At 28.4% G+C, this 60,948-nt stretch overlaps 2 protein-coding genes and 1 pseudogene across 4 annotated transcripts; all 3 read left to right on the top strand.

The window, feature by feature from the left end:
• The first annotated feature begins 1,215 nt into the window (after window positions 1-1,215).
• LOC105256437 (elongation of very long chain fatty acids protein AAEL008004) lies at window positions 1,216-12,062 on the top strand. Of its 3 annotated transcripts, none has more exons than XM_025413281.1 (4): window positions 1,216-1,276; window positions 6,698-6,969; window positions 8,090-8,395; window positions 11,771-11,977. In XM_025413281.1, exons 1-4 carry the CDS (start codon window positions 1,237-1,239, stop codon window positions 11,960-11,962), a joined length of 810 nt encoding a protein of 269 aa, XP_025269066.1. In that variant the 5' UTR covers window positions 1,216-1,236; the 3' UTR covers window positions 11,963-11,977. The 3 variants fall into 3 exon arrangements, with proteins under 3 accessions (XP_025269066.1, XP_025269067.1, XP_025269065.1); XM_025413282.1 differs by lacking the exon at window positions 1,216-1,276 and adding an exon at window positions 1,789-1,805; XM_025413280.1 differs by lacking the exon at window positions 1,216-1,276 and adding an exon at window positions 6,010-6,094 and having other exon boundaries at window positions 11,771-12,062.
• A 14,213-nt stretch (window positions 12,063-26,275) lies between these two features.
• LOC112639429 lies at window positions 26,276-27,945 on the top strand (annotated as a pseudogene).
• A 7,499-nt stretch (window positions 27,946-35,444) lies between these two features.
• LOC112639432 (elongation of very long chain fatty acids protein AAEL008004-like) lies at window positions 35,445-45,354 on the top strand. The gene is made up of 4 exons (XM_025413289.1): window positions 35,445-35,502; window positions 39,587-39,858; window positions 40,298-40,603; window positions 45,108-45,354. The coding sequence occupies exons 1-4, from the start codon at window positions 35,463-35,465 to the stop codon at window positions 45,294-45,296; spliced, it is 807 nt and encodes a 268-aa protein (XP_025269074.1). The 5' UTR covers window positions 35,445-35,462; the 3' UTR covers window positions 45,297-45,354.
• The last annotated feature ends 15,594 nt before the right edge of the window (window positions 45,355-60,948 follow it).

Here is a 60,948-nt window from a genome sequence, read left to right as displayed (position 1 = left end):
TTCTCATAATTCCAATCATATATCAAGAAACATGATCAAGATCTTGGAAGAAATTTGATTTATTTTTTCAATTTAACTATTCTATAATTCTTTTGATGAAATTCCATTTTATCATTTGTTATTATATTTATATCCTAGATAATGTATTTTATTTCTTTAATATGTAATATTTTGTACACTTTATATTATCAAAATTGTGTTTTAGATGCTCAATACTGTATGGTGGATACTTTTATTGAAAATATTCGATTTCGTTGTTTCGATATTCGAAACTTGTATATTTGTATTAAGAAAAAAACAGAATCAGGTTTCTAATTTACACGTACATCATCATGTATCTAATTTAATTTTCTACTGGCTTTATTTAAAGTACCAGAGGAGAGGGCGACATTTTTTTTCTGCTAAATTGTGCTGTGCACGTAATCATGTATATGTATTATTTGAGCTCTGCCCAAATAGGCCCAAAATATCAATCAATTCTACATTTTTTAAAACTTTTCATAACTAGAATACAAATGGTAAGTTATTCGTTATATTTTATGTATACATGTATACTCATATAATTTTTAATGCAAAATAAAGTTTTCCGCATTATTACGACGCATAAGAATATTGCACAATAGCAGCATGACATAGCGCCGTAGCGGCGGATGCGCTTACGCATACTATCAGGCGCAGCTCACTGATGTGCGCCTGTCTAAAGGTCTGTGCTTATTGGCGCAACTTTATTCAATAATTACCGCCTTATTAAGCATTATAGAAAAAAATGATTTAGAACTTTACGATTTTTAATCAGATATAACGCTGTAATTTTTCTTTTCAATCTGTAACAGTTATTGAGTATTGAGGATGGTTTGAAGACAAAAATCATTCGATTAAATTGCCTTCTCTTTTAAAAATTGATGAGAAAATGAAGATTTACGCCACAACTTTTTGCCTTCTATTCTTTTCTATTTGTGCACTGTTGTGTTAGCACTATGAATCTTCAAATGCAAAGTATTTCATGCATTAATATTAATAGACATTAATATTAATATCTAGATAAAATATGCATACTACACTGTGTATAACAAGCCTTATATAAAGAAATTAGACGGCATAGAAAATTTAATGTTAGTTTATATCGGACGGTCAATGTCCATATATATAATTATAAAAAAAAAAAAATATATATATATATATATATGTATGTGTGTGTGTGTATATATATACTGACTACATATATTTCTTTATATAATGGAACAAGTTTACAATAATTCATTTATAAATTCTTTTGGTAAGTAATTTTATCTTTTCAAAGTTCCTTAAATACTAGAAAAGAGTAATATGCATTAATTATAAATAGAAGATTTCTATATTTTAATAGGAATTTATATTGTTATTATTTATTTGTACAATTTCGAAGTAAGAGTTAAGGTTGTGCTATAATTCTGGTATTTGATAAATTAAAGTGTTTTGGAAATATTTTATAATATATAAAAAACAAAAATTTTAAAATTAAAGGAAATGTAATATGAACAATTAAATATAGAAAGTTTGAATTGTCACGCTGTTTTTTACATAAAAAATAAAGTTATGCCAATTATTTTGTTAAAATGCATATATCTGAATCTAACTTATTATATTGTATTAATATGCCATACAAAGAACAATGTTAATCTCCATTTTTTTATCTAGAAAAGAAATGGAAAAAAACTATTGAAATTTTCGACGCTTATAGAGATGAAAACATAGATTAGACTATGAAAAACTCTTGAAAATTTTTGAGACCCTATCAAACATTATACAGGAAAATGTCTAGAAATGTTAGTATAGGACCTTCCATAATTTAAACGAATCTACCTTCACACTTCGGGGACTGCGAAAAATTTCCAAACACCCTGTATGAGAGTGACTAAAATACAACAATTATTACTCCCAGGTATGTGTCATTCTTGGCACTGAAAGCATCATATACAGAGTTTTTCGAGTCGCTGAATTAAAATCTGGACTCCTTTACTTGAAATCCTTAAAACCTAAGGCCTTAAGCTAAATCCTTAAGTTCTTAAATCTAAAGTCATTAATCCTAACGCTTAGACTCATAACCTTAAATCGCAAATCCTTTAGCTAGGAACTAAACTCGAATCTCAATCTTAAACATAAAAAGTTTAAACATGATCTACAAAGCGAGAACCCTTCAATGATTAACTTTTAAATCTTAATTAATCTTTATTACTTTATTATCTCTTGTTCTTTCGTAGTATTAATAATAATTAATAACTCGTTTTCAATCTCTAAAAAATATTTACGTGAGAATAATAACAATATTATGGTCACGAGAGCTGATAAGAATCAGATTACTGTTATGGATAAGAAGGATTATTTTGAAAAAATGGATTTATTATTGAATGACCAATTTACATATAAAAATTTGAAGAAAGAAAAACTTTTAAAACTGTTAACTAACAAGATAAACGAGTTAATCAAATCCTGGCGTAAGAATAATCTGATTAACGAAACGACTTATAAATATTTAAATTGTACTAAAGGGAATTTATCATGTTGTTATGGTCTGCCGAAGATTCATAAGGACGGTTTTTCGTTAAGAATGATAGTATCCGCACTTGGCCCGGTATACAATATCTCGAGTTATATCTACGATTTTATATAATTCAATCAAGAAACCAAATTCATTTGTTAAGGATGGTTGGTCCTTTGTCACAAATATAAGTATACGGTTATTAATGATGATAATATTATGATATCGTTGGATAATATTATGATATCGTAACGTTAGTTTATTTACAAATATTCCCAAAGATTTAAAGTCTTAAATGTCATTAGAAAATGATGGGCTAATATTGCGAAGAACACAAAATTTAATTTAGCTTAGTTTTTATATACAATAGAAATGTGATTCTAGATTCAACTTACTTTTCCTTTGACGTTTTATGAACAAATCTTCGGCACCCCAAGGCTCTCCGTTATCTAGTCTTAGCAGATATGGTAATGGATGATTTGGAGACACAATGTTTGAATTTTACTGTTCCCATCTATTATAAATTTGTAGACGATGTTTTTGCCATAGTACCACGTACACAGATAGACGAGATTTTAACGACTTTTAATAATTACCATCAACGTTTAAAATTCACTTATGAAATTGAGATTAATTCGTCTATTAGTTTTTTAAATGTAACTGTCATTTGGTCTGACAACAGACTTATTACTAATTGGTATAGGAAACCTACATGGTCCGTGAGGTATATAAATTACAATTCAAACCATCCGTTGAAATACAAAATTAATAATTTACAATTTGGTTGGCCATGCAATTTTATTATCTAATGATAGTTTCCAACAAAAAAATATTGAGTTAGTACATGATATCTTACTCAATAACTGTTTCCCTGTACAGGGTTCTTCCGCAACATACAGATCGGTAAGTCGAGTTGCCTATCTGACGATCGGTCTTCTTTAATTACACTATATCAATGTTAAAAGCTGATTTCACTTTCCTCATTCCCTACGGATTTGCATTTAAGATATCAATCAAGAAATTTTTTCACTTTTCACGAAAAAAAATTACATGATCAATCCTCTGATTTTATTATTTTTCAATTATGCGAGGTCGGTAAAAGAAGACCGATCGTCAAAGGCAACCCGACTTACTGATCTGTATGTTGCGGAAGCATCCTGTACATATCATAAAATGACACATACAAAAAGGAATCAATTTTTTAAATAATCGTGATCACAACAACTGTTGACGCAAATCTTACACGTTTTGACAGGACATCTTTTATTTCATTACAATAAGTGGAAAACGTGAGTCATGACTTGTGCCGTCTATTACGAGGTAGTGGCTTTAATGTCGTCTATAAGATAACTAAAAAATTAAATACTTTAATAAAATGCGGTAAGGATATTTTGCATAATAACGATAAAACAATTGTTGTATTAAATTGCAAAAATTGTAATGTGTCATACATTGGGCAAACAAAAAGACATCTACGTACTCGAGTGAAAGAACATTTTAGTAATATAAAATTACATGAAACGAATCATTCCGTCATAAGTAAATATAGATTGGAATCTGGACATGAATTTGACTGGTTGAAACCTAATACTTTACACAATGAAAAATATGTACGAAAGAGAGAAATTGCTGAAATGTTTTATATTAAGAAATTTAATAATTTAATCAACCTACAGAAAGACATGGATAGTTTAAACAACATCTACGACAAAATAATAAAGGTCGTGTAGTTCGTTATTATTTTTGATTTAACATATTCAGTTCGTTGCTGAAGTTTCATACTGACACATCGTTTTATCTCTCGATTTTAAATTTAGTAAGATGTAATGATCTTGCAAACGTGACTTGTGCAGTTTACAATACTATGATTTATATCTATCTTTTCATCTGTATGTACAAATTGTTCACATTTAATTCGTGTGTGTACTGTTTATTCAAACTGTTGAGAAATCTAATTGTTAATTTCATTTTCCAATATATACTTAAAAAGGACCACAACCGTATGGTCGAAACGTCGTAACTAATAAACAAAATTTCTGGCTAATTTTGGTCGAGTACATCATTTCCAATGATCCTTTGATTAATTAACTAGCAATATTAAGATAATTTATGAAATTAATAATAATGTTGCCAAATATTATTAGTAAAACCAAAATACCAAACTAAATATTATTAGTAAACCAAAGTAAAAAAAGATTAATTAAGATTAAAGCATTAAAGGTTTAAGAAATTGGGATTTTTAAGTTTCGGGTTAAAACATTCAAGATTTAAGGTCTGTTTTGAGGTCTAACAGTTCAAGAGTTGAGAGTTCAGTGTTCTAGGACTGAAACTTGAAGAACTTCGAGTTTAAAAATTCAAGGTTCGATGGTTTCCCAAGTAACATCCTTTTGTTTTATATACGTTTCTAAACGTATCCAATATTTTCTAATCGTAAAGCATTAATAAGAAACATTTCTATAGAAACGCTTCATAGTTAAGAAAATGTAATTTTCACGTTTTTATAGACAAAATAAAAACTAATTTTTATTAATTTCAAATTAATTTTAAATTATATATGTATATATACATATATATATATATATATATATATATATGTGTGTATATATACATATATATATATATATATATATATATATATATATATAATTATTACGAAAACTATATTAATATCTATTTACAAATATATCAACAAGATCACTAAGAATCAGTATTTCATTGATGTCTAGTAAAAACTCTTATTTTTTGCCACTTTATCTCATTCGTTATAGACAGTGGAAGTAAAATTTTACTGTAAAATCAGTAACCTCTAGTTCGTTTGTTTACCGCTACGGTACGCTATTTTATTCGTATTTAAGTTTTAGTCATGAGAATTATATAAAGCTTGCAAAGAGCAACAGATAAAATTGAACATATTGCTTCGAGTTAATTTTTGATACAATCTCAATAGAGAAACTTCAGATATTAAATTGATTTTACAAGTCGGACGAGTAAATGTCCGGCGAATAAACGAAAATGATCTGTTCATTATACATGAAAATGTAAAATAAATCATCATCTTTTTAACATTCAGGTTCTAACATGCATATAAATATAAATAAAATTTTTAATTTTATACGAAGTAGATAATTAATATTACTGATTAAAACAGCCAATATTATTGATTTTTCAGTGAAATATTATTGATTTACAGTGCTATAATAACTTATAACTGCTATCAGTGACTCTGTTTACTGCTTTCAGTGATAATATACTAATTCATTTTGAAAGAGTGTGTATGAATGCATTACTTTATTAATTCCATAAAAAAACGAACGTTGAACGAATAAAAGAAAAACAACGTATTATAAACATATTTTAAACATTTTTTAAACGTTTTTTTTATAAGCAAAGAAACGTATCTCTTAACATTCTCCAAGTGGATATTTTAACCAATCAGAAACGTTTTTCAGAGTCGATTATGAAACGTGTCAAAGAAACATTTGTTGAAATGTTTTTGAAACAAATATATGCTACCTGTGTTACAATTCAAGGAATTAGGATTCTTGAGATTAGAGTTTAAAAGTTCTTGGCTAAAAGGTTTGCGATTTAAAGCTATGTATTTAAGCGTTAGAATTAATGACTTTGTGTATAAGAACTTAGAGGGTATAGTTTGAGCGCTTGAGATTTAAAGATTCCGAGTATAGAAGTCCAGATTTCAATTTGTAGCGACCCAAAAAATCCTATATATGATGTTTTCAAACGTTTTTAATGTTGAGAGTGACACATAACTGGGAGTATTAACTGCTGTATTTTATTCACTCTCGTATAACGTTTGATAGGGTTTTAGAGTTTTCCATGTTTTAATCTATATTTTTATCACCTGTGGACGTCACGAAAATATATTCAATAGGCTTTTTCCGTTTCTTCGTTAGGTTGAAAGACGGAGATTTTTAACATGTTTCTTTCGTATATTTAAATGTTGATGCAAGATAGTACAATATTATTAAAATAATAATTACTGCATCTAATATCCATATATAAATAATTAATGAAACTCCTCTCTCAACCTTTTTTATTAAAAAAAAAATCAATGCACAATATATGTTGAAAGAGCTTTCTCTAAAGCCTCTAAATCTTTTTAAAGAAGATTAATGCACAAGGTATATTCTGTTATAAAAATTATATTACATTTTTGTACAGAATCACAAATTCGCGAATGGCCATTGATATCCTCACCATTTCCATTAATGTTCATCATTTCTGGATATTTGTATTTTGTTCTTTATGGTGGTCCACGCTACATGAAGAATCGACCACCGTATAAATTGAAAACGTTTATATTGCTTTATGACTTAATACAAATTTTGGTGAACTTATGGTTTGTAAAAGAACATATAGCTTTTGGTTGGTTTTCAAAGTATAATATAATATGTTTACAATTACCAACTCCGGATTCTTCAAATACATATAGAGTATGATTTTACAATATATAATAATTAGTTATTATTGATTATCATTAGTTATTGATATAAATTACATTGTCTGTTAAAAGAAACTAAATTGCTAACAATTTTTAAGGATGTTTTGTACCTATTTTCAAAATATTGAGAATTTAATGAAAATTGTACAGAATGTCCTTTATTAGGACATTCTGTACAATTTTCATTAAATTCTCAATATTCAACATATGTATAGAATCTTCAGTACAATTTTTAAATTCATTCACTAAAGCGTTCACAAGTTATAAGATTTTTAATTTGCACTGAATTAACATGTATTCTTATGGGAAATGTATAACCACGTTGATTCAGATGACAAAAACACAATAATATTCGGAAAATAATATTTAGAAAATAATATTCAGAAATAATATTCACAATTTGTTTAAAATTTGCAAAAGTGTAGTTTAGATACAGAGTAAATATTTGGTCAAATAATATTATATGGTCAAATAATATTATACAAGTACTAACTGGTTAAAAAGATATTAAATATAATTCAATGAAATTAGCCATGTATCTGACACAAGGCGAAATTCTCTGCCAAAAGTTAATGATTTCGATTAACAAAATTCGGAATATTTTAATAAAAACGCAATAAATATTAAAAAATACATCTCTGCACTGTAGCTAAGATCAAATTGTAATATTCCACGCAATTTCTCATATTCAAAATACATCAAACGTGGATATATTCATCAATATTCATTTTCAGCTACTTTTTGCTGTACATACAAAGCATCCTTAAATATAAATTTTATGAGTTATAATAACTCTAACTTCTCTCGAAAAGAATCAAGACAGCATTTAGGAAAATATTATAATAATTATCAAACAGATCTCCATTAGCACAAAGAAACAATTGTCTAATATAATAATATAATAATATTCTCTATAATTTATTCAATCATATATCAAAAAACATGATTAAAAGGAAGAAATATGATTTATTTTATCAGTTTAACTATTCTATAATCCTTTTAATGAAATTCCATTTTATCATTCGTTATTATATTTATTTCCTAGATAATGTATTTTATTTCTTTAATATGTAATATTTTGTACTTTTCACATTAACAAAATTGTGTTTTAGATCTGGAATACTTTGTGGTGGCTATTTTTATTGAAAATATTCGATTTAGTTGAAACTTGTATATTTGTATTAAGAAAGAAACAGAATCAGGTTTCTAATTTACACGTGCATCATCATGTATCTAATTTAATTTTCTGCTGGATTTATTTCCAATACTTTCTGGAGGAGAGGGTGACTTTTCTTTCTCTGCTAAATTGTGCTGTGCACGTAATCATGTATACATATTATTTGAGCTCTGCCCAAATAGGCCCAAAATATCAATCAATTTTACATTTTTTGAAACCTTTTATAACTAAAATACAAATGGTAAGTTATTAGTTATAATATTTTATGTATACATGTACATACTCTTATATATAGCTATGTATATATATGCACGCACTAACGCACGTACATACGTTGTGTATGTATGTAAATCAGTGTGAATAAAATATGTTTACTGAGAAAAAAGCAATCTCCACAAATTCTTTTTATAAAACAGTAATTGCTGTGTTCTTAAAATACAAAAAGAAGACGACATGAAAATTTCGCGAATTAGTTCGATACCTTCAAAATTTATTGAAAGTAGAGGATTGTTGTTCAACGAAATAAGGATATCTCACAGTACCTAGAAGCAAATGCAAGATCAAATTATTAAGAAAATACATTAGCGTTTTTCAACTGCGAAGATGGAAAATGTTGTATAAGTCAATTATCAAGCGACGCGATAGTGTTGCGACGCTATGATAAAACTATAGCTATAGTTGCCAGCGACTACCTGATGCTGATTTATCGACTTATTTATTATTCACCATAAAAATTTAATACGCTAATGCCCGATTTCATCAACTGCGTTTAACTTTAATCTTAGTTTAACTCATTTTTTGTCTCTTTCTAAAATAATAATCTTTTTGTGATATACCTTTTAAAAAAAGGGAAAATAAAGTTTAACAAAAAGGGCTAAAATTTTGAAGTTAAGTGTTCATTAATCATACTTCGAACAATCATTTCAAGATCAATGTAAGCATTTTAGAAAAAAATGTTTGAGACAAAAATTTCTTATTTCTCGCCAGGAAATTCGAATCTGGGCTGTACTTCCGAATGGGGAATCTCTTCGATTGGATGAAACTTTATACATAGCTTCAGGAGATGATATTAAGATCAATTGTCAAGGTTTTATTCACAGGTTTTGAATGATTCAAAAGTTATGAACAAAAATATAACTAAAAATTGACACAAGAAAATTAAGCTTCAACGATCTTGACCGTGACATATGTTGTCAAGGTTACTATTTTGAGTAACATTTTAATTGTCGTTCGTTGTTTATTAAAAAATTAAAAATATATAAAAAATATTTTATAAAGAACTGTAATTCTTTATCTTTGTGAAAAATCAAAACTAAATTAAAATTTATTAATTTTTATTTTTTTTCCTTTTTTTGAACTTAATCAAAACCTATTTTCAATTTAAAATTAAAATTTGATTTAAGACAAACCTTCCTTTGCGTGAATAGTTGCAAATCTATGTAAACTTCGTTTCATCTCAATCGCAAGGGTTCCCCATTCGGAAGAACACTTCCGCAATTAAAAATTAAATGAAATTAAAAATATCATCAAATAGAGCATACCTAGAGTTAGTTATCAAGTTTTTAGCGATTTTTAATAAAATTCACTTCCGTTTTTTTTTTAATGTCCTGTGCAGGTTTAGGGTTATTAGGGACACTTCGTTTCCCTTTACTCTTTTTTTAAAATGTAATGTATTAAGAGAATTATGATATGTTCTAATCTATATCTATCTAATATTCTATCGATCAATTAAATTATTGAGAACTGATTCTTTATACGTGAAACAAATTTCTAGTTTGCAAATAAATAAATAAGCTAAATTAATAACAATAATTTATAACTATAAATTGCATAATAAATAAACTAAATCAATAATAACTTTGATTCTTTGTATAATACGTATAATTAAAATCTTTCATAAATAAGGAAATAAACTAAATGATTAATAATAAAATTTATAACAATGAATTACGTTATGATTTATTATATCAACAGCATCAATTAAATCAATATTAACTTTAGCTTCTTGCACTTGCTTTATATACTTTATATACTTGCACTAATATAGTATATAAAAGTTGATACGACATAAAATAACATAAAATTAAAATATAAGATAAATTTAATTTAACAAAAAGCAGTAATCCTATTAAAAAACTTACGAAGATAAAAAGATACAAGAACATAAAAAATATGCCAACTTGTATAAAACAAAAAAGTTTAAAAAAGTATCTAGCCCTAAAAAATATAAAAACTAAAAATAACTTTTTTCTAAATATAGTCCTCCAAAAAATAAAAAATTAAAATAAAATATAAAATCAATAATTACACTGGTCAACAAAAAAAATAATTTTAACTTTTTCCTCTTATAATTTTGCAGTTTTGGACTTATTTAAGTGTGCTAATTTCGAGTATGACAGTAGTTTATTTAACATCTCTTGTTTTTTAATATTTTTAGACTACCCCCTTTAGACATCACGTTTTTTTGAATTTTACTCGATTCAAAATTATTATTTTTTTAACTTTCGATATGTCTTCGACTTGGAGACGTTGTTTACATAATCCAGATAGTTTTTGTTATATTTGTGGCGAATACATCTTTCAAATATATCGAAAACCTATTTCAGAATTTGTTAATTGTAATATTTTATAAATAAAAAAAGTAGAGCTGATACAACTAAACTAGTATTTTTTTCGTAATCGGTGTTTTAGATATAACCTATAATACATGTTAAATGTCAGGAAAAAATTTGAGTGTTGACCAGTGTTATAACTAGCCAAGAAGTACTTACAAGCAATTTAATTTGTGAAAGTTTGTAATTTAAAATAATATTTGCAATAAAGTCAATCTTACCCTTATACAAAGATATTATACATAGATTTTTTTCCATAAAATTAAAACGCATTTCATTTTTATTAAGAGAAACTTGATTTTTAAAGTAAGTCTAATTTTTGTATGATATATAAAATAGCATCATTATGTCGCAGATTTTATTGCAAATAAATTATCTGACTGTTACTGTGCCATAATGCCGATCACATCGATTATCAATTTCGATATATATATTATGTGGAGATATAGCATTACATAAAGATGTGATTATAAAAAGATATAATATATGTAAAAATTTAATAGTATTACCTAACTGTTCAGTCTCTTGAATAAAATCAATATCTTGTTCATAAGATAGATTAATAAGAAAAATATTTACTAACGCCTTTTGCTGATTTCATGAAACCATGGATCAATGAAGATTACATTTAATAAAAAAAAATAATCAAGAAGTCATTCGACATGACAGTGCAGAATGGCCATATTACAGGATGCGTTATCTAAATTTTGTATGCATGTTACGCTCTATTATAATTAGTTGTATTAATTATTTTTACACATGGAACGGCGATAAGAAACAAGAAACGCACGTACTGTTCAAATTGATATTTAAAAAAAAATTGGAGACTATACTTTTCTCGATAAATATATTTTTTATGTACATTTACATTATGTACATTATTATTACTTTTTACCTAACAAACATACATTTATTGTGATATTTTTTTATTTTGATTATTTTGATATTTAAATTTAAGTGATATATAATGTATATTTGTATAATTTTTTGTTTTGTGAAATTAGATACAGTTTTTTGTGATGACAGCATATCTACTACAAATTTTAAATCCAGCTTGTGAATTACGTTTAAAACTGTCTTTATCTCTTAACGTTATAACATCTGTATTTATTGGAAATTTACTCTTATATCTTTACTTATTTTATGATTTTCATAAAAACAATTATACTAATACACCTAAAGGGAAAAACAATTAATATCAAGAAATAATACATTATGTACCAATAACATCCGACAAAATTTGATTTTCGTTTCTAACACGAATAATCATTTTCAATGTTTTTTCGCTTATTAAGTATATTTTAAATATTTGAAAATAATTTTTTTTCGACCCTCATATATTATATGGAAAATATTCTATTTTTGCTTAATACTACATTATGTGGAAAGTAAATACTTTGTACTTACATAATATAATAGAATTATATTGCAAAAAATTAATAATATTACCGTATATAAAATAGTAAGACTGCACAGAACTTGAGTTATTTCGAGATATATTAAAATCATTCCGAAACAAAACATGTATTTTAAATGTCAAAGTTGATACTTTAATATTATATGGTATTAAAATTTAGAAAAAGAATTGGATACTACTATGTTATAGTAAAAATTCTCAAAATCATTTTTAGTTTTATTAACATTATTTTTTTTAAACTATGATGTGTTGCCAAACTTGGACAACAGATTTTTATTTAATAAGCAAAAATATATTGAAAATAACTATTCACACTCGTATTACAAAAGTAAGATTGGACAATTATCAAACAATTAATTATGTTGATTAATTATGTACATATTTGATGTTAATAAAATATATTGTTATATATATATATATATATATATATATATATAAATTGAGCATAACACAGTGTTGTATTATTTAATATTATTTATTTCCTTTGTTAATTTCATATATATATATATATACTCAAATATTTTCAAACCTGTAGGTTTTAGAAGAAAATTTTTTAGAAAAAAGTTGTTTGGTTCTGAGGGGGTCAGAAAATAGAAATATTAGTTGGACCTCGAGTGGCGTTGTTAAGGTCATATGATGGTCACATTGAATTTTTTAAATTGAAATCTATTTTTTATTGTATATTCTTGTAGCTTATCTCGAGAGCTTTCCAAAACACTATAACGAAGTATTTTTTAAGAACTTTTTGAGTTATGAGGCTTGAAATAATTTCTTAACTTTACATAAATCATAAAATATTTTGTAAAACATTCTTTTCTTGATTATTTTACCTTAACTTTTATGCACAAAATAATGTGAGGAATCGATTGGTGTAAAGAAAACACATAATTATTTCAAAGAAAAAATATGTAATTTGCATAATTACATATTTTTTCTTGAAAACAACTATCTGTTTTCTTTAATTTTTGGCAATTAATATGTTCTTATCTTTATATTGTTTCGTTGAATAAGACAAGGAAAAGATTGTTTTATTAGCTTTACACGAGTATATTATATATATTCGTGAATATATAATTTTTATTTCTATGCAAATAATACATGATAAATTTCAATTCCAGAATTTGACTTATAAAATATTTTATGTGGTTACATTTTTACGATTAAATATAATATTTACAAATAATTAAATATTTAAATATAATATTTACAATATTTTGTTCATAATATTGAACATATAAAGATGTTTTTTTTGCAATGCATCAAATTGTTACATTTATGTAGTATTAATTTTAAACTGGTTGCATTTGATTGACGAATCTGATATGAATCGGATGCGAAGAACGAATTATGAGATTGTACTTAAATCGGATATTTTTTAAATGCTCAATGTGTTCCAAGTAAAAATTATGCACCAAAGGAACTATTAGAGCTTTCATCTCCAGCAGCGCAAATCGTTGACCTACAATTTAAAGTTTATGAAAAAATCGACACGAAGAGAAACAAAAATTAATTCACCTATGCAATTCCTTGATCCTGTGCTGAATGATATATAAGATTAAGAATGACGATTCTGCATTCTGCATCCTCTCGGGCAAGAATCTATCCGGATCAAATACTTCTGGATTTGGTTAAAAATTACACAGATCTGGCTCTGTGAACTCGATAGATATTAAGAAATAAGATTGTTCCAGAGGATACCATATATGATTCAAGAAGCATATTATAAAATTTAAAAAATACTGAAATTTATAAAAATAAGAATTTGTTAAGAAAAATAAAACATAATATAATATTGTATATAATAAGATAATTGCATTCTTAAAATACTTAAAATAATTTATTTTATTTTACATTCAATAATATATACCCTTGTTATGTAACATGTTCAAAAATATATGCAACAAGAAAATGATAAATTACGTAATCTTGTATAATCCCCACAGTTTCGAAATGTAAAAAACACGGTAGGATACAAACGTAGCGTTTCTTTCAAGCATCTTTCTAAATACGATAAATTTTGCAATGCTTTTATATTAAGTTTTCTTTCGTTTTCTTGCATCACAATATCGACTTCGACTTTCTCTCTTCAGTTTCTGTATTATATAATTGATAATAATTAAAGTATTGAGACAATCATCTTTTTCCCAGTGACTTCATCTACCGCGGCCTGGGTCCGTAGGCTGATAGGACTCTGAGTTACGAAAATTATGCGAACTTATTTTTAATATTTTAATTGGGCGCCAGCTAGCTTGAAGAGACTAGCGACTCTCTAAATTTTTTTATAAATAAGAACAACTGCATGAAACAATCGCAAGGTGGGTACAGTTGGGGACCCGAGGAAAGATGTGCAAAATAAATGAAACAGTGCTAAAGTAAGAAAATATCGAAAATATATATATATATATATATATATAATATATATATATATATATATATATATATATATATATAAGAAAATATAGTCAATATAATTTGACTTACGTTGATGCTACAATTTATTTGTCGTTGTATGCTCAGGCTGACCCTGACCTTCGACTTTGGTAACACAATTCACTTATAATATATTGAATATAACAAAACGCTAACAAAGCTCTTTATACGATAACTTAACAAATAACACGAAAATTTTTTTACCAAAATCTTGAAATGAAACAATCTTTTACGCTATAATTTACAAATTTTCTTTATACGAGGCGACAGGATTCCGCGAGGGCTGAGTTCATCTATTTGCTAGATCCTCGAGCTAAGAAGTAATTCCTTGATCGCGCCAGGCGATCGATCTCTTCCTCCACCAAGTGGGGATTTTATCTGGCTAAATCAATATTTTGACGCGTTCGCGTCAATCTCTCTCCGGCTCCTTTTTTCTCTCGGCCGTCTTCTCTATAATTTTAATAATATAATTTTAACAACTAATCGATGGATAAAACAAATATATAATTTCCGCAATTAGCGCTCGAGGAGTCCCCTCGAGCGTTGACATCAAGAAATTTTTATTTTCCTGTCACAGTATATTTTACAGTTCTAATTCTTACGGATAAAAATAAATTCTCAATAAATCAAAATAGAATATTTATATTTATTTTAGATATATTTTTAATATTTTTTCGGAACATATTTATGTTACGTCCAGACCCTGGAATGGATGGGCCGTATGGAAGAACGTAAGTTACTTACCCCGTGACTATCTTTATCTGCGGACGTGTGTATGGATCGGATTGAACGAATGTGAAGGACCTGACGCAGATCAGCGACCGAAGGTCTCTTTAACGCTGCGTTTTTAGCCTATTCGTTCGGTGGTCCCTTTTAAGTAAAGGAATTTAATCATTATTACGCGGGACAGGACCTCAGTACGATTTCAGGATTTAGGGAAGAGAACGGGTTAAATAATTAAATTATACATTAAATTAAAAATATATATATTATAAAAAAATAAAGAAAGAAAAATACATCTTAGCAATTGTAGCTATGCGTGAGTGGGTATCTGTGTGTATATTATATATTCTCGCGGGTGTTACAATCGTTCGGAGGTTATCAGTCAGAATATACAGGAAAGAATTTATGTTAAGAATTAAATTCTGACTGGTTAATACAATATACATATAATATAATATAAAAAATATAATATAAGAAATACAACAAAATAAAAAGTGAATGTGTAATAAAAATATGAATAACGTTTATTCATTAAAGAAAGTATAGAATTCGTCGCTTGCGCATATGTGTTATAATTAGAATTAAAATTTTCAAAATTCGCCGAAACACAGGTCCAAATTAAAATACAACAATAAAATTAAGATAAAAGACAATAATTAAAGTGATCAGTCAGGCGTAGAGAGCTAACAAATCAATAATGTAGAAATGTTAATCAAAATATATATTAATAAATCATAATTACAAGCTTCAAGTAAGATAGTTATAATATATAAAGATGTTGAAGATGTGTGCGGACGTTTCGACTTACTTTTAAGTCATCTTCAGCGCAAAAAATTGTAACGGAGATAGAGCATATTGTAAAAGTCCATATAGAGGGAGAACATTAAAAAATATACGCAGAAAGAGCTAGTAAAAATCTTATAGGAGATGCAACTCCATACGCAACGGTAATACATGGTTGATTATCAACAGCTTACTGATTTTTTTAAAAAAGAGATGACTCCAAACGTAGCGGTAAACATAGATAGTTGTAAGCGGCCTCCAAATATTTCCATATGGAATAATACGACTCTAATTTGGGTTGGTAGGCCCAAAATTGAGCACGATTCCCTGGAAAATCTGTGATACCGCATAACAAAAAAAAATAAATAGACAAAAAAATATTATATAAAACAATGTAAGTGTATATGAGGAGTTAAAATAAATACATAACGGTTGAGATTGAATACTAGGTTTAAAAAATGGATCATAAAAAATAAAAAAAAGAAGAAGAAAAAGAAAAATAATAAGTCAAAAGTATAAAACAATGATTGTCATTGGTATAAAAAACAAAAAATAAAAAACAAACAAGTATGCGGTCCATTAGTAATTAGTTAATTAAAATTAAATAAAGAAAATTCTAAGAGAACATGATAAGAATGTGCGAAAAAAGTAATTACCATATAATCAAATTTGTGCGGAAATTAACCGTTAATATGAACATAAAAATATTATTATGATAAAATTAACTTACATCGCCATGAGGAACAAAGTAGAGAAAGTGTGTCGCTAACTCGTTTGGTGAACAATTAAGTTGACAATTTTAAAAAATATATAAGAATTATAAAAGTAAAAAATCTCCGTCTGTATTACTTTCTTGATGACAAGAATAAAAGTGACAAGAGCAACGAACAAGCTCTTTCTGCGTATATTTTTTAATGTTCTCCCTCTATATGGACTTTTACAATATGCTCTATCTCCGTTACAATTTTTTGCGCTGAAGATGTCTTAAAAGTAAGTCGAAAAGTCCGCACACATCTTCAACATCTTTATATATTATAACTATCTTACTTGAAGCTTGTAATTATGATTTATTAATATATATTTTGATTAACATTTCTACATTATTGATTTGTTAGCTCTCTACGCCTGACTGATCACTTTAATTATTGAATTTTACAGAGAGCTTTATTATTATTTTTGTTAAGATAAAAGATTTGCCAAGTCTAAGTTCGAAAATTATTCATCTATTTCAACGATTTCTCCCAAAAGTAGTGATAATACAAAGAAAAATAATATAAAGAGAAAGAAAGAAAAGAAAAAAGAAAAATAATAATAATAATGCAAGAATGGAAAATTAAAAAAAAATGAAAGAGAGTAAAGAAAAAAATAGAAATAAAGAGTTCAATATATATAAAGAAAGGCTGAATCGAGATATAAAGATAGAAAACAATACAAATTCTTGGTATACCAGAAAGGGCAACTAAAAGGAAATAAGAAGAATTAAGGAATAATTGCGAATCGGCTTGCGGAGGTTCCAGGCAAACGGGAAATCGTTCGCGAAGCACCTTGCGGGGATTCTTGGCGAACAGGAAATTATTCGCGAATCGCCTTCCGGAGATTCCCGGCGAACAAGGAATTGTCCGCGAACCGCCTTGCGGAGATTCGAGGCGAACAGGGAATTGTTCGCGAACCGCCTTCCGGAGATTCCCAACGAACAAGGAAGAATGAGAAATGAGACTGGAGAGGAGGTGAGACAAGGAATGATTGATAGTAATTAGTAAAAATTTAATGGTTATTAAACCGTTTAAAATTATTAGTCAAATATAGATTTTAAATTGTGAGATAGTAAGATATGAGAAAGGAAGAAAATAAAAAAAATAAAAATTACTCGATTTTACTTACAACTCATTGGCATCACAAAAATGAGTGCGTTGATAAAATTGCAATGGCTCAGGTCGGAGGTTTATAACATGAAGAACTGAGTAATGGAGATGTTCATTAGAAAATTCACATGATGCATGCAATTAAATATTAACAAAATCATTTTCACTGTGATATAAAACAGATTAGTAACTCAATTGCATAATGCAAGAAAAGGGATTCCCGAAGCTATATAATTTTAAAATTGAATGACTGAATCTTGACTGGAACTGAGAACTGATCTATCAACTGTAGTGCCTATTAGTGCCGCGTCGCGCCTTGCGCTTGCATTTTAAAGTTTTTGCTCCTCCTTCTTACTAGATGGTGAGAATCTTTTGTAATAATTTCAACACTTCCTTCTTAAAAACAAGGAGGCTGATTTTTGGGAGGAGAAGCGTTTCTTAAGATTATTATTGATTAAGCCCTTTGGCTCGAGACTTAGCTCCATCCAGCAGAGAGTGGATTAGCGGACAGATTTATGGCTCACGAGAGTCTTTTCGCGTTTCGACTAACACTTAAGGGTGGTCAGGTGGATTGTTTAGTTTCTCCTTTTTTTGATTGCCCGCCTAAGATATTGCAGGCCTGAAGAGTTTCTGATTTCATAGCTCCACATGTGGAGCGCTATAAAAATTTTATTGAGGTTCTGGTTCCGATTTTGTTTAAAATTTCTAAGTTCCAACGACTGGCCATCCTTAGCTCTAGCTTTTCTTGTTTATTTATTGCTTTGAGTCTCTCGGTCTCAGATATCCGTTGCAAGGATTATATATACATATGTTTTTTGTTGGAGCAATTCTTAAGAAGGATCGTTTTGTTTCTAGATTTTTAATGGTTCTAACGAACATCCCAACTGTAAACATATGCGAGTTCGGTTTTATTATAGTTCTTTATCCTAGTGGAATTTTTATGTATAACGACAGGCTATCCGCGTAATATCTAGGATTTTTTTATTATTCTTCATTTCCTTGGTTTAGATAATCATGTGCGTGGGTAACACTCGCCGAGAGTTACTCGCGCACATGGTTATTGTATAGTTCACAATATCGTTTCGAAGAAAGAAAAGAATCGTGAAGTCCACCGGACGTTTTTTACTAACATTTATATATCTAAAAAAATAACGGTATATGTATATCCAATATAAAAGTATCGACTTCCTCTCTTATGTCCAAATCAGTTAAAGAATTTTCTTGAGATGCCTTTATTAAAATATCCAACATGACTAATCGCTTTTTTTTAACTTGAAATAAAACTTATTAGTAACGATTTTAGTTTTGCATATTGCACTTAATTATATAACATTATTCTTGTTTAAAATTCAAGTTGTTACAAATAATGATGATTTAATTTTACGATATATAGTACATATGTTGCATCATGACGTGTGCGATTATGTGTTTAGTATAAGCAGTACAAGCATAATTTATAATGTTAGATTGCGTAGTCAAACTTAAATTACAAACTCTGATCTCTTACGTACTTCCAAACACATCTTCTGTCTCTTTGTTACTTTCAAAGATATTTAAGTATCGATTATTAGTACGTTCATAATAAAGTTTTTTTTTCGCGATGACCTGTATGAAAATAATATGTAATTTTTAAAATAATTTTTTACTAAATAATGTATCGAACAACAATGGTACATTATATCATAGATATTTATAATATAATATTAATATTTATTATTAATATTTATAATTAATAATGTAATCCTGCAAAGATTACGAGATCTATTGTTATTTTATATAAGAGTGTTGTAAGATTTAAAGTAATGTGATTTATTACTTACTTTTTCGGTAAATCCATGCAATATTTACAAAAGTTTCTTTTGCTTTCTACTTTGTGGTGTCAATGAGAATAACAAATCGTTATACAACCAAGGCCTTATTCCTTTAAACCAAAATTTAATAAAATCATTTAATTTCAAATGATGATGTAATGTTGTTTTAAAGAAAATTAGAAAAAATATGAAAAGTGGTTTAGTAGATAAAAATCAATAAAAACTTTTCAAAAAGCTAATATAAATCACAAGCGTTAAAAACCAATGATTTAATATTAAATGATCGCGAATAACATATTAATTATTATTTTTTAAAAAGAGATATAAACATGTTTGATCGAGCATTCAATGTAGAAAAATGCAAATGTTTCGATTCTCTCCGGATTATTCCCAATGCCAAAAAAAGCAGAAAAAACAAAAATATACAAAAATATACAAAACATAGTTAGTACAATCTCAGATATTAAAAATTCGTTATCATACAATGTTAAATTTTAAGATATAAATAGGAATGAAAATACAATATAATTAAGTTTCGCAAATGAAACATTATTTGTCGCAATGGAAATGTTGGAGGGGCAGCGAGTCACACACCTGTGCTCCAAAACGCAGATCGGAGCCGTGCGGAAAAAATGAGACAAAATGTCGTCTGTTAGAATAACGCAAACGAAGAATGTATGAATGGGCTGCGATGACACCATAAATGCAAATCAAAGTTATTCCTAATTTTGAAACGTTATTATGTCCACAAGCACAAGCAATAAGGAGTAAAAATTGCAATAATTCCCGAAAAAAGAGTGTGAAGAGAAAGGAAAAGCACATTTCGTTGAAAAATTAAGTCAAAGTATTACTGAATCCAGACTATTGCGCCATTTGACCAGCTATACATTACTTGTAATATCACAATCACAAGTTAAAGGACTATATATATCATATAATTATATATTATATATATTATTTATTACATTATATATTATATATTATATTCATAATTTACCTATAAATTATCAAATCAATCATTTTGTGAGTCGCATTTATTGATATTGTTTCTGGAACTCGACAAGATTTTGCATAACATAAAATATCGGACATTATCTATCTTTACTTGTAGCATTGATACTTAATATAGTTTATAGTTATATTAATATAGTTATATTCTATTTCTATTTTAAGCTATAATTATTTCGAATAAAATGCTTATCTAATTGCGTGATACGCAATAAGAACTTTTATCGCATTTAGCGTATGTTCACTAATAAATGGTAATAAATTTCAACTTACTACTTTCTCTGACATCCTTCAAAGATTTTGTCATGTAGTCGCTCTACTTGATCAAGATATCAATAAACTGATTCAATATATTAAAATGGAATGTAGATGTAAATATCTTTCACCGTGTTTGCCACTTAATCTCTATAACGGAAACCAAATAATGCAAAATTTTGCGATAAAAAATACATATAATATTATATAAGATTAATAACATTTTCTTGCAAGTAAATCTATCTTTGTGTTACTCGTCGATTTCATCGAAACTTCGTATATCTGTAGAATTGTTCGAAACAATAAAGTTATTTTTTTATAATAGCAATGATGCAATTTTAGATGAAAACTACCTTTTTAGGTGAAAACTACCTTTTTTATTATATGTATATATATATTATATGTATATATATATATATATATATACATATATATTTATTTATTATATTTATGATATATACATATATAGGATGTAACTAAGAAGTGTGCTCATGGAGCAAATAGTGTTATTCCTGATTAAAAATCCAGTCGAAAAGTCCTGAATCATTTTTTTCTATAACGCTTAAAAAGACGCCGAAGTTTTGATTTACCTATAAAATAGTCATATTTCATTTTTGTCCTTTTTATTAGTTGCACAGAATAATAAATGTTCCTTCACGATTAAAGTACATACAGAAACATAGCAGAAACCTTTTGGTTTTATGTTAAAAAATTAAAAAAAAATTGGAAAATCGTAAAAAGATCGTAACAATATTTGCTTAATATAAAAATTTTGCAATTTGTATGTACAAAATAAGATAGGCCTCCCACTAGAGATTGTATGAAAGAATATAAATGAACTTTTAGAAATGAGTTTAGAAACTTAATAAAAAAGATTTCGATAAATAAATCGGGAACCTATTTTGTTTTGTACGTACAAAGCAAATATTGTTACGATTTCATCCCAGAAGCCGATAAAAAACTGTAATTTCTCAATTTTTAACATAAAACCGAAAGGTTTCTGCTTTGTTTCTGTATGTACTTTAATCGTGGAGAAGCATTTATTATTCTGTGCAACTAATAAAAAGATTTCGGACAGAAATGAAATATGACATTTTATTGATAAAACAATACTTCAGCATCCTTTCAATAAAGCAGTAATTATTGAATAATGTTACGCCAAGAAGCACTGATTTTTAGCTTCCTTGTCGAAATTTTCTTTAAGAAAACGCTTTTAACGGAAGAAATATAATTTTTAATGCAAAATAAAGTTTTCCGCATTATCACGACGCATAAGAATATTGCACAATAGCAGCATGACATAGCGGCGGAGCGCTTACGCATACTCAGGCGCAGCTCACTGATGTGCGCCCGTCTAAAGGTCTGTGCTTATTGGCGCAACTTTATTCAATAATTACCGCCTTATTAAGCATTATAGAAAAAAATGATTCAGAACTTTACGATTTTTAATCAGATATAACGCTTTAATTTTTCTTTTCAATCTGTAACAGTTATTGAGGATGGTTTGAAGACAAATATCATTCGATTAAATTGCCTTTTCTTTTAAAAATTGATGAGAAAATGAAGATTTACGCCACAACTTTTTGCCTTCTATTCTTTTTTATTTGTGCACTGTTGTGTTGCACTATGCACTATGAATCTTCAAATGCAAAGTATTTGATGCATTAATATTAATAGACATTAATATTAATATCTAGATAAAATGTGCATTATAACAATGTGCACTATAACAATCACCTTATATAAAGTGACAATTAGGCGGCATAAAAGATTTAACGTTAGTATATATTGGACGTAACTGTTAATGTCATATATATAATTATAATATATATATATATATGGGACGTTTCACGTCAACCGGATCACTTGTCTGCCCAAAATTTGAAGTGACCTACAAAGACGTTCGATAGCTCAAAAAATTAGTCTTTACTAGTACTTTCGAAAGTCATGTGCCCCGTTTTGAAATTCAAAATGGCGGATCCAATATGGCTGCTGAAAGTGTGAAAATTAGTAAAAAGCTAATCTTAACTTGGGAGTTACATTACTGAAATTCAAGACGGCGTATCCAATATGGTTGCAGAAACCGTAAAAAGACTACTTAATTTAAAAATCAAATTGTTACTGTGGTTACTACTCTAACGTTTTTTTTTCAAAGTAGTTAGTGAGCAATCCCATCGGTAACTCAGTGAGCTGTTAATATTATATTGGATCAGCCATCTTGGATTTCAGTGACACAACTCTAGGATTGTCATCAGAGACACTGAAAACTCCTTTCTAAGCAATTTCAACGCCAATGTAATTTTGAAAAAGGAGATACTGTGGAATTACGTAGGCTATTCAATAATTATTCATCCATTCACCCGCCATATTGGATCCGCCATTTTGAATTTCAAAACGGGGCACATGACTTTCGAAAGTACTAGTAAAGACTAATTTTTTGAGCTATCGAACGTCTTTGTAGGTCGCTTCAAATTTTGGGCAGACAAGTGATCCGGTTGACGTGAAACGTCCCATATATACAGGGTCTACCAAAAGTGTGGAAACCCCTAAATATCTCGGAAAATATACGTTTTACAGAAAAGTGTTTCCAACAAAAGTTGTAGGGTTTAAGAAGATCTATATACTGATTCTATCAGTTTGACCTTGGATGGCGTCGTCAAGGTCAGGTCAAGGTCACATTGACTTTTTTAAATGACACCCCCTACATTTGATTGCATATTCTTATAGCTTAATTCAAGAGCTTTCCAAAACACTATAATAATGTTCATTTTTATTAAGTACTTTGCGAGTTATGAGGGTTGAATGATAGAGTAGCGCCGGTATTAACATTATCCAAGGTGTACTACATGGAGGTTACTCGCTCGGATTTGCATCTGTTGTGTGTGTGATCCAGCTAACTAAGGCAAGATCGATTCCTCAACATATCCTCATATTTCGCTGAAGTCAAATTGCCAAAAAATTGCTCCATAAAACGTGTATGAAACGTCTCGTTAGTTCCTTCATTTACCGCTATGTGACGCACTACGTGCAGTCTAACTCGCATTTAAAATTCAACTAAGAATGTATAAAGCTATCAAAGAACGAGCACCTTCTAACTTCAGCTTTGAGCAAGCAGAAATTAATTGTTATCGTCCAAATACAACGTACGATTAATTAAAATTAAACGTTTTAAAAATGGCTGGCGACTTGTCGGAACGTGAAAGAATCACTATCCTCATGATGCGTGGATGGGGTGATAACGAAAGATCGTTCTCTGATGTCGTTCGATTATTTAATGACACGTATCCGAACCGTCGAATTAATAAGTCCACTGTGTTAAAAACAATAGAACGTTTTAGACAAACTGGTAGCGTAAGAAATCGCTCTAAGTCAGGAAGACCATTGTCTGCAACCAACGAAGAAAAACAACTTGATGTTCTGCAGACATTTATTGAAGATCCCAATTCTAGTGTTCAGAGAGTCGCTCAAACTCACGATATTGCTCCCATGTCGGTTTGGAGAATTTTAAAGAAGAACAAGTTCCATCCATATAAATTGCAATACGTTCAAGAATTGCAAAACGGAGATGAGGAGCGTCGTATACATTTCTGTGAAAGAATGATGGCACTAATAGATGTCCGGCCCATCTTCCCTTATCAAATTGTTTTCACAGACGAGGCAACTTTTACCTTAACGGGAGAAGTTAATAATCAAAATTTTCGTTTCTGGTCAGATGAGAATCCGAATTGGGTGCGGGAAACTCACACACAACATCCACAAAAAATAAATGTATGGTGCGGAATAATAGATGGCTATTTAATAGGGCCGTTTTTTTTTGAAGAATATTTGAACGCTCAAAGGTATGAGAGATTACTTGTTGATCAAATAATTCCAGCCATACAGAATACTTTTCCAAATAATTTCCAAGAAATATGGTTTCAGCATGATGGAGCTCCTGCTCATTTTGGTGCAGGACCACGTCGTATTTTAAATGAGACTTTTCCGCTACGGTGGATAGGAAGAAGGAACGGAAATGAGGGAGGAGAGGATTGGCCACCTCGGTCACCAGATCTAACTCCTCTTGATTATTATCTATGGGGATATCTGAAGAGTAAGGTTTACAGAACAAAACCTAAAACCATTCACGAATTGATACAGCGAATAAGGGATGAAATGGCTTTGATACCTTTTGAAACGAATCGTAAAGTCATTTCTACATTCTACCAAAGATTAGCATATTGTCAGGAAGTAAATGGCAGCCACTTTCAGCATTTACTTTAACACATTGAAACACATTTGCAATCGTTTGGTGCAACCTAACCTGATCTCTGTATACACGCACCGCACGCACGCACACGCACACATTTCGAACAATTATTATGATAAATGAGCATCCACAAATTTATTTACTGTTTACTATGTCGATTGCTTTCCAGGTCTTTAAATACTCGATTGTAATTTGGTTGGGTCTTTGCTTTTGCTGACTGGATCCACGACCGATCTTGCCTTAGTTAGTTGGATCACACACACAACAGATGCAAATCCGAGCGAGTAACCTCCATGTAGTACACCTTGGATAATGTTAATACCGGCGCTACTCTATCATTCAACCCTCATAACTCGCAAAGTACTTAATAAAAATGAACATTATTATAGTGTTTTGGAAAGCTCTTGAATTAAGCTATAAGAATATGCAATCAAATGTAGGGGGTGTCATTTAAAAAAGTCAATGTGACCTTGACCTGACCTTGACGACGCCATCCAAGGTCAAACTGATAGAATCAGTATATAGATCTTCTTAAACCCTACAACTTTTGTTGGAAACACTTTTCTGTAAAACGTATATTTTCCGAGATATTTAGGGGTTTCCACACTTTTGGTAGACCCTGTATATATATATATGTGTGTGTGTGTGTGTGTGTGTGTGTGTGGTGTGTGTGTGTGTGTGTGTGTGTGTGTGTGTGTGTGGTGTGTGTGTGTGTGTGTGTGTGTGTGTGTGTGTGTGTGTGTGTGTGTGTGGTGTGTGTGTGTGTGTGTGTGTGGTGTGTGTGTGTGTGTGTGGTGTGTGTGTGTGTGTGTGTGTGTGTGTGTGTGTGTGTGTGTGTGTGTGTGTGTGTGTGGTGTGTGTGGTGTGTGTGTGGTGTGTGTGTGGTGTGTGTGTGTGTGTGTGTGTGTGTGTGTGTGTGTGTGTGTGTGTGTGTGTGTATATACTGATACTGACAACATATATTTCTTTACGTAATGGAACAAATTTACAATAATGTATTTATAAAGTCTTCCGGTAAGTAATTTTATCTTTTCAAAATTCCTTAAATACTAGAAAAGAGAGAGAGAGAGAGTAATGTGCATTAATTATAATAGAGGATTTTTATATTTTAATAGGAGTTTATATTATTATTATTTATTTGTACAATTTCGAAGTAAGAGTTATGTTTGTCCTATAATTCTGGTATTTAATAAATTAAAGTGTTTTAAAAATATTTTATAATATATGAAAAACATGAGGTACATTTTGTTATAAAAATTATAATACATTTTTGTACAGTACCATTAACTCGTGAATGGCCAATGATGTCCTCACCATTAATGTTCATAATTTTTGGATATTTGTATTTTGTCCTTTATGGTGGTCCACACTACATGAAGAATCGACCACCGTATAAATTGAAAACGTTTATATTGCTTTATAACTTAATACAAATCTTGGCGAACTTATGGTTTGTAAGAGAACATATAGCTTTTGGTTGGTTTTCAAAGTATAATATAATATGTTTACAATTACCAACTCCGGATTCTTCAAATACATATAGAGTATGATTTTACAATATATAATAATTAATTATTATTGATTATTATTAGTTACTGATATATTAGTTACTGATATATAGTACATTACATTGTCTGTTAAAAGAAACAAAATTGCCAATTTTTAAATATAAATTTTATGAGTTATAATAGCTCCAACTTCTCTCGAAAAGAATCAAGACATTTAGGAAAATATTATATTAATAATTATCAGACAGATCTTTATTAGCACACAGAAACAATTGTCTAATATAATAATATTCTCATAATTCCAATCATATATCAAGAAATATGATCAAGATCTTGGAAGAAATTTGATTTATTTTTTCAGTTTAACTATTCTATAATTCTTTTGATAAAATTCCATTTTATCATTCGTTATTATATTTATATCCTAGATAATATATTTTATTTCTTTAATATGTAGTATTTTGTACACTTTATATTATCAAAATTGTGTTTCAGATGCTCAATACTGTATGGTGGATACTTTTATTGAAAATATTCGATTTCGTTGAAACTTGTATATTTGTATTAAGAAAGAAACAGAATCAGGTTTCTAATTTACACGTACATCATCATGTATCTAATTTAATTTTCTACTGGCTTTATTTAAAGTACGTACCAGAGGAGAGGGCGACATTTTTTTTCTAAATTGTGCTGTGCACGTAATCATGTATATGTATTATTTGAGCTCTGCCCAAATATGCCCAAAATATCAACCAATTCTACATTTTTTGAAACCATTCATAACTAGAATACAAATGGTAAGTTATTCGTTATATTTTATGTATACATGTATACTCATATATATATATATATATATATATATATATATATATATATATATATATATGGGTCATTCCACAAATTAGCCACCCTTTCCCGCCCAAAATTGTATTGAAGTAAATTTAACTTCTAAGGTACCAAAATTTAATCTCATGAAACCATGGATCAATGAAGATTACATTTAATAAAAAAAAATAATTAAGAAGTCATTCGACATGACAGTGCAGAATGGCCATATTACAGGATGCGATATCTAAATTTAGTATGCATGTCACGCTCTATCATAATTAGTTGTATTAATTATTTTTAAACATGGAACGGCGGTAAGAAAAAAGAAACGCACGCACTGTTCAAATTGATATTTAAAAAAAATTGGAGACTGTACTTTTCTCGATAAATATATTTTTTATGTGCATTTACATTATTATTACTTTTTACAAACAAACATACATTTATTTTGATTATTTTGATATTTCAATTTAAGTGATATAATGTATAATTTTGTATAATTTTTTGTTTTGCGAAATTAGATACAGTTTCTTGTGATGATAGTATACTCACTACAGGTTTTGAATCCAGCTTGTGAAATACATATAAATTATTTATATGCTAAAGTTGTATTATATCTATTTGTTGGAAATTTATTCTTATATCTTTACTTATTTTATGATTTTTATAAAAACAATTACACTAGTACACCTAAAGAGAAAAACAATTAATATCAAGAAATAATATATCATCTACCAATAACATCCGACAAAATTTGATTTTCGTTTCTAACACGAATAATCATTTTCAATGTTTTTTCGCTTGTTAAATATATTTTAAATATTTGAAAATAATTTTTCCTTGACCCTCATATATTACATGGAAAATATTCTATTTTTTCTTAATACTACATTATGTGAAAAGTAAGTACTTTGTACTTACTTTTCACATAATGTAGTATTACATAACATAATAGAATTATATTGCAAAAAATTAATAATATTACTGCATATAAAATAGTAAGACTGCACAGAACTCGAGTTATTGCGAATTATATTAAAATCATACTGAAACAAAACATATATTTTAAATGTCAAAGATGATACTTTAATATTATGTGGTATTAAAATTTAGAAAAAAAATTGGATACTATCATGTTATAGTAAAAATTCTCAGAATCATTTTTAGTTTTATTAACATTATTTTTGTTTTAAACTATGATGTGTTGCCAAAGTTGGACAACAGATTTTTATTTAATAAGCAAAAATACATCGAAAATAACTATTCACTCGTATTACAAAAGTGATGTTGGACAATTATCAAACAATTAATTATGTTGATTAATTATGTACATATTTGATGTTAATAAAATATATATATATATATATATATATATATATATATAAATTGAGCATAACACAGTATTGTATTATTTAATATTATTTATTTCTTTTGTAATTTCATATATATATATATATATATATATATATATATATATATACACACACATATATACATATATATATACATATATACATATATATATACACATAATATATATATATATATATGTATATATATATATATATATATATATATATACACATATAACATTATTCTTGTTTAAAATTCAAATTCTGTTACAAATAATGATGATTTAATTTTACGATATACATATGTTACATCATAACGTGTGCGATTATGTGTTTAGTACAAATAGTACAGCACAATTTATAATGTTCGATTGCGTCAAACTTAAATTAGAAACTCTGATCTCTTACGTTTTTCCAAATACATCTTCTGTATTTCTCTAAACTTATTCCTCTAAACCAAAATTTAATAAAATCATTTAATTTCAAATGATGATGTAATGTTATTTTAAAGAAAATTAGAAAGAATATGAAAAGTAGTTTAATAGATAAAAATAAATAAAAACTTTTTCAAAAGGCTAATATAAACCACAAGTGTTGAAAATTAATGATTTTATATTAAATGATCATGAATAACATATTAATTATTATTATTCAAAAAATGATATAAAGATGTTTGATCGAGCATTCAATGTAGAAAAACGCAGACGTTTTGATTCTCTCCGGATCATTCTCAATGCCAAAAAAAGCAGAAAAAGCAATACAAAAATATACAAAATATAGTCAGTACAATCTTAAATATTAAAAAGTCGCTATCATACAAATTAAATTTTGAGATAAAAATAGGAATGAAAATACAATATAATTAAGTTTCGCAAATGAAACATTACTTATCGCAATGAAAAAGTTGGAGGGGCAGCTAGTCACTCACCTGCGCTCCAAAACGCAGATCGAAGTCGTGCGGAAAAAATGAGAGAAAAAGTCGTCCGTTAGAATAGCACAAACGAAGAATGTATAAATGGGCTGCGATGACCAAAAGTGTAAATCAAAGTTATTCTTAATTTTGAAACGTTATTATGTCCACAAGCACAAGGAATAGGAATGAACAAAAATCGCAATAATTCCCGAAGAAAGAGCGTGAAGAAAAAGGAAAAGCACATTTCATCGAAAAATTATTTCAAAATATTACTGAATCCAGACTATTGCGCCATTTGACCAGCGATACATTACTTATAATATCACAATTACAAGTTAAAGGGCTATAGATATCATATAATTATTATATTTTATATATTATATTATATATTATATTCATGATTTACCTATAAATTATCAAATCAATTATTTTGTAAGTCGCATTTATCGATATTGTTTTTGGAACTCGCCCAAATTTTACAGGGATATGCCCATGCCAGTTTCTACAAATGCATTTATTATAAAATAGAAAAGTGAAACAATCGAATTACTTACAATTGATTATTTTGTGAAGCTTTGACTATAAAAAATATCGGATATTATCTATCTTTACGTGTAGCATTGTTACTTTATATAGGAACAAATTCTATTTTTATTTTAAGCTATAATTATTTCGAATGAAATTCTTATACATGATACGCAATAAGAACTTTTAGCGCATGTCGCATTTAGCGTATGTTCACTAATAAATGGTAATAAATTCTTTACAACTTACTACTTCCTCCGACATCCTTCAAAGATTTTGTCATCGCTCTGCTTGATCAAGATATCAATAAACTGATTCAATATATTAAAATGCAATGTAGGTGTTAATATTTTTCATCGTGTTTACCACTTAACCTCTACAATGGAAATCAAATAATGCAAAATTTTGCGATAAAAAATACAGATAATATTATATAAGATTAATATCATTCTTGCAAATTTATCTTTGTGTTACTTGTCGATTTCATCGAAACTCCGTATATCTGTACAATTGTCCGAAACAATAAACAGGTATTTTTTTATAATAGCAATGATGCAATTTTAGTTGAAAACTGCCTTTTTTTATTTATAAGTACGAATAACTAATTTGTTGCATTTAAATTCATAATGTTCAAATTTTTTAAATTTTGGAGGTAAAGAGGTTTTTCTTGTCACTGGAAGGACATGAAATTTCATAAAAATTATAGAATACGAATTAAATATAGCGTTCTAACAAACTTTTGTTTTGTTCTTCGAATCTAGAAATAACTAATGAGTTGATGACGAAAATATACTCCATTTCATTTGTTTTAATTATTTTTTCATATATTTCTTACATTTTTAAATTTATTTTTTTTATTTTTTTTTTTATTTATTTATTTTTTGGGGGAAATTTTTCACACCTTATTTATGTGTATTTTTTCAGGTTTGATATTTTTTGTAGAAACGATGCGCAAAAAGATTTTTTTTTAGAAAAGAATTTGCAAGAGTACAATAAGTACACTTATGACTAATGCTTTATTGCATAATGCATAGATAGCATCACAATTTTTTAAACAATAATCTACAAGATTGTCAAACTCAAGTGATTTGTTTTGTAAGTATCCAATTTTGTAATGCAAATATTTATGAAATAATATTATAATATCAATTTTCGATTGCTTATTCATAATTTGCTATTTTCTCTTCGGTTTATAAATCTGTTTAATATATTGTAGTAGGATATTTACGAGAGAATTTTCTTAAGTTTGACAATTACGTAAATTATCGTCTTAAAAAACGTGAAATTATCTGTGCATTATGCAATAATATAGCAATAAAATAAAATTTGTTTGGTGTGCAAATTCTTTGTGTATAAATGTTTTTTTGTATATTGTTTCTGCAATAAATACAAAACCTATAAAGTAAATATAAGGAAAGCGTAGAAAATAATGTAGTAAAAGAAAATGTAAAAAATATATTTAAAAAATAGTTTTAAAAAATGAAATGGGGATAGATTTTCGCCTCCTCGTTAATTCTTTCTGAATTGAACAAGAAAGAGCAATACAAGATTGTTTTATTAGGCCATAATTGATTCGCTATTCTATAATTTTTACATCGAATTAAATATATTTCAATCAATACTTTAAATTTTCTCAATCTTAGTTAATTAAACAATATACAATTTAATCGAGAATCGATCCATATTAAATAATCACATCGATGTTTGCAATCTTTACGAACAATAATTATTATTTTAATACTTACAATTAGAGTCACAAATATATTCCATCCGTATTACTTTATTATTTTACTTGACAATCTAAATATAATTTGGGAAGAGGATTGTGAGAGAACACAAAATAAAACAATTTAAAGCATTGGTCGAAATATATTTAATTCCAATATTTATTTATTTATTTATTTATTTTATTTATAGACGGGACCATTAAGTCCCTTTAGTACAAATACATTACAATTTTTTTACAACGGAAGGGATAGTATAGACATTTGGCTAAAGAGCATCTAAATTTGTTAAGAGAGCCGTGAAAAAAATCAATTCGATTAGATATATCGTTAGACAATAGGCATATTCGATTAAAGGGTTTAAATCTGCCATAGGAGGTACGGTGCGATTCCTCATGAAAGATAGAGTTGGCTCTCAATGATTTGACAGGAGCGTGCAGTCCAATACGGCCAGTAAGATCAGGACAGGTTATATACCCATTGATTATTTTAAAAAGGAGTTGGATATCAAAAAATCTCCTTCTATTTTCCAGTGAGTCGAGATTAAGCAAATTCATTATCCAATCATAATTATGGTCCGAATAGTGCATAGGATTGTTCGTGAGAAAACTAACTCTTCGAAGAAAGCGGTGTTGAATACTTTCAATCATTACGCAGTACTTTGTTTGATATAGAGCCCATACCGTAACAGCATATTCAAGGTATGGTCTAACCAAAGCGCAAAACAGTAACCTTAGTGTGGAAATATTATGAAAATATTTAAATACAGTAACCTTAGTGTGAAAATATTATGAAAATATTTAAATTATTTATATATTGTTAAAAAAATATTATAAAAAGCATCAATGATCAAAAGATCATGCATATTTAATTCTCTTGTCCCCTTTCATGTACCTTCTGTTTCAATTTTTATTTGCAGTAATGAATTACGATTTGAAAAATATTTATCGTTGCGATAGTCGTTTTATGTCGTTTATCAAAAGTTAATTAATTTTTAATTATTAATATTTACAACAAATTATGTTTCGATACTTTCGAAACAATCGAATTATAGGTGCAAATAATTAGCATAACGAAAGACTTCATGAGTGATGAATAGTTTAATAAATAATCAATTAATCTTAATCAATAAATTTAAATACTTCTATAATTTAATATTTCTGGCGCAAATATTTAATATTACGGAAAATATTTCGGCAACGAGAGAATTATCAATAACACCGTGTTCGATCTTGATAAATAGTATAGCGCTATTGTTAATATGTTACATGGCTTTGTTATCATTCGCACAATAACCTTGAGTAGCGACGTGAGAGACTTTTCACATATTATCAAATTCTTTCTTTATACATAGTCAATTTTGGCGATATAAACAGTATCGCGGCAATGTTTCTGACTTACGATTATTCGATCAGTGGCTTTTGAGCAGTGAAGTAGTGATGTAAAACGTATCATATATTATCAAATTTTTTCTCTGAACACAATTGCAAGTGCAACGAGGAACTTTTCGTGAATGAGTGTAAGTGCAACGAGGAATTCAAATATATGCAAGGAGGGTTGAAGTGCCACGAGGAAAAAGCGAAGAAAGCAAAAGAAAGAAGAAGATTTTGGAAATGGATGGACTAATAAGATATGATGTAAGTCATTAATATAAATTATTTATCATACTAGACAACGCAAAGCGCGTGCCATTTATTCCCTTTCGTTATACATTTCTCACTGTCACACAAGTTGTCAAAATTTGTAATAATCGCAAATGACAACTGCTCACAACATGAATTGGGCGCAATAAAAGTACCAACCGGCATCGGAAAAGAGGCAACAATACTTCGAGACTTTCGAGAATCGATTTAACATGCACTTTTTAGAAAGGAATTTATTATTTATTATATTGTTGCGTCCCCGCATCCCGCGTTTCTGCGCGCGTTGTCAAGACCGTTGTCAAGACCGTTGTTATGACCAGCGACCGTCAAAGAGTCTGAGCACATCTGTTAAGTTGTGTGGACGCGTGTCTATTTGTGATCCGTTTTACGATTATTCCGAATTCTTGTATGTTACTCGCGGTTAATTAAAATTCTTATGCTCCTTAAATTACATTATTAGTTACGAGCGTCAACGTATGCCGATTGTGTCGCGCGCGTTCGATATATATCGTTCCGCGGGCGCAACAATATATAAATTATTTATTATAAGTATATATTCAAAATATACATATTTCACGTTTCGTTTTGTTTCTTTGATAGTGATTTAATAGATTATTTAGATTTTAAATTGTAACATATACAGGGTGAATCATAATGGTTGTACCAACCTTTTACCATTAGGGATCAATTACCGACTGCAACTCTAATCAATTGAATGATTCATAGATGACAGCTGCTTGAATCGACCGTATCTGCAGTAACGTACAAGCGAGTTAAATAGTATAAATTAAATAATATACATATTCTATGCAAACATACTTTTCTAACATATATAAATATATATATATATATATATATATATATATATATACAGAGTGTAACTAAGCGCACACAGCGCAAATAGCGTTAATCCTGATTAAAAATCGAGTCGAAAAGACCTGAACCATTTTTTTTCTATAATGCTTAATAAAGCGGTAATTATTGAGTAAAGTTGCGGTAATAAGCATCGACCTTTAGCCTCCTTGTCGAAATTTTCTTTAAGGAAACGCTTTTAACCGAAGAAATATGACTTTTAATGCAAAATAAAGTTTTCTGCATTATTACGACGCATAAGAATATTGCAAAGGCGCAGCTCACTGATGTGCGCCCGTCTAAAGGTCTGTGCTTATTGGCGCAACTTTATTCAATAATTTCCGCCTTATTAAGCATTATAGAAAAAAATGATTCAGAACTTTACGATTTTTAATCAGATATAACGCTTTAATTTTTCTTTTTAATCTGTAACAGTTATTGAGGATGGTTTGAAGACAAATATCATTCGATTAAATTGCCTTCTCTTTTAAAAATTGATGAGAAAATGAATATTTACGCCACAACTTCCTGCCTTCTATTCTTTTTTATTTGTGCACTGTTGTGTTAGCACTATGAATCTTCAAATGCAAAGTATTTCATGCATTAATATTAATAGTCATTAATATTAATATCTAGATAAAATGTGCATACTGTGACACCTTATATAAAGTGACGGTTAGACGGCATAAAAGATTTAACGTTAGTATAATACGAATATAACGGTTAATGTCCATATATATAATTATAAAAAAAAAAATATATATATATATGTGTGTGTATATATACTGATACTGACTACATATATTTCTTTATGTAATGGAACAAGTTTACAATAATTTATTTATAAATTCTTCTGGTAAGTAATTTTATCTTTTCAAAGTTCTTTAAATACTAGAAACTAATAATGTGCATTAATTATAAAGGATTTCTATATTTTAATAGGAATTTATATTGTTATTATTTATTTGTACAATTTCGAAGTAAGAGTTAAATTTGTGCTATGATTCTGGTATTTGATAAATTAAAGTGTTTTGGAAATATTTTATAATATATAGAAAACAAAAATTTTAAAATTAAAGAAATTGTAATGTGAAAAATTAAATATAGAAAGTTTGAATTGTCACGCTGTTTTTTACATAAAAAATAAAGTTATGCCGATTATTTTGTTAAAATGCATATATCTGAATCTAACTTATTATATTGTATTAATATGCCATACAAAGAATCATGTTAATCTCCATTTTTTTATCTAAAAAATGAGAAATGGAAAAAACCTATTGGATATATTTTCGACGCTTATAGAGATGAAAACATAGATTAGACAGTGAAAAACTCGTGAAAATTTTTGAGACTTTATCGAACATTATACAGGCAAATGTCTAGAATGTCTATGTCATGTTTTGCAGTCTCGAAGTGTAAAGGTAGATTGGTTCAAATTAAGAAGGAAGATGCTATACTATTTTGCGATATTCACAATAATTAACGAAAAATTAATTAAAGAAGATTGATCTATCGAATTTGCGAGTAGAAGCGCGCGGCGACAAGAGTTGTTTCACTGTAATGTGTATTAGGCACGCGGCAAAGCGGTGGATGAGGAAGAAATGGTGTGTGAGGCTCGGAATAGTATAGGACCTTCCTTAATTTGAACGAATCTACCTTCACACTTCGAAATTGCGAAAAATTTCAAAACACTCTGTATGAGAGTGACTAAAATACAACAATTATTACTCTCAGGTATGTGTCATTCTTGATACTGAAAGCATCATGTACAGAGTTTTTCGGGTTGCTGAATTAAAACCTGGACTCCTACACGAAATCCTTAAAATCCAAGGCATTAAGCTACATCCCTAAGTTCTTAAATCCAAAGTCATTAATCCTAACGTTTAGACAAATAAACTTAAATCGCAAATCCATTAGCTAGGAACTCTTAAACTCTAATCTCAATCTTAAAGATAAAAAGTTTAAACATATGATCTACAAAGCAGGAGCCCTTCAATGATTAACTCTTGAACCCTAATTAATCTTTATTACTTTATTATTTCTTGTTCTTCCGTAGTATTAATAATAATGTTGCCAAATATTATTAGTAAAATCAAAGTACCAAACTAAATATTACTAACCAAATAAATCAAAGAAAAAAGAATAATTAAAATTAAAGCGTTAGAGGTTTAAGAAATTGGAATTTCTGAGTTTTTGGTTAAAAAACATTCAAGATTTAATGTTTTAAGGTTTAATGTTCTAAGTTCAAAAGTTGAGAGTTTAGTGTTCTAGGACTGAAACTTGAAAGAGTTCGAGTTTAAAAATTCAAGATTCAAGGGCTTCCTAGGTAACAGACGTTCGTTTTATATACGTTTCTTAAAATCCAATATTTTCTAACCGTAAAGCATTAATAAGAAATAAGAAATAAGTTTCTATAGAAACGCTTTATAGTTAAGAAAACGTAATTTTCACGTTTCTATAGACAAAATAAAAACTAATTTTTATTAATTTCAAATTAATTTTAAATTATATATACATATATACATACATATACATATATATATATATATATATATATATATATATATATATATATACACCGTGGCTCATTTTAATTGACGCACCTGAATATCTCCGTTGGTAAGCCGAATACAAAAAAATTGTTCAGACAAAAGTTGTATGGCTTGAAGGGGGACATAAGATGGTATCATTGGTTTTATCTTGAAAAGTTGTTTGAAGGTCACATGAAGGCTACCTTCAATTTTTTAAATAGAACCCCCTATTTTTTATTACTTATTCTTATAGCTTATCTCGAGAGCTTTTCAAAACATTATAATAAAGTATTTCTTCATTGAGTACTTTTCGAGTTGGGGCTTGAAATCATTTCTTAACATAACTTTTACATAAACCATAAAATATCTGGTAAAATATTCATTTTTCGATTATCTTACCTTCATACTTTTATGTACAAAATAATGAGAGGAATCAATTGGTGTAAAGAAAACACATAGTTGTTTCTAAGAAAAAATATGTAATTTGCAATTAACAATTCCATATTTTTTCTCAAAAACAATTGTATGTTTTCTTTATAGCAATTGATTCCTCTCATTATTTTGTACATAAAAGTATTAAGGTAGGATAATCGAAAAATGAATATTTTACTAGATATTTTATGGTTTATGTAAAATTAAGAAATGATTTCAAGCCTCATAACTCGAAAAGTACTCAATGAAGAAATACTTTATTATAGTGTTTTGAAAAGCTCTCGAGATAAGCTATAAGAATAAGTAATAAAAAATAGGGGGTTCCATTTAAAAAATTGAAGGTAGCCTTCATGAGACCTTCAAACAACTTTTCAAGATAAAACCAATGATACCATCTTATGTCCCCCTTCAAGCCATACAACTTTTGTCTGAACAATTTTTTTGTATTCGGCTTATAAACGGAGATATTCAGGTGCGTCGATTAAAATGGGCCACGGTGTATATATATAATTATTACGAAAACTATATTAATTTCTATTTACAAATATATGAACAAGATCACTAAGAATCAGTATTTCATTGATCTCTAGTAGAAACATTTATTTTTTGTTACTTTATCTTATATCTTAATAATTATAGTCAGTGGAAGTAAAATTTTATTGTAAAATCAGTAATCGCTAGTTTGTTTGTTTACCGTTACTGATGCGCTATTTTTTTGTATTTAAGTTTTAGTCATGAGAATTATATAAAGCTTGCAAAAGACAACAGATAAAATTGAAAATATTGCTTCAAGTTAATTTTTGATACAATATCAATAGAGAAACTTCAGATATCAAATTGATTTTACATGTCGGACGAGTAAACGTCCGGCGAATAAACGAAAATGATCTGTTCATTATACATGAAAATGTAAAATAAATCATCATCTTTTTAACATTCAGGTTCTAACATGCATGTAAATATAAATAAAATTTTTAATTTTATACGAAGTAGATAATTAACATTACTGATTAAAACAGCCAATATTATTGATTTTTCAATGAAATATTATTGATTTACAGTGCTATAATAACATATAACTGCTGTATCAGTGACTCTGTTTACTGCTTTCAGTGATAATATACTGATTCATTTTTAAATAGTGTATATGAATGCATTACTTTATTAATTCCATAAAAAAACGAACGTTGAACGAATAAAAGAAAAAAAAACGTATTATAAACATATTATTTTTTAAAGCAAGTTTTTATAAGCAAAGAAACTTATCTCTTAACATTCTTCAAGTGGATATTTTAACCAATCAGAAACGTTTTTAGGAGTCGATTATGAAACGTGTCAAAGAAACATTTGTTGAAATGTTTTTAAAACGAATATATGCTACCTGTGTTAGAATTCAAAGAATTAGGATTCTTGAGATTAGAATTTAAAAGTTCTTGGCTAAAAGGTTTGCAATTTAAAGCTATGTATTTAAGCGTTAGGATTAATGACTTTGGGTATAAGAATTTAGAGGGTATAGCTTGTGTGTGAGGGCTTGAGATTTGAAGATTCCGAGTATAGAAGTCCAGGTTTAATTTCTAGCGACCCAAAGAATCCTCACTCTCGCATAACGTTTGATAGGATTTCAGAGTTTTCCATGTTTTAATCTATATTTTCATCATCTGTGGACGTCACAGAAATATATCCAATAGGCTTTTTCCGTGTCTCCATTAGGTAGAAAGACGGAGATTTTTAACATGTTCCTTTCTTATATGTCTTTAAATGTTGATGCAAGATAGTACAATATTATTAAAATAATAATTACTGTATATAATATCCATATATAAATGAATGAAAGACCTCTCTCAGCCTTTTTTATTAAAAAAAAATTAATGCACAATGTATGCTGAAAGAGCTTACTCTAAAGTCCCTAAATCTTTTAAGGAAGATTAATGCACAAGGTACATTTTGTTATAAAAATTATATTACATTTTTGTACAGAACCATTAACTCGTGAATGGCCAATGATGTCCTCACCATTTCCATTAATGTTCATAATTTTTGGATATTTGTATTTTGTCCTTTATGGTGGTCCACGCTACATGAAGAATCGACCACCGTATAAATTGAAAACGTTTATATTGCTTTATAACTTAATACAAATTTTGGTGAACTTATGGTTTGTAAAAGAACATATAGCTTTTGGTTGGTTTTCAAAGTATAATATAATATGTTTACAATTACCAACTCCGGATTCTTCAAATACATATAGAGTATGTTTTTACAATATATAATAATTAATTATTATTGATTATTATTAGTTATTGATATACATTACATTGTCTGTTAAAAGAAACAAAATTGCCAATTTTTAAATATAAATTTTATAAGTTATAATAGCTCCAACTTCTCTCGAAAAGAATCAAGACATTTAGGAAAATATTATATTAATAATTATCAGACAGATCTTTATTAGCACACAGAAACAATTGTCTAATATAATAATATTCTCATAATTCCAATCATATATCAAGAAATATGATCAAGATCTTGGAAGAAATTTGATTTATTTTTTCAGTTTAACTATTCTATAATTCTTTTGATAAAATTCCATTTTATCATTCGTTATTATATTTATATCCTAGATAATATATTTTATTTCTTTAATATGTAGTATTTTGTACACTTTATATTATCAAAATTGTGTTTCAGATGCTCAATACTGTATGGTGGCTACTTTTATTGAAAATATTCGATTTCGTTGAAACTTGTATATTTGTATTAAGAAAGAAACAGAATCAGGTTTCTAATTTACATGTGCATCATCATATATCTAATTTAATTTTCTGCTGGATTTTTTTAAAATACTTTCCAGAGGAAAGGGTGACATTTATTTCTCTGCTAAATTGTGCTGTGCACGTAATCATGTATATGTATTATTTGAGCTCTTCTCAAATAGGCCCAAAATGTCAACCAATTCTACATTTTTTGAAACCTTTCATAACTAGAATACAAATGGTAAGTTATTCGTTATATTTTATGGATACGTGTATATATATATATATATATATATATATATACACACGTATATATATATGGGTCATTCCACGTCAAATTAGCCACCCCCCTCCCCCGCCCAAAATTGTATTGAAGTAAATTTAACTTCTAAGGTATCAAAATTTAGCTGGAAACATTTCGTTTTTTATGCCATTTGGCGATTTTGAAAAATGTCAAATAATGACCTTGATTTTGTCATTTAAATAAAAAATGGTACTTATTTTCGTGTTCAAATCTTTTCTATATATACTGTGTTTCTATATATTATTTTCTTACAGATGAAGTACAAATGTCATTTTTAATGTAATTTGATCTGAATCCAAATCTGAAGTCAGAAAAACAAAATTTAATTTTTTTTTTTATATATTCTATTTATTTTATATTATATATTTATATATTATATATATATATTTTTTTTTCTATATATTTTTTTCCTATATATTTTTACATATTCTTGTAGCTCATCTCGAGAGCTTTCCAAAACATTATAATTAAATTAGTTTTCGTTAAGTACTTTACAAGTTATGAGGCTTGAAATTATTTCTTAATTTTACATAAACCGTAAAATATTTTGTAAAATATTCATTTTTCGATTATCTTAGCTTAATACTTTTATGTACAAAATAATGAGAGGAATCAATTGGTGGAAAGAAAACACATAGTTATTTTTAAGAAAATGTATGTAATTTACAATTGAGTTCCATTTGAAATTTTTTACGTTATTTGTATGCAGCTCGTAAGGGTCATTTCAAGGTCATGCCGTCTATGCCACATAATACATCTTTTCATACCATAAAAATTATATCTAAGACATTTTGTCGAAAAATGAATAGTTTCGGAAATAATTGTTTGCTTCCATACTTTTTCCCCACCCTGTATATAGGGTGTTCCATTAAAAAAAAATAAAGTGATCTTCTCGTAATTTTCAAAGGACTCTTCAAGATCAAATCAATGGCACCGTCTTATGTCCTCCTAGAAACCATACAACTTTTGTCTGAAACATTTTTTCGATTTTTCATTATTTTCCGAAATATTTGCCTAAGGAAATTAAAATGAGACACCCTGTATATATATGGGTACCAAAATTTAGCTTGAAACATATGGTTTTTTATGACGTCTGGAGATTTTGAAAAATGTCAAATAAATAAAAAAGAAAAAAAAGAAAATTTTGTTTTTCTGACTTCAGATTTGGATTCAGCGGATTAAATTACATGAAAAATGACTTTTGTATTTCATCTATCAGAAAATAATAAAGATTTGAATACGGTAATAGATACCATTTTTTATTTAACTGACAAAACCAATGTCATTATTTGACATTTTTCAAAATCGCCTGACGGCATAAAAAACTAGATGTTTCAAGCTAAATTTTGGTACCTTAAAAGTTAAATTTACTTTAATACAATTTTGGGTAGGGGTGGGGGGTGGCTGATTTGACGTGGAATGATCCATATATGTGTGTGTGTGTGTTGTGTGTGTGTGTGTATGCACGCACGAACACACGTACATACATTGTGTATGTATGTAAATCAGTGTGGTTAAAATATGTTTACTGGGAAAAAAAGCAATCTCCATAAATTCTTTTTATAAAACAGTAATTGCTGCGTTCTTAAAATACAAAAAGGAGACGACTTGAAAATCCGACGAATTAGTTTGATATCTTAAAAATTTATTTAAAGTAGAGAATTATTGTTCAAAGAAATAAGGATATCTCTCACATAGTCAATATCTCTCAATATCTAAAAGAAAATGCAAAATCAAATCATTAAGAAAATACATTAGCGTAAATATTTTTCAACTGCGAAGATTGAAGATTTTTTATAAGTCAATTATCAAGCAACGCGATAGTGTTGCGACGCTATGATAAAACTATAGCTATAGTTGGCAGCAGCTACCTGATGCTGATTTATCGACTTATTTATTAATCACCATAAAAATTTCAATACGCTAATGCCCGATTTTACCAACTGCGTTTACAACTTAAATCTTAATTTAACTTTTTTGTCTCTTTCTAAAATAATAATCTTTCGGTGATATATCTTTTAAAAAAAGGGGAAATGGATTTTAACAGAAAGCGCTAAAATCTTGAAGCTAAGTGTTCATTAATCATACTTTTAACAATCATTTCAAAATCAATGGAAAGCATTTTAGAAAAATTGTTTGAGACAAAAATTTCTTATTTCTCGTCATGAAATTCGAATCTGGGCTGTACTTTCGAATGAGGAACCTCTTCAATTCGGATGACTGTTCTGAGTAACATTTTAATTGTCACTTGTTGTTTATTAAAAAGTTAAAAATAAATAAAAAACGTTTTAAAGATATGTAATTCTTTATCTTTGTGAAAAATCAAAAAAACTAAATTAAAATTCTTTAATTTTTATTCTTTTCTCTTTTTTCATACTTAATCCAAATCTATTTCCAATTTAAAATTAAAATTTGATTTGAGACAAACCTTCCTTTGCGTGAAAAGTTGCAACTTATGTAAACTTCGTTTTTTCTTGCAAAGTACATGCGTAGACATAATGAATTCTACCCTCGCCCCTAGATTAGGTTAGCTCTTTGGAATGGACAAAGCTTCTCCCTTTCTCTCTCTCTCTCTCTCTCTCTTTCTCTCTTTCTCTCTCTCTCTCTTTCGTTGATTTACTACACATAAATAAATAAATGAATAATAAATAGATAAAAATTATACATACATTATAAAATATTTTTATTTATAATTTTTTAATAAACAACGAGCGACGATTAAAACCTTTTAAATGAAAGGCAAGACAGTAACTTTGACAACATATATCAAGGTCAAGATCATTGAAACTTAATTTTTTTATATCGTTGTTTAGTTATATTTTTGTCCATAACTTTTGAATCATTTAAAATCCGTGAATAATCCTTTGACAACTGATTTTAATATGATCTCCTATGTGTAAAGTTTCATCTCAATCGGAGGGGTTCCCCATTTGAAAGAACACTTCCGGAAATTAAAAATATCATCAAATAGAGCATACCTAGAGTTAGTTATCAAGATTTAAGCGATTTTTAATAAATTTTTAATAATTTCACTTCTGTTTTTTTTTTAAAGGCCTGCGGGTGATTAGAGACATTTTGTATAAGTTTCCCTTTTCCCTTTCTTTAATATATAATGTATTAAAAGAATTACAATATGTCGTAATCGATCAATTAAATTAATAAGAACTGATTCTTTATACGTAAAAACAAATTTTTAATTTGCAAATGAATAAACAAGCTAAATCAATAATAATAATTTATAACTATAAATTGTATAATAAAAAAACTAAATTAATAATAACTTTGATTTATTGCATAATACGTATAACTAATTCTCTTTCATAAATAAGCAAAACTAAATAAATAATAAACTAAATGAATAATAAACTAAATGAATAATAATGAAATTTATAACAATGAATTACGTAATGATTTATTATATCAATAGTATCAATTAAATCAATATTAACTTTAGCTTCTTGTATATACTTGTAACTAATATAGTATATAAAAGTTGATACGACATAAAATAACATAAAATTAAAATCCAAAGAATCAAAAATCAAAATAAAAAGTGAAATTAATAATTATAATTAAGTTAGTTAATTATAACTTCATTACCTAACCTAAACAAGAAGTACTTAGAAGCAATTCAATTTGTCAGGGTTTGTAATTTGAAATAATATTTGCCATAAAGTCAATCTTATCTTTACACAAGATATTATACATAGATTTTTTCCATGAAATTAAAACGCATTTCATTTTTATTAAGAAAAACTTGATTTTTAAAGAAAGTCTAATTTTTGTATGATATATAAAATTGCATCATTATGTCGCAGATTTTATTGCAAATAAATTATCTAACTGTTACTGTGCCATAATGCCGATCATATCGATTGTCAATTTCGATATATTATGTGGAGATATAGCATTACATGAAGATGTGATTATACGAAGATATAATATATGTAAAAATCTAATAGTATTACCTAACTGTTCAGTCTCTTGAATAAAATCAATTTATCTTGTTCATAAGATAGCTCAATAAGAAGAATATTTACTAATGCTTTTTGCTGATTTCATTAAACCATGGATCAATGAAGATTACATTTAAGAAAAAAAAATAATCAAGAAGTCATTCGATATGACAGTGCAGAATGGCCATATTACAGGATGCGTTATCTAAATTTCGTATGCACGTCACGCTGTATTATAATTAGTTGTATTAATTATATTTAAACATGGAACGGCGGTAAGAAAAAAGAAACGCACGCAAACTGTTCAAATTGATATTTAAAAAAAATTGGAGATTGTACTTTTCTCGATAAATATATTTTTTATGTACATTTACATTATTATTACTTTTTACCTAACAAACATACATTTATTTTGATTATTTTGATATTTCAATTTAAGTGATATAATGTATAATTTTGTATAATTTTTTGTTTTGCGAAATTAGATACAGTTTCTTGTGCTGATTGTATATTCACTACAGGTTTTGAATCCAGCTTGTGAAATACATATAAATTATTTATATGCTAAAGTTATATTCTATATATTTATTGGAAATTTATTCTTATATCTTTACTTATTTTATGATTTTTATAAAAACAATTACACTAGTACACCTAAAGAGAAAAACAGTTAACATCAAGAAATAATACATTATGTACCAATAACATCTGACAAAATTTGATTTTTGTTTCTAATACAAATAATCAATTTTCAATGTTTTTTCGCTTGTTAAATATATTTTAAATATTTGAAAATAATTTTTCCTCGACCCTCATATATTACATGGAAAATATTCTATTTTTTCTTAATACTACATTATGTGGAAAGTAAGTACTTTGTACTTACATAATATAATAGAATTATATTGCAAAAAGTTAATAATATTACCGCATATAAAATAGTAAGACTGCACAGAACTTATTGCGTTATTGCGAGAGATATTAAAATCATACCGAAACAAAACATGTATTTTAAATATCAACGTTGAAACTTTAATATTATATGGTATTAAAATTTAGAAAAAGAATTGGATACTATGATGTTATAGTAAGAATTCTGAAAATCATTTTTAGTTTTATTAACATTATTTTTTTTTAAACTATGATGTGTTGCCAAACTTGGACAATAGATTTTTATTTAATAAGCAAAAATACATTGAAAATAACTATTCACACTCGTATTACAAAAGTAATGTTGGACAATTATCAAACAATTAATTATGTTGATTAATTATGTACATATTTGATGTTAATAAAATATATTGTTATATATATATATATATATATATATATATATATATAAATTGAGCATAACACAGTGTTGTATTATTTAATATTATTTATTTCTATTGCTAATTTCATATATATATATATATATATATATATATTTATATATATATATATACATATGTCTATACATATATATATAATCCATTTTAATCCGTCCACTCAAATATTTCCAAACCTGTAAATCTTAGAAGAAAACTTTTTAGAAAAAAGTTTTCTTCTAAGATTTACAGGTTAGAAAAAAGTTTTGTTTGGTTCTGAGGAGGACAGAAGATAAAAATATTAGTTAGACCTCGGGTGGCGTTGTTAAGATCATATGATGGTCACATTGAATTTTTTAAATTAAAACCCCTTCTTTTTATTGCATATTCTTGTAGTTTATCTCGACAGCTTTCCAAAACACTATAATAAAGTATTTTTTCATTGAGTACTTTTTGAATTATGAGGCTTGAAATAATTTTTTAATTTTACATAAACTGTTAAATATCTTCTAAAATATTCATTTTTTGATTATCTTACCTTAATACTTTTATGCACATAATAATATAAGGAATCGATTAGTTTAAAGAAAATACATAATTATTTCTAAGAAAAAATATGTAATTTGCATAACAACATATTTTTTCTTAAAAACAACTGTTTTCTCTAATTTTTGGCAATTAATATGTTTTGATCTTTATATTGTTTCGATGAATAAGACAAGGATAATATTGTTTTATTAGCTGTACACGTGTATATTATATTCTTGGATATACATTTTTATTTCCATGCCAATAATATACGATAAACTTCGATTCCAGAGTTTGACTTATAAAACATTCTATGTGATTATATTTATACGATTAAATATAATATTTACATATTCGATATTTTGTTCATAATATTAAACATACAAAGATGTTTTTTTTGCAATCCATCAAATTGTTACATTCATGTAGTATCCGTGTTAGTTTTAAACATGTTAGTTTTAAACTGGTTGCATTTAATTGGGACGAATCTGATATGAACCGGATGTGAAGGACAAATTATGAGATCGTACTTAAATTGAATATTTTTTAAATACTCAATGGATTCCATAAATTATGCATCAAAGGAACTATTACAGCTTTCATCTCCATCAGAGCAAATCGTTGACCTACAATTTAAAGTTTATGAAAAAATCGACACGAAGAGAAGCGAAAATTAATTCATCTATGAAATTCCTCGGTCCTGTGCTGAATGATATATAAGAGTAAGGATGACGATTCTGCATCCTCTCGGGCAAGAATCTATCCGGATCAAATACTTCTAGATCTGGCCAAAAATTAGAATTTTTGTGAACTCCATAGACATTAAGAAATAAGATTGTTCCAGCGGATACCATATATGATACTAAAAATCATATTATAAAATAAAAAAAATACTGAAATTTACGAAAATAAGAAATTTTTCAGAAAAATAAAACATAATATAATATTGTATATAATAACATAATATTTCTTAAAATACTTAAAATAATCAATTCTATTTTACATTCAATAATATATACTCTTGTTATGTAACATGTTCAAAAATATATGCAACAAGAAAATATACGATAATTTACGTAATTTCATGTCATCCCTCCACTTTCGAATTGTAAAAAACACGCTAGGATACAAACGCAGCGCTTCTTTCAAACATCTTTCTAAATATGAAATTTTGCAATGCTCTTATAATAAGTTTTCCTTCGTTTTCTTGGATCTCGTTCATTTGGATATCGACTTCGACTCTCACACGTTGCTATATAATTGATAATAATTAAAGTATATTTTACAGTTCTGATTCTTACGGATAAAAAGAAATTCAAATCAAAATAGAATATTTATATTTATTTTAGATATTTATATATATTTTTAATATTTTTTCGGAACATATTTATATATCTAATAAATTAATATATCTAAAATTAATATATCTAAATTAATATATCTGAAAATATATGTCGCAACAAAAATTTCGTACATTAAATAATATATCTCAATATATTACGGGAAATAAGTACTTGGATATCTTTGTGTTCAGCTAAGACTAGTAAAATGAATTATTTTATTACTCTTAGCTGAACACAAAAATATCCAGGCTGTATATCCGCCGCTGTAATATCATGACCCCTGTAATCATCGTCATATGTATCGTCATATCGGTATGCTTATATGTATACAAAAAATAAAAGAAAAATAACGGTATATATACTTTCAATATAAAAGTATCGACTTCTTTCCTTATGTCCAAATCAGTTAAAGAATTTTCTTGAGATGTCTTTATTGAAAGATCCAACATAACTAATCGCTTTTTTTTTAACTGAAACAAAACTTATTAGTAACGATTTTATTTTTGCATGTTGCACTTAATTATATAACATTATTCTTGTTTAAAATTCAAATTCTGTTACAAATAATGATGGTTTAATTTTACGATATACATATGTTGTATCATGACGTTTGCGATTATGTGTTTTGTATAAATAGTACAAGCACAATTTGTAATGTTAGATTAAACGTAGTCAAACTTAAATTAGAAACTCTGATCTCTTACGTACTTCCAACCACATCTTCTGTCGATTTGTTACTTTTAAAGTTATTTAAGTATCGATTATTAGTATGTTCATGATAAAATTTTCTTTCCGCAATGACCTATATGAAAATAATATTTAATTTTTAAAATGATTTTTTACTAAGTAATATATCGAACAACAATGTTACATTATATTATAATATTAGATATATTATATATTATAATATTATTATATTAGATATTTATAATATAATACTAATATTTATTTATTATTTATTTATTATTAATAATTATATTTATTTATTATTAATATTTATTTATTATTAATATTTATAATTAATAATGTAATCCTAGATTACGAGATGTATTGTTATTTTATATAAGAGTGTTGTAAAATTTAAAGTAATGTGATTTATTACTTACTTTTTTGGTAAATCTATTCAATATTTTCAAGAGTTTTTTTGCTTTCTACTTTGTGGTATTAATAAGAATAGCAAATTGTTATACAACCAAGGCCTTATTCCTCTAAACCGAAATTTAATAAAATCATTTAATTTCAAATGATGATGTAATGTTATTTTAAATAAAATTAGAAAAAATATGAAAAGTAGTTTAATAAATAAAAATAAATAAAAACTTTTTTAAAAGGCTAATATAAACCACAAGCGTTGAAAATCAATGATTTTATATTAAATGATCATGAATAACATAATAATTATTTTTCAAAAAAAGATTTTTCGTTTATTGGTTTTATTATTCTTGAATCACATGTCATAAAATAAATATTTGTTGACACATATAAAAATAATTATTTGATTTGCGACAAAATTGGCAGTTATCTTGATATCCTAAAATAAATAATATAATTGTACAAAATACAGTTATTGCAATTGCTTAAAAGCGTTCAGTTTGTTTTTCTTATCTAATTATTGCGTATTGATTTTGTGTATCTAATTATTATATCAAACACTTCCACAAAATTAATATGCATTTACTAGGCAATATGCATTTCATATAAGATAATATTTATACAGCACAGAAACGCTTCTGCTTTATGTTTACAAAAATAATGTTATTACGTTTAAGTTATCTTTTAAGAATAAACAAAGAGATACGAGCAGTATAAGATTGTTTCTTTTGATTTAACATGTTTCTACATGTTATACATATAATGAAGATATAAATCTAAAACTAATAAGATGTGAGAAACAGATGTAATAAAATAAAAATAATAAAAGAATTAATTAAAAGTAGAATATATTTTTAATATAAAATATATACACATTCACTTTGAGCATTTATCACATATAACATTTTGCATATATTAAGATATGCTGTACAATAGTATATTAATAATATATAAATACAAGTGCAAAACATATCTTATGTCAATTGGTGTCAATTCGTGTCATTGAAAAGATTAACATTAAAGACAAAGTGTCAAAAAAATTGTGCAAAAAATGTTGTTATCTTGATTACACTGTATTGATTGCTATCGTGATTATTCTGCAGCTTGTACTGCGAGTAAAAAAATATTAGATTGAAATATATAGACACTCGTTCAAGATAAAAAATTGTTAACTAAAATCAAAAAATTAAAATTCGAAAACAAATATAAGATTAATACATGCAGGTAGAAAAATATTCTATATTTAAAAATATCTGTGTGAAACTTATAGTTATATATCATGTTTTTCTTAAACGCTTAGTTTAATAGATCTTCATAACAATAAGATGAACATTAAACCAGAATGGATATTAAGCATATATACAGGGTGTTCCAGGATTAAATGTCTTATCTTAAATGAATTTAGAATGAATATGAATTAGAACCTCAAAACAAGAAAAAATTTTCCTCTAAAGGTATGCCCGTAAACGCTTTGTTTAATAGATATTAACATCAAAAGTTACGGATAAAAATAATAAATTTATTATACACGACTAAAATTATTGTACTATTTCCTTTGCCGATCCACTCGTCAATGAATCCCGAATCCTCAAGGATCCGAGATGTTTTCAGATTCACATGCCCTAATCAGACTTGTTTGAGGGAAACCAATCTCTTCCTACTTCGTCCGCCTGGAATCTTGTCATGTTAAACTCGATCCAGTCTGAGGCTCGAGCTGATCTGATTGTGAGTATACATTGATTGTGAGTATACATTGATTAGAAGTAGAGTAAAGTTGTACATTTATTGCCACATTTATTTGCGAAAGAGAGTTAGATTGATTTAATTGGGGTAGGACATATGCTGAATAATTTTGTTGTGATTGAAAAGAAAAGTATGGTTAATTATAAAATTCGGTATCTGCCTTTAAAAAATACTCATTATAATATCATTTTGCACGGCACATCGAGTTCTATTTGGATACAGTCGTAGTTTTTTGTCCATTATATTCCCGTATTTTTCACATTCATCGTTGCTTCCAGTTGAAGCATACTTGGTCGGAAGTTGTAAAGCTGTAAAAAAATTGTGTTCATGTTTCTTTCGTTTCTTTAAAGGAGTTTTATTTTCAATGGATTGTACATTGATCACGTTTTTTTCATTCGAATTTCAGAGTACGATAATATGTTATCTTATTTATGTTCTATATTTTCAGTTGTTATCTATAAATAAAATAAATTTAAACAATAACGACAATAATAAAGAATAAAAATAAATGAAAATATTTATATATATTTTTTTATTTTAGAGAGAGAGAGAGAGAGAGAGAGAGAGAGAGAGAGAGAGAGAGAGAGAGAGAACCACAAAACTCATTTATATTAAAAATTTATTAAGCATCTTGCTCTACAGCACTGATGCTGGCATTTCATGCACATAGCACAGAACAAAACCAAAAAATGTGCACATTATATGTTACCCTCTGAGAACATTCGTGGACATTGGCTTCATTGTTTCTGTCTACGTTTTTAATGTCCACGAAGGTCGTATCGTTTTCAGAGATACAAAAGCGGGTTATGATACTTCTCATTCTTCTCTCTGATCCTATAATTTAATATTCGTATTTATTGATAAAATAGACAACTTTTAAGAATTCCTTTTCTATCGAGCTCATTTGATTTTGTCGAATATTTATCCATAGCTGATCGTCTTTAACAGTAACTTGTCGGTATATGAGGTTTTGATAATGTCATTCACACGATAATAGATTAAAAAGTATGCTATAAAATTTTAACCTATAATTTTAAATAGATAATAAATAATTAATATTTTTTATTAAATCAGTTATCTCTATTTTATCTTAAAATTTATGTATTTCATATAAAATAGTTCTAATATATTAAAGTTTATTGCAGAACAGATAATATATCGACCAAATTTTAATATTTTTTAATATTCAATAATTCAATATTTAATTTTTTTGGAACTTTACATATTTATTTAAAAATTCAATTTTTAATTTTTTGACGTTTTTAATATTTGAAAGTTTAACACATTTATTTAATTGATTTATTTTTTAAATATTATAAACAGAATAAAACATGTTACTGATATTAAAATTGTGAGATATATAATTAATAAATTCTATTAAATATAATTACATGTTTCTATTAAATATAATTACTTTAATTGCTGATCAATACACATCATAGATGGCACTAGTTGTTAGTTTCCTTTACAGATTTCTCTTTCTCTCTTTGTATATTATCTCTTCTGTATATTATATTATAAGTCTATGATTTTTTTACATTTGTGCAATTGTGTATTTTATATAATAATACACACATACTTATATAATACTTATATAATATACACATTTATTTGTATCTATATTTTATATAACAAAATACGAACGTTGATTTAGTAACAGTTGATTTAGTGACAGTTGACAGTTTTAATTTATTTTTCTCTTAAACTTTTTATATCCTTATGTAATTCTTATAAACTCAAGTAATTGAATTAATCTATTAATTGTTTTGAATAAAGTAATTTGTATTTTACGAATTTTAAATAATATACAAAAATATATAAATTAGTTTATACATGATTTTAATATAATATTATATTAAATGTTTCTTATAAAAAAATGCATAATTGGAATTGAAATATTATAACTCATATAATTCTTTATGATTTAATCCATACATTTCTGCATATTATATTTAGAGTTTCTAAAATAAGAATCATTTAATTTAAAATGATTAATATGCATTAATAAAGTTTATATGCATAAGAATATTTAAAAACCCTAAGATAAAATACGAGAAATTGTCAAGACATTAAATTACTGTTCTTCATATTCTGTCACGCGAAATATAGCCGGGATTGAATTAATCTTACATTATAAGCATGGTACGTATTGATTGACTCAGCTGACAGAATGAAGCGTGCGAGGTGTGTTTGTCAATGCTGTTTTGGTATCGAAACGCATAATCGAACCGGAGAACCTCAAGGGTCCCTCAGACATAACATTTCGCGCCACGAGGGAGCTCTTTGTTAAAGTCTTCTCCTTACATCTCAGTCTTTTCGCTTTTTTTCGCTTCCACTCGATGCTGACCCAGCCAAGCTTCGAAAGACTTGACTTCCGCAATGATTTGGAGAACGAGAACATGGCAAAAAAATTGTACACTAATATCAATATCTCACAAAAGCATCACATCGGCTGTGGATATGATCGCTACCCGATGATCAGAATGGGAGCTGAACCATCTTCTTCACTTCGGTATCATCGACAATTTCTTTCGCTAATCGCGATGTATCGCATTTAAACGGCACGAAGTTAACATTCAGGGAAAACACGCTCTCTCTTCTCTCGTCCGGTCGCAATAAATTCGTTTATCGTTCCATCTGCGTGGATGTAATATTACGTAGCTGTAGGATCCAGAGAGGGGAGGGAAAGAGAACACCGACAGCGAGGTGGTGGACGGTCAAAGAAGAGAAGGGGGAAGGGAGAGCAAAGGGATGATGGGAATGGCGGGTGGGATTGACTTCGTGTTCGTGGCGACCCGTGTATGTTGGTCGCGGCGATGGTCATTTGTGGGAACCTGAGCCTCAGCTCGGTTCCTCGGACTCGAAGAATGGGGAAGGGTGAGAGGGGGAAGGGGGAACGAAATGTCTCTCGCGATCCCACGACGAGATACCGGACACGCCACAGCCCCTGTGCCCTTCCAACCCTCCGAATGATGTCCACACTGCGACACGTCATCCCCGCTTTCCAAGACGTCGAGATTGTCTTCGTGGGGTGGTGGTGGTGGTGCTGATGATGGTGGTGGTCTTCGTGGTGTGTGCGCTCGCGGGGAAAGAACGTAACGCGCGTGTACTTTTATCACGGCCGCGGAAAGAATTGCCTTGACACGCAAGAACCTCGAGGTTGTCCCTCCTCACGAAAAGGAATACCGGCGAACCGCTCGTAAATAACGTCGCATTTAATGTTATTTATGACATCGCGTATATGTGCGATTTGCAAAACAAACGAACAAATTATCATGTAGGCCACGACTTGAAATACAAGCCACAATACGTTAATGCGAATTATCATATTAACCGGCTTTAATCAGCTGTTCGAATGCCTTATGATGAATAGGAGAAAAACTGCAATCTTTGCAAATTATTGATATTCATTTAATATCAATTAATTAATATTATTTGACAATTAATATGTATATTAAAACTATCTTTAATTCATTTAATTATACATTTTATTATATATTAATACATTTTGTATTAATTATACATTTAATATTAATTATTATTCGTTTGATGATAATTTCAAAACTTTAGCATTTTCATGAAGATACCTAAAAGAGATATTAAAAAATTGTTGTTGGTATCTGTGATTAAAATAATATTTCTCCATTAAAATGAGTCATGTATGTCTCTGTTAAAATAAAATGATTTCACATTAGGCAAAAAATTGAGATTATCAAGTCCTGTATTTAATTTGTTTCTACGAAATGACACTTCTACAAAACTAGCACACTTTCTAAGAAGATACGTTCGTGCGGAAATAGAAAACGAAATACATATCTTAGGGCTATTTTCCAAACTGATACGCGCTGACGCGTCTTGTGGAAGGTTTATGCAAGCATGTGCGATGCGTACGAGATTGTACGCGTGATGTACATGCGATTTCTTCCTGTCTAGTATCGTGTCTACCTCATATTTCCCTCCTCGCTAACCCAACTACCCTCAAGTTCGAGTTAATATATTCATTTTTCATCGTCTTCGCAACAATAGAGAGCCTCGTCTCCTCAATAATCACGAATTTGTTTATGATGAAAGTTACAATAATGACAATTATAATAATATAATGAAAGATGACAATAATTATAATATTATAATAATATAATGAAAGATGACAATAAAAAAATAATGTATCATTTAGGACTTAATAGCTTATAAAACGTAATAGAATATATAATACATATTATGTATGCTTTAGAGAAATCAAATAAAGGTACAGAAATTTAGCAATAATGTTAGGTAAAACCTTAAGAAATAGAGATTTAAATAAATATGATTTCAATGAAAATTTTTTAAATATATATGTGTGTGATAATTTATTTCCTTTTGCAAAGAATGGATATTCTAAATGTATATTAAATTATTTGAAAATATCGAAATTTATCGTTTATCTCATTTCATGTTACAGAACAATTATCTTGATATGCATTTCATTTTATTTCATATCGATAAAAATTCATCATTGAACGAAGACATTTGTGTATTTTTATACGCTTATTTAACTTAAATATATTAAAGAAGTTTATATATATAATATATTAACATATTAATATATTAAATATCAAAAAATATATCAATATAGTAAATATATTAAATTTTAAATTTTTGTTTTAATATCAGTTGCTTTTATAATTATAATATATAATATATTTTCTGGAATTTACAAGAATATATTGAAAAATTTTCATCAAAAATTATCTAAAGTTTGACAGCTATTTTAATATCAAGCGCTGAATAAAAAATAAATATATTAATTATTAGTAACTATATCCGTTTGTGACGTGTTATTTTCTTAAGCACGTGATAGTCAACATCAGTTAGTTAATTAATTCTAAACTTATATTAATTAATTTCAATATTTTACTTTTACTTTTAATTATCTCTTATTCTTTATTAATTTCCTGTTATCTCAAGACATTTATTAATTTTTATTGAAAAAATTATACCGACTCCAATAAATATAATGCAAGCTGTTTTTAATTTTTAAAAATATTTATAATATTATAATGTATTATACATGTATATAAATATGTAAAGATTATTCAAAAATATTAGAAATAATATTTTTAAAAATAAAAATGTTATTTGAATAAAATTCGTATTACACAATGACGAATACGATTGATACAAAAACAATGATGATTACAAAAAAATGAAAGCTATTTAAAACACTTGTAGATAAAAATTTGATCGAGATTTAAAAAATAAAAGCAGTGGTGCTGAAAAAATAATCTTAGAAATATGTATACACTTAAATAAACATTATTTGGAATATATTTATGATAATATTAACATTATTTGGAATATATTTATGATAATATATATTTATGAAAAATTATTATCATAAATCTGTTACCATTTGTATAAAATATAAAAGATACGGCGTATATTATTCCTATTTTATTTTTATTAATTCATATGTGTATAAATATATACATATTTATTTATATAAATATTAATAATATAATACATATAATAATGACTAAAATAATAAAATGCTGAAAAATACATGAATGGAGCTCGCTGGATATGCTAGTAACTGAAAAAAAACTTAAAATGAATATCGAAGGCATGTCGTTCGATCGAATCATCGTGTATTTCACTTCGGGATACATCGCTACTACCGTCACGTAATCATATAAAGAGCAGAAAGACCGTATACCTATCATTTGCAAGAGCAGTATGATAAGCGGTGCACATACTTGCCGTGAGTACTCGCGGTACTCACGCGGGTATCGTGTATAGGGCACACACAGTACACGGTATCAACGCTGTGAGACACGGCAACGCAGCTACTGGACATGCCACCGAGATCACCGGCCTGATATCGCCCGCTCGTATTTATGGCCGTCGAGATTTCGCATTATTAGAGCCATTTACCGTTTTCGCCCTATAATATCGCGGCATATGCCCGCGCTGAGATTGCCAAGAGGCGCCTTGAATCGTGAATCGTGAATTTAAGGATCGATGGAGACCGAAGGTAATTTCGGAAGACTTAGAGCCGATCAGATATACGTTACGTCTTAAGCCCAAGTACCCTCGACCACGACAGAATATAAAAGTATGAGGAAATTATTTTGCACGTGTTTGGCGTATTCAAATGAATGATGTTACGATCAGTTTAATTAAAATAAAACATCTGAAAAATAAATGTATACGAGTTTTTTGTAAATTTTCAACAACGCCTACGCATTTCGCGATGATAATCAAAGTCCTATTAATTTCGATGCAATTTTAGTGCAGTAAAAATGTATATATGAAAGTTACACGTTTTTATTTGTACATAGATTATTACAAATTTTCCTTTGTAATATGAAAGTTTAAATTAACCCAATTATTGTCCATAACTGATCACTTGATAATAATCCTAGCGGTAATGATTCTGTAATTGTTGCGTTCCATATTTAGCGTGAGGTAGATAGAATTACAGATATATGCTTGACGATATGCTATTATTACGTACAATTATATGTCGTAAGTTAAGGCCGCACGTGCCGCAAAAGAGACTCATCCGCTCTTGCTCAAAACGATGATACTTATTCAAACACATTACGAGTAAAGTTGCGTTCGACCATGACGATAAAATAAGAAGACAAATAAGGGTGGTATCCCTGTTAGGACAAATTGCGCTATTAAATTCAATGTATTCAATTTTCGACACGTAGATTATCGAGCATGTCTCGACGATCGATCATTTCTCATCGTTCATAGAATCTAAATTTTAACATGCAGCGTTGGAAATTTTTTTATAAAATTGTACTTTTACTATATTTTCACTTCTCTTATCTACTTCGACCTGCATTTTTACGTAAGAATTGTCTATTATGAATTCAAATCCACCGTAGCACATCGAGACCGATTCCTTTTTCTCAAAAAGATTATCGTTAATGAATGAAAGTTCAGGGACGATAGAGTAACACACGATCCGGCTCGGATGCTGACAGGAGACCCGAAAAACCATCCATTCCTACATTAAACCACGTTATCGCCGGCGTTAACATTCGTCTTCCAGGATGCATTGTCCTGCGATCCAGCTGGGGCAAGGTCCTCATCCGTCTCCTATTCAGGGTCGTGGGTCTCGACATTTCCGAATCTCCGAGGCGGTCCATTGTGCTCGGCCCTCACGCTCTGCTCTCCAGCCCTTTCCTTTCCTTCTCTCGTCCTCTCCCCCTCCCTTCCCTGGTTGTTGCCATCTCTCTCGTTTCTTGATCTATCTCGCTTCAACTCTCTTGGCTCTTTATGTAACCCTCCGCTCCGTCGATCTCCTCTCGGTCGTCCTCTCTTTCCATGCTCAGAGTCCTCTCGTCCAGAGGTAATACGGTGCCTCGAGGAGTACCGAAGGGGTGGATCGGGGGCGATGGGGTCGCGCTCGGTAGATGGGGTTTTTAGGGGTGGCGACATGGAATCCGGGAATTCGTGTCTCGCGGGGTAGTCTCGGTAGGAGCTCTATCGATTCTCAACCAGACACACCATCCTCCGCGAGCATATCTCGTGTGGGATCCCAGAGTATAAAACTCATCTGTATGGAAAAGTTTCGTTGTTGCGGGTAGGAACCTCAAGAGTTTCAACACTACTCACAGAATGAACAATTGTGTGACAAAAATTGTAGAAGAGAAAATGTTTAACAAGATGTAAAATTTAATAGACAAGTAGAACATCCTTGCATTTAAATCTTGCAAACTTATGCATTCAGATTATCGCGAAAATTTATTAAATTTTATCTTTTAATAAAAATTTTATAAAAAAATTCCAATTTTGTTATCTTGTGATATATTGCGGTAAACTTTTAATCTGTTCTTTGATATTTTTATGAGAAGAAAAGAATGTCTTTGCACGAAAACGCTTTTATGCAAGAAAATTTTGCAACTGTATATCTAATGTTTCAAAAAAAAGAAAAAGCGGCGTATCAAATAATCTACGGAAATGACAGAAGGAGTAAGGGAAAAGTAGACGTGAAATAAAACTATCGATGCCGCGAAGGAGAAGCGAGAGTAGCCGATAACCAATAAATTTCTCTCTACTACATGAGGCGCTCAAATACCGCAAAGTTAATATCACAAATTGGCTATCCGTTATTTTTTTAATCCATTAATTTTTCGTGAAGGATATCTCGCGTCGATTATAGAAAGAGAAAGAAAGAGGTATCATTAATAAATTATTATAATTTTTGTCACAACTCTAATTTCTATGTCCCATCAACAAGTATAATTCGATAGACATAACAACATTTATAGCACCGGTTGTGACAGACAATAAGCTTATAAATGTATACATGTCACATCGAAGTAAAAAAAATGTAAAACGTGATACATTTCTCGATGCTCGTATATATCACTACTACATAATTTCGAGCGCTTGTTCATAACAAGAGGACGTCGATCGAGGATTGTAGAGGCAGATTGTGAAGTACAAAGGGGAGGAAGGTGAGGGAGAGGACCGCAATATCACAGCGATAAATCCATCGGAATTGATCAGGCGACACTCTGCAGCCAGTGCACGTATTCTTGGCATATCCGCTTGGCGAGACCAGGAAGGGGCGCCATCTTGAAGGGTTCTCTCACTCCACCTGTGCGAGGGTGATTCTTTATTGTTTCAATAAGCACGGCACAGGAGAGGTCCAGTCTTATTAGCGAAATAAACCTCTTTTAACGACACAGCCACGCTCTCCGCTTCTCGCTCTTTTCCTTTTCTCTCCCGCTCGTCCTCGCACTTCCTCTTGGCCGCGAGGGACGCGCCGACGGAAGTGGAAAAAGCTTCTCCTCTCGGTGAGAAGACGCGAGAGAGATTCAGCATGGGATAAGAGAGGAACGGAAAGCAGGACCGAGAGATTCTTGAAAGAGTTCTCTTTCAGAGGAGTCTCTCGAAAGAGAGAATCGATAGGTTTTTCCGCGGGTTTCCATGGAGACCGCGAGGCGAATCGGACTGTACACGCGATAAGCGACGAAGACGTAGAAAGAGCATCGCCGCAGTGGCGTAAGCGCCATCCCCCTTTTACGTTTCCCGCTGCCTTTTCCTGTTCGGCAAGATTACATAAGTTCTCTCCTGCGCGCCGCGCGCGCACAATAAGACCGTTTCGTGTCACAGAAACGTAATGCCGCGAACGAATAAAACTGTAACTCGCTTACATAGAAGTTACTCATCGAAGACGATCTTTTCCTAAAACGCATTTATATGTTTTTTCTCCCCATACGTTGTATACAAAGTTTATAAATCATTTAATTTAAAGTCTATTGACAAAATACTAATCGAAATATTCAATATATGGAGTAAAATGGGATAATGTGCGCTCTACATTTGCTCCAATATAAATACACGGATGAACGAATTTTAATGATAGTTGAAATTTACAAACATTTATTAATATTACAATTAATAATTGCACCAATTTTTGATTAATTAAAACGTTCTAATTATGAGATCAACTGTTTGAAAATACTGGAAGAAGCGCTTTCCTCCGGAATTCGATGAAAAATGCCTTATACAGTCAATTACAGTCAATAAAAATAATTTTCCTTAATTATAAAATTTTATACTTAAAATTTGAGCTGGGATTTTATTTTTTTAAATATATATTATGTTTTTTTTAATATACACATTTGGCTTATAACGTCATTATACACTTTTTTTTTGCAAGTCTGCGCGAAACTTTTTCGGATGCCTGTCGCACGTCATCTTACTTCGCGTACACTTTGATTACACATATAAACTATTATAATATTTATCATAATAAAGTTGTAATTACACTTAAATAAAAATTTCCCAAGTTTTATTTCGAACACCAAGTAACAGTTATGTAATTGTTATAATTTCCCACTCAACAATATGATTGTATTTAACAACATGATTATATTTAACATAAAAGTTATATAACATGTAACAGTTATATTGTTGAGTAGGAAATTATAACTAACAGTTATATAACTGTTACTTAGTGTTTACTGGATTAAGTTTATAATTAGCGCATCAATTCTACGATTTTTCGATATAATAAATACGGTTATTCTTCATTATCTAAAAATGTGATTTTTTTGCAAAGTTTAGATAGCTATATTTTATTGTAAATATTACATTTCAGAGTGCAGGATTTTTTTACATGTAGCTTGAACTTTCTTCTTTAAAACAAGGTGAAAGTATTATAGATAGAATTATTTATTTAAAAGTTATAATTTTTTTCGTAGGTGGGACATATATGTCCCGAAGGTACGAAAGGATTAAATAAAAATACATACATATTGAATAGAAAATATATTTGTGTATTGCTGTTATCGTTTGTATTATTT

Source organism: Camponotus floridanus, unplaced genomic scaffold (assembly GCF_003227725.1).
Source record: "Camponotus floridanus strain SB8 unplaced genomic scaffold, Cflo_v7.5 scaffold64, whole genome shotgun sequence".
In the NCBI taxonomy this organism is placed as follows: domain Eukaryota; kingdom Metazoa; phylum Arthropoda; class Insecta; order Hymenoptera; family Formicidae; genus Camponotus; species Camponotus floridanus.
Note: the sequence above shows the minus strand (reverse complement) of the source record. Positions and strands in the feature narration are given on the sequence as shown.

Coding starts and splice junctions, on each gene's coding strand:
- LOC112639432 (XM_025413289.1), top strand. CDS start 35,463: ATGGAACAAGTTTACAATAATTTATTTATAAATTCTTCTG. Junction 35,503..39,586: donor TTTATTTATAAATTCTTCTG/GTAAGTAATTTT, acceptor ATTTTTGTACAG/AACCATTAACTCGTGAATGG. Junction 40,604..45,107: donor TCATAACTAGAATACAAATG/GTAAGTTATTCG, acceptor TTGCGAAATTAG/ATACAGTTTCTTGTGCTGAT.
- LOC105256437 (XM_025413280.1), top strand. CDS start 6,025: ATGCTACCTGTGTTACAATTCAAGGAATTAGGATTCTTGAGATTAGAG. Junction 6,970..8,089: donor ATTCTTCAAATACATATAGA/GTATGATTTTAC, acceptor ATTGTGTTTTAG/ATCTGGAATACTTTGTGGTG. Junction 8,396..11,770: donor TTATAACTAAAATACAAATG/GTAAGTTATTAG, acceptor TTGTGAAATTAG/ATACAGTTTTTTGTGATGAC.